The sequence below is a fragment of the Tinamus guttatus genome, unplaced genomic scaffold (genome assembly GCF_059628265.1).
Source record: "Tinamus guttatus ecotype Peru unplaced genomic scaffold, ASM5962826v1 Tinamus_guttatus_pri_ptg000138l, whole genome shotgun sequence".
Lineage (NCBI taxonomy): Eukaryota > Metazoa > Chordata > Aves > Tinamiformes > Tinamidae > Tinamus > Tinamus guttatus.
The window spans coordinates 3078364-3148290 of record NW_028288672.1 but is presented as its reverse complement, the minus strand read 5'-3'; the positions used below and the strand labels follow the sequence as shown (position 1 = coordinate 3148290).

The following is a 69927-nucleotide window of genomic DNA, read 5'->3' as shown; positions in this document are numbered from 1 at the left end:
AGCACGGGCGCCCGCACAAAGGTGGGTGGCAGCGGCGAGGGGACGCGGTGCACGGGGTCCGGCACAGACACGGGCTCTGCTTCCCGGGCAGCCTGATTTTGTACAGAGTCGTGTATTTGGTCCCCTGGAGCACACTGGATTTATTTGGTAGTCTATTTATAACCTTTTTCAATGGCCCTTATCACTGTGGGATGTGATAAACTTATATACGCTTATATAAGTTTATATGTAAGACCTATATGAATATAGGTCTTAGATCTGCTCAGAACAGCTGAGGGGAGTTATTATCAGATTTTCTTTAGGGAAGCCTGAGACACTGTGGGCTTAGTGCTCAAATCCTCAGATGTGCTCAGGCTTATTAACTTCTGTAGTAAAGCATAGAAATCAGCTGGCACATCCAAATTCATACATTCACAATCCCAGTCTAGCTGTACCCAGGATCACGAACAGAATTGTTCACTCACCCCGCTCCCCACCCACCACAGCTCTATGAAAAATAACACAATGCTGATCACTGACTTCTAACAAGGACTGAGCAGGCATGGAAAATGAAATTAAATTCTTCACTAGCCATGCTTGCAGGGAAGCTGTAGACATTGACATTTTCATAGTTGCGTATTTGCTTTGTGTTGCCTGTGGATAAACTCCCAACTTTTACAGCCATAAATTAATTTAAAAAAGATTCTGGAAGGTAATAATGAGACTTTGATACTTCTTATCAGTGCTACCAAAGCCTGCGTGCCAGAGCTGCCCAGCAGTGGAGGAATTCTTTACGCACAAAAGAGTTCTTGAAGTTTTCTGTGACAATAACTTTGGTAAGTTCTTGCTAATATAACTGCTATTAGAGAAACAAATAGCTCTTCTAAAATGCTTTAAAATCAGGATTAAAATAAGTGGCAGTTTCTGCTGGGATTTCAAAGTCTAAATCCTGAGAGTTTGGTTGCTGACTTAAACAACCTAAGATTACTTTTTAGACTATGTTCTTTCTAAACAAAACATAAGGAGGATTTATTTTGCATGAAAGGTTTACCATTTATTTCACAACCAAGTAGCCTTTTTATTCTTTTCTAGTTGGCTATTGTAAAATGAAAATACATGTGGCAAAAGCAGGTCTGTCTTCTTCATTGTTAAATCCAAAGGAAACCAATGAGTAAGGGTCCTTGTTACTTGTGAGCATGAGTTTTTTTTTTTAGTGACAAACAGCTTACTCAAAAGAAGACTCCACAAATTATAACAGTAAAAAGCAATTCTTAGCTCATGTTGTCTTAGTGGAGTGACAGGCAGTGCCCTAGAAACTTCCTGCAAAGCCCTTTGAAGTCAACAGAGACTCCTAGGGATGCATTAAGTGTTGGTAGAGTTAAGTGGGAGAGGTAGATGCCTGCAATGAAAAGGTAATAGCTAGAAAAATTGGTATTAGCAAGATTTACCAGTTCATCATATCAACAAAGTGGCAGTAGAATTGCTTGGGCTGCCTTGTGATGTTAGAATAATCCTTAAAATACCTAATTAATAAGGTTAGAATCTAATTATTAAGGTTAGATCTAATTATTCACAAATTCTAACATACACCATGATGATAACAATATATTAGCCTCCTTTATGAAAACATTATGCTTTCCCAGTTACATGATTCAGTTTAAAAAAAAAAAAAAAAACCATAGCTTTTATTTTAAATGTTTCAAAGTGTATATTGCTGCTGGAGAAGATGTCACCCTACTCTGCCATCATAAATTACAGTAGTATTTTTAAGGAATTTTCCTACTTCAGCTGGTAGTGTTTCTTAATATATTTGAATAAATGGAGTGATTTACATGTTTTCTTTTTTGTTTGTTTGTTTTTCCTTAGCAGTGAAAGTAAAGCTCTCCAAAAAGAGAACAGTACTTGGTCACCAAGATTTTAACATTGAATGCCAAGTGGAGTTCATCATCCAGGGTTCAGTTCTGCCTTATGAAACGCAGAATATGATACAACAGTGGCTGCTTATCAATGAAAACTGCACAGAGAGGATGACTCAGCCCCATCGTCCTATGGTGTATCTCCTTGTGGGGAATATTGAAGACGGTGTCGTTTTAGTAAATCACATTTATCGTTGGCAGAAGAGGGACTCCCAGCTGACTTCGGCCACTCAGAAGTGGAGATACCATAAATGCTTGTAAATATTTATCTTATTATCTGTAAAAAAGATGATTACACTTCTCATTTCTAACCAATCTTGTAAATAGAAATGTACTATAAGTGGAATGTAAAGTCTTCTTTTCTTTAGAAAATGTATTATAAGCTAAACTCAAACTCCATGTAAACAGGCCTGTTTTCTCAGGCCTGATATTTGTTCATATCAAGTTTGAACTTGCTCAACCACATAAAAATGTTTTTTATTTCATGTACTTTTAATGCAGTTTCCTGAACCGTCCATCCTGCCCTTTTCTGGGAGTCACCTACATTTTTCCTTAGTGTTTGCTTCATTCTCTTCATGTTCTCCCACTAGAATATTGTAAAAGGAGGTGGCCCTCTGCTGGCCACTTCTGCAGGAATCAGAATAAACAGGAATAAATAACTGTGTATACACCACGCTTGACCCTAACCACAGAAAGATTTAGTTATTTGGTGTCATTTTGTAGTGACAGTGTTGACACTACCTCAGAGGTAACATGGGAACACAGGCTAAATGCATTTTTTGAATATTTTTCCTCACAAGTGACCCTCCTGACCTTATACAGTTCAGCTGGAGTCTCATCAGCCTCCTCTAAAGAATTGTCCATTTTCATTTTCTTAGCTGAAATAAAGCATTAGACACATTTAACAAGTCAATTCAGGAATGTTACTGTCTGAGAAGACTGCAGGGGGCTAAGGGAATGATAACAATTCAAGAAATGCAAAACATTACGGTGGCCACATAACATCCCCAGCTGCCCTGCAACATTCTGAGCTGCTACCAGAGAACTAAAGAAGATGGACAGAACTTGACCAAATTTTAGTTTACTTAAATAAAGATGGGTAAGAATCACAAAACCAAGTAACTGACAACACATAACCTAGAAACTCTTTCAGTACTATAGCACCTTTTGTGGTTGTATTTTTTGAAATATGTTAAATTTTATGACCAGCAGCTTTCTAAAAGTCCACGCTGTCATGATCTGTGCTCCTGACAAGCCGTTGGTGAACATCGACCTGTATACATGCAGGAAAAAAAAAGAAAAAGATGGGAAAAAGAGAAATTGAAACAATCTATATTCTATTTGTCTCAACAAGACAAATAGAATGAAGTTGAGAAAGAAGTAGGTTGTTCAAAAGCACAGTTCATTGATCCCACCAAGCCTCTGTGGGTCTTGCTGGTAAAATCATAAATGTTTAAAGAGGGCTGGGGCACACTGCAGCCATCGCCGATGTCAGCGCGACGCCCGGAGCCAACGTGACCCAGTTACAGAGCGGCAGGAACCTGCCCGTGCTGTGCAGGCGTTTCAGTTTCTGAGCACAAGTCTTGTTACTCTGTCACCTTTTTTTTTATTATTTCTTCTTTTTTTTTTTTTCTTAATTCCCTGGTGTTTTAGAAGACGCTGTACAGTTCAGGGTTTTTTGCTCTTGAATTTATTACACACTAGAAACGTAATGAAGTAATTCTAGTTCAGCCGTCACTGACATTAAAATATAATTCAAATAGCTGGGCCCACTTTACAGAGCTCTGGCAAAGCACAGGGGCTTTAGAGTAAAGGCAATTTGCTCTATGTTACACTTATATCCAGTTTAAGGCTTTCTGCTATAGACCAGTGGAATGTAAAGTGGCACGAGTGCCAGTGAAAATTAAATACAGGAGTTTTTGAGAAATTTTCACCTCACAAGTGTTGAGGAAGTGCTCAGAAGGGAAATACTCCGGGAACATTCACTTCCAGCACGGGCTTTGAAACACACCTTCCTACAGGACAGAAGGGTTTCTTATTAAATCTCACAGGGATATTTTGCAAATTTAAGAACACACAAACTGCAGATTTCCAGACAGCGAGCGGCGCCGCCGCAGCAGCCCCGCCACCCAACATGGCTGCCCGCGCCGCCCCCGCTCCCTCAGCGAGCGAGCGAGCGAGCGAGCCCGCCCGTCCGCCGCCATGGCCGCCATGGCCGGGCCGCCCACCGGGCCGCCCACCGGGACCGCCCACCGGGACCGCCCTCCCGGCCCGGCCCGGCCCGGCCCACGGCCCGGGGAGCCCCGCGTGGGGGCGGCTCGCGGTTATGGCGCTTCCGCGGCCGGCGTGAGGCAGAGGGGTGTGGGCTTCTTCCTCAGCACTCAAGCGAGCACGCGGTTTGCTTTAAAAGGTGTGTCCTCCGTTTAGACAAATGTCTCCTTTGTGTCTATTAAAATACATTAAAAAGTTGTTAATGTAAGTCCCTGTAGCTGTGGTACTTAGGGTACGCGTTAATCATATCTTTCTACATTTTGTGGTTTTATACTGCAGGTTTTCACATACACCTCCATTTGCATCTGCCACAACAGGTAAGTGTCACGGCAAAGCTGGGACCAGCAGGTAGGTCTGGTGTGTTCTTGGAGCCTCAACCACCATAAAACCCGGCAGGGGGGTGAGAGGAGCCAGGAGAGATTCCCTGACCTCCATCTGCACCAGGATCTGGGATCACCTCGATAAAATCCAGCTGGGCAGGAATCCTGCCTGGGCATCATCATCCAGTGTGGAGATCAGTGCCCCTTCTGCCCTGCTTCCTCCACACTGCCCCAACTTCTCCAGGTTTTCCTTTGATTTTGCTTTGTAATCACAAAGTCTGAAGTTCAAACCAGACATAGGTTATCCGCTTGTTAAGTATTATAACAATGTTTTAATATATATTTCCTGCTTGCCTGAAAAACATGTCATAGGATCTTCGTCTTGTTTTGCCTGTGGCAATGGCTTCAGGAACAGCATTGATTTATGATGAGGAAATGACCTGTCATAAACTACTTTGGAATGAGTAAGTCAATAACGGTTTTTTGTTGTTGTTTTGTTTTGTTTTGTTTGTTTTTTAATGAATAGATTCTTATTAGGGCTTCTAAGAGAGGTAACATATATAATTTTACCTCAGTTTACCTAGTGATACCTAGATACCTAGTGATAGGTATCCTGTCACTTGCTTCATAAATAGAAACTCTTGCCTGTGGTACAAAAACTTTATTGTCACCATGTATCCAGATGCCCTCATGAGAACCTGCAGCTGCATTTGACAGGCTGTTGGCCTTAAGCTCAGTAGGCCTTAGTTAAGACCTGTCTAGTTTTAGATATCTGAGTAATCCTCTGAAAAAAAAGTCCTTTAACAAAACTACTTATAAAGCTGAAATGTAACAAAATTGGGGCCTTGGGAAAAATACATAGATATACCAGCTGAAGCTCTTTTTGTAGTAGCTTAGTGGTAAATTCAAGTTTGCCTGCTTTACACATGCATAAGTCACTTTCCTAAATGTACCTAAATTACCAATGTACCAATATATTTAATGCTGTCTCAAAATGGAAGTTCACTGTTGTCTCCTTTCCTAAACCCACTTTTTGTGTCTTAACCTACTGCTTTTCAGTTCAGTTCAGTTTTGGTGCATGTGTGTGTAGTTAAGTGTTCCAGTAACGAGAGAGAAAAGAGAGAATGATGCTATTCTGTTTCTTTTTTTATTTTAGAGCTATATACTTTTTTCACTTTAACATGTTTATTGCTTATTTTTAGTCCAATTTGTGATATTGAAGTACCAGAAAGACTGTCATCGTCTTATGAGCAGCTTAAACATTACCATCTTGTGGAAAGATGCGTCCGTGTGCCTGCCAGAGAAGGAAGCGAGGAGGAGATCCTGTTGGTTCACAGGTCTGAAATTTGCTTTCTTCACCTTTCAGATTAATTCAGTGAAATAACAGACCTTTCTACCTGTGGATCATAAAAGTCTAATCCGAAACTTAGTGACTTCAGACATTTCAGTGGAGAGTAAGTCATGTTAAGTGTAGCGGAGGTGCTGAAGTATGAAGCTGCTATTCCACTAAATCCCCTTTCTCACACTTTGAATTCTTTTGAGTTACAGGGGTTAATTTATGCACAGCATGAAAAGTAATTTCTAATAAAAAATGGGATAAGACAGGAGGGAGAAAAAAAAAAACAGAATAATGGAAAATCCTTAGAAGGATTTTTCTCCTCTTTCTTCCAAACTTCTCTGAGGTAGAGTGAACCAAACAGAAAAGCTTGGCAGCTAATTTCAATGGGGGACTTCATGGCAATGAAGTCTGCCTTGCTGTGATGGTTGTGCAGTGGGCATACGTGCTGTGTGTGTGCTCATTTGCCTCCTTAGCAGGGAGCAGCCAGGGTGGATTCCTCTGAAAGGGAAGGACAGCTGGGAGCAGAGCAGGGTGACAAGGCAGAAAGGGTTGGTGGCTACAGGGACAGTAACAGGACCTAGCGCAGGTCTTGGGATGGATGAGGTTCAGCCAGGAGTCTGGATTGCCAGACGAGTCCATAGGGTTAAGTCTGAGATCAAGGTAGGGATCGGTCCACAGGTCCAGATCAATGGAGTTTATGGCTAGGCATAGCCATTGCTGCAGCAGAGCTGCAGTGTAGGCACAAGCGAGAGCTTTGCCTTAAAAACAACTCCAAAGGAAGGAGGGAAGCCCCTGCAGAGACCTCTTTGCAGAGCTGCTTGGAGGGAGCCTCCCCCGAGGTTTCCAGCTGATGTTTTCTAGGCCACGAGCTGCATCGTCTCTAAACTGGTCCTGAACAGTGCAGCCAAACTCCCCAGAGGGGAGGGATGTCTTGATCCTTGTAATGAGAGCATAGCTTCATCCTGAGGCGTGCTTAAAATAATCCAGCTTGCAGAACAGTATTTTTCCTTGGAAACTCCTTGCTCGTTAGAATGTAACTAGTGCCAAATACAAATAAAAGTTTTTTTTTTTTTTTTTTTTTAATTTTAAGTATAGTGCTGATAGGGTGCTAAAGAGTCTTGATCACTATTCCCAATGTAGTTGTCCCTGTTAGATGACTTGGGATAGATTATTTAACTGAGTGGTATCTTGGTTTTCATGGATAAGCTACAGATAATAGTATTTTCTCCTTTCTTCAGGTTTTAAACTAATAGCTAAACAAAACAGTTTCAGATTGAAACAGACATCTACGTGACAAATACATAATTACTGTGGAAATGTTTTGTATGTGTTCCCAGCTAGGCACTGAGGCTGATGGAAAAGTTCAGCTAGTAATTAGAGTCATTCAGGTTCTTGTCATTGTAATCCTGTTAATTCATTCCTTTTCTAGGCCACTGATTTGCTTTATTTCTGTTAGATGGCAGCAGGGTGTCTCATTCTGTGTGGTGAAATTCTAGTTGCTTCAGCACTGGCCGCCAAGGGGAACGCACACACGGGCATCATTTCCTGAGCTGTGGCACAGATAGGAGAGTAGATACCATTGACCTCCTCTCTATCCCGCTAGACAAGAGTAAGAAAGCAGTGGCAGTGACTGTGTGAAACACTGAATCCAGTACCCTCTTGAATTAGTAAAAAGAGAGATGGTGGTGCACACCTGGTGAGAGACCTCTTTTCCATCAAAGTCATAATTCACACTGATAACTGTCAAAATCATAATTTAGTTCTTGGTCTCTGTACATAAGATAGATTGCAAAATAGACTGGTACACGATAGATGGACAGATGTCTTTTTGTAATAGCAGGACTAATTGCTCTTACCACTAGAAAGGGAAAAGAATGTCCTTGTGTTCTTCTAACAAACAAGAACCCTTGTTCTTCATTGCAGTCTGCATCTAACATTTCAGAGTTCCTGTTAGATTTATAAAGTCTCACAGAAGGTCACTTTAACGTAAATTCTGTGACTTCTGATTACATTTTGCATTAAAAAATAAGTATATATTTACCTAGGTAAATAGTGTGTTAATATCTTTCTTTCCTCTGCAGTTCTGAGCACTTGGAAGTTGCCAAAAGCACCCAGACAATGAATGAAGAAGAACTGAAAAGTGTTTCTGGGAATTATGATGCTTTTTTCTTTCATCCGGTGAGCAAATTAAACATTTTTTTTTCCTTTGAGCATTAACAGCATTTGTATTATTACATCTAAAAGTGCTTTTCCAAATAGGGGAAAATTGGCAATACTTTTTTTTTTTTTTGCTATTTAAATTGTATGTATTAGTATTATTGGATGCAGTGGATGTATTTATGGCATTATTGTATCTGTTGCAAGTTTATTATAATGCTGTAATTTAAATTGGTTACATGTTCTGTCATCTATTCTCTACCTGTATTATGTCAGTATAGCACACTTAGCAAATGTTATCTTATTTTTTATCAGTTAGCCACATCATTGAAGACCATTAGGGACCTGCAAATCACATTTTGTTAAAAGTTACTCTAAAACATTGCTTCAGATAAAGCAGCAGAAGTCTTTTGTATTTTTCCTCTGTAAGGTTTTATATCTTATTTTCATAGATATGATCTCACTTCACTAGTCAGATCAGTAAGTCTATCACATTTCCTGTATGCTCTAGAGAGACTGTCCTTACAAAGGACATGATGATCACAGGTAATTCTAGTAGAGACCACGTTAGAAACTATGCTGTAAAATTCTGCTCTCAGTTACCTGCATACAACTTCAGCAGACTGCCCCTATGTCAGGACAACTTGCTGTTGTGATGCATGTCGTGTACGGTTAGTTTAAAAACAATCCGGTGAGTGATTGGTGGTAACCACAAGATACTGTTTTTTAGAGCACTTACTGCTGTGCCAAATTAGCAGTAGGAGCAAGTCTGCAACTGGTCGACTCTGTGCTGTCAGGAAAAGTGTGCAATGGAATGGCACTAGTAAGGTAAGAAAATACTAAGAGAGTCTTTGCTTTTCACAGAATTTCCTTTGCTGGGAATACCTATATTTAATTTTATTTTAGGCCTCCAGGTCACCACAGCCAGAGGAATGCAGCAAATGGGTTCTGTTTATTCAACAATGTTGCTATTGCAGCAAAATATGCAAAAATAAAATATGGTCTACAGAGGTAAGTGCATGGCTGGCTCTAGAGAAGCTTTTCTTAGGCATATTCAGTGCAATTTAGATACCATTTGGCACTTTATCATATTAGGATAACATCTAAAGTGTCTTGGGTGTTGAGGATCTTTTGTTCATGAAAATAACTTGGTTCATCTGTACCTCCATTAGATTGGGATGCTGTGGTTATTTCAATCAGTGTTTTCTTTTTCTGATAAATGCAGAATCCTAATTGTTGACTGGGATGTGCACCATGGGCAAGGAACTCAATATGTTTTTGAAGAGGATCCAAGGTTTGTAAGATGTTTTGTTTATTTTTTATGCTAAATAGTTATATGTTATTTATCTTCATATTCTAGATATAGACATCTTGCCGAATGTGTTTCATTCTCTTGGCTGTTTTAGTTACTATATCATTCCTTCCTTTATTTGTTATCAAACAGGGAAAAATATCTAACAAGAAAATGTTACCTAAGGAATAGCACAGAATGAGCAATATGACTACCTTGGTTTGTCAGTAAAAAAAAATATATATATTCTAAGCCAGCATTCAAATAATCTGTCAATTCTGTCTGCTCAGGAACCTCTCTGTTTATTGAAGTAATAGTTGACAAAGCCCATTAGTTTTATGTTGCTTTCTGAAAATAGGTTCTTGAAACAAGTCTCCTTTTCTGAAAATGCCTTATCTTTCATCTTAAAGGCACCCATACAAGAAATCTGTAGCAGTTGTCCGAGTTAAGGGGGAAGGAGGATTCTGTTTTCCTTCCTGCTTTCAGTCAGTAGGGCCTCCAAGTTTGGGATATGTCAGTTTTGACATTTTCATTAAGACATGTTTGTTTCTGGTGTCTTTCAGTGTTTTGTATTTTTCGTGGCATCGCTATGAACATCAGGAATTCTGGCCATCACTTAAGGAATCTGATTATGACGCTGTAGGTTTGGAAAGAGGAAAAGGGCGTAATATAAATTTGCCTTGGAATAAGGTAAGCATCATGTAGAGCACAAAAAGACAAATACAGCAACTTTCTATCTTTACATTACGTAAGGCATTTTCTGGAAGGTGCCCTGCTTCACTTGCCTGGCAGATGTCACGGTGCAGTGCATCACATTCCTGATGCAGAATGTCTGCTCAGAAGTACGTCTCAGAATGTGACAATGTTAAAATAAAAATATATATATTCTGTTTTCATCAAAATCTTGTCTAGCCATCAAGTCAGAAATAGTTTGAGGATATGATTATTGCTCAGCAAAGAACTGAAGCTTGTACTCCAAGAGTGAAAGTGCTGGAAATCAGTGTACTTTACTTAAATGGGTTTGTTTTACTCGACTCGGTAAAGTTGCTTCATCCTTAACTGTATTTCCATAATGTCACGAAGAACTTAGAAGAAGTGAACAGAAGAAAATCTGTAATTCCAACAGAAGAATATGATCTTTATTGTATTTTTACTACTATATATTCTATCCTATGCAATTTTACGTTTTTGGTATATTCTTTGTGTATATGTGTGTATTTATAATAAGTTATTTTAATATTATTTTATATTATATGTTGTCATATTATGTTTTGCAGGTTGGCATGGGAAATTCAGATTATCTTGCTGCTTTTTTTCATGTCTTGCTTCCAATGGCTTTTGAGGTAAATTATTTTTGCTCTGTTACTAAAATAACAAAATCGCAGGCTACTTCTTCAATACATTTTAAGCAGGTACCTTCAAATATATTTTGTAGAATTGTAGCACCTAGCAGTAATGCAAATAATACATTATTTCTGCTGGTAAGAATGGTGTCCTCATTAACTGAATAATATTTTTGAAATGTTTAATTTTTAAATATTCAATATGAAGATGTGTATCTTCTCCAGCAGGATTTATGGGCCATCTTGTATTCAATTTTATTTTATTCCTGTTTATGATTTAGTTGAGTACAGTTAAACGTGGTTTAGTTGAAACCAAATACAAAACTGAAAAGAGGACTTAGGAACGGAGACCAACATCTTTCTGTTTTTACAACAGTTTGATCCTGAGCTGGTTCTTGTGTCCTCTGGATATGATTCAGGAATTGGAGACCCTGAGGTAAGTAGCCTGTCATGGCCTTTGTGCAGTCGGTCATAAATCTGATTCTAAAATACTTCTGCTTCTTAAATGTCCACTGATTGTTAGATGGAATTCACTTTGACCAGACAAGAGTTTGAGCCTCAAAATATTAGGATGAGACTGTAAAGACCAGATTATCCCATAGATATAACTTGCATGTTGTTTTTTGTACCTTCCCTTAAAGTAGTTGGTTCAGCATTTTTTGCTAGATGCATACTATTGGAGATAAATATTCCAGTATTTTGACTTAGACCCATATATTTCAGATTGCCATTTTTTTTTAACCAACATTCTGAGTCAGGGTTATAGCTCTCTATTAATAATTTTGTTTGCTTTAGGGTCAGATGAATGCCACTCCTGATGTTTTTGCCCATCTTACCCACTTCCTCATGCAGCTAGCTAATGGAAGGCTGTGTGTTATCCTGGAGGTAAGGCTGATGGGGAAGGGTCTTTGTATTAGAGCTATATCAGCCAAGCTAGACAGGAGAAAGACAGGCCTCTTAACAATGTATTTGATGAATAAGCTGCATTATGGATGCTTTTGCAAGAGTGTCTTTCTTTGTTTTAAAAATGTTTAACTGAAGTATGCTCTTACTTGGCAGTGAAGCCTTTACTCATTTTTCCCTTGTTTTTTAAATTACAGAACATCTCTTTAAGAACTCTGTTTTAACTATGAAGTTTCCTGTTCTTAAAATCTGTATTCCAACTTACCCTTTCTGCAGCATGTTAGAAAATATTCTTTTTCAAGTAAATAGATTTGTTAGTATAATATTCCCAATGAAGTCTCCAAGAGTGCATCCATCATCTAAGAAATGATTCATTTCTTGACCTCTTTTCCCTTGAACTTTCTTCCTTCATACCTTCTCTCTCCAGCAGGTTACTGTGGGTCCTTCTGTCTCCCAGATGAAGTGCAAAGAAGCATCCCTTCCCAATGCCAACATGTAGCTGTTCTACTGGTAGTGTGCAGGAAGCAGTTTGTCATCTCCAGTCTAGCAGTCTTAACTCTAGTCCTTCAACTTCTGCCAAACCATCAGGTCAACTGGGCCTTAAAGTGTCAGTCTGTAGAGCATTTCTGCTGTATTGACATTTTAGATGGCAATGCTAGTATTTGCCCTCTAAGGATTCTTCCACAAGAATTGCTGAAGGTGCCATGTCTTGGGTAGGGTTTAGGAAGGGATATATTTCCAGGGTTTTCATGGCAAAATCATTATTTCCAAAGTCAATCATGCTAAAATGAGTGGCATCATGACACCAACAAAATTCATCAAGTTGCCTCCAGCTTACTGTTCCCAGATCGAAAACTATTGACTTACGTGTGTTTGCATATAATTCTCCATTTCTGTAAATTCATATATATTTCAAAAGTTTAGCTTTTCACTTACATTTTACAAGTATTTGTTGCTTCTGTGGCACTTCTTTTTTTCTAGGGTGGTTACCATTTGAAGTCATTGGCTGAATCAGTCTGCATGACTGTGAAAACTTTGCTTGGGGATCCTGTACCTCAAATAACTGGAGAAATGGCTCCTTGTCTAAGGTAAGTCCAGAAAGAATTTTACATGTTGCATATTTATCAAAGAAACCGAAGACGTACATGCTTCCAATGTTTTGCTGAAACAAGATTTTAATATGATACTTAGTAGGATACTAGTTTCTGCTTCAGAAAATTACCATTCCAAAAAAGTCAACCTAGATACAGTTTTGTGAATTTTGTTTTCTGTACCTGGAATTAATGCAGAATTGTAATCCGTCAAGAACTTCTTATAATTTAAAATGTTTATCACTGGATTGTTCCAGGGTAACAAGGCCATGTCATTCAAGGCTGAGGCCAAGCCAATGCCGGTTAATAGCAGCCATTTTTGGAAAAGTCTGTAATTGCAGTGATTAGTTCTTCAGGCACCAGAATCACTTGCTATAGTAGAGCAAGTGCAGGATTTGACCAGCAGAAGTTGCTTCTCTGCAGAACCAGTCTGCATGACCCTCCAAATTTAAACTTTGGGCCTGACTTATTTTTGGAGACAGTAATAATTGCATTTGCGCAGTAGTGCAGCTGACCTAGTAAAGCACTCTGGACATGGGCCTATGTCAGTCCCACTTTTACACAGTGTCTTTCCTGTACCATCTTCTGCAGATCTCCACGTATCCGATCTTCGCTCTCTTTCCTACTGCAGTAGCTGCTCTGTGATTTTCCTCAGCACTGATGGCCCTCTTGCATTTTGGTGGGTAGAAGGCAGCACCTACTGGTTGGCTGTGTTATTTAAATTAAAACTCAGACCAGTCAGGCAAGCAATGGAGATGTATACAGGTTGCTGAACAGACTTGGATTTATAACTCCAAACAGTTACTGAACTGTTACTCTAAACAGACAAAATTTGCCCTATATATAATCTGACCTGTATTATGGTTGTGTGACAGCTAGTGCACTGGGACCCTTTGGCACAAACAAGAGCAGTAACAGGAAGGAGAGATTTTTACACAGAGAATATCAAGGAATTTGATTTCCTTAGTTTCTGTCCCACTTTCAATCCCTGTGAACAGATTGTTTTGCTGTTGCAAAGTGTAATTGCTCCTTTGCATTCTGTAGATGAAATCTCTGACAGAGCAAAGAGTAACAGGCGAAATCCTGTCTTTCCTGATGTCAGGGAGAGGTGTGTCTTCCCAAAAAACAGTGTCAGGATCTCACTCAATATGTGCAAATGTGCACTTAAACAGTTACTCTATGTGTTCAAAAATGTTATTCACTTCTTTTTTATTTTGCACTTCCATGCAATCTTTCCAAGTGATCTCCCCATTGATTCTCATGCTCTGTTTTTCTGTTCTGCATTTTTGGAATGGACCAGAGTTAGTTCATTTTCAGAGTTTTTATATATATATTTATATGGATGAATCATGTTCCCTGTATTTTCAATATTGCTGATGTTATTAATTCTGTTTCTTTTGTAGTGCTATTGAATCTATTCAAAATGTGAGAGCAGCACATAAGCCCTACTGGAAATGTTTGATGTATGAAGGTAATTACTTCTCTCTTTCTTCAAGCAAATATGATTGGTAAATGGATTCATATTGAAACTCAAAATGACTAAAATTAATACCACTCATTTAAAATAACTGAACTACCAGTTCAAAAAAATTATGAAACAGTGAAATGGGGTGAGACTTTATTTAGGGGTAAATGCAGAGCTGAACTGCAGTGGTATAGGGTTGAATTCTGAGTGAAGCTCCTAAACATCAAACCAAAAAAAGAAGTTCTTTGATTTCCTTTTTTGAGGATTCTGTATGCTGTGTCAAAATTTTGGCCATAAGATTTATGATCACTTAAGACCTTATCACTAGATTAAAATAAATACTTCAGCACTGGAGGTTGTTGACATCATCTGTGTTAAGAAATATTGCACATGGAAATAAATATGCACACTGCTAATATAGAACTACACAGTTTTATTAGTAAATAACTAAAAATTAACATCGATTAGGAATTAATACATGTGAAACCTCATTGGTTTTTCTTTTTTTTTTTTTTTTTTCTTCTAGATGCATCTTTTTTACAAAATCCGAGCACTAAATTACACCTGCTAGAGAAGGCTAATACAAATTCCTCCACAGAAGATGAGTCTAAGATAACCAATAAAGATGAAACAGTCAAAGTAGAAAGGTTTTTGGAATTGCACATGAAAAATATTCTATTTCCAGTACCTCCCATCAAAACAGCAGCAACAATTGAGTCTAAAGCTTCAGCACATTTGCTCCCACTATCTGTCCATGTGGTGAAGGAAATGGACATGAATGAAGTTAAAGCTCTTGTCAGGTTGGCTCTGTTTGTCCAAGTCTCAACATAATTATGAGCATAAGAGATTTAGGCACAGACTGTCATCTAGTCCTCTCTCAGTCATGGTCTTCTTTTGGTCTTGCTTACTTAATGCTAGCCAGAGTTTCTTCCTCTGAAAGATTAAGAAATTAGTGTTGACTACCACTCATATCTTTACACCTCTTTGTAGAAGGAGCCAGAATGTCTTAGAGAAAACAATTTCAAGGGTGATTGAGCAGCTAGTGCAAGCATATTTATTCGGAAGAAGGTTTTGTTAGAAGGGATCTTTAACTCTTAAAGCTCTGTGGTCATTTCTAGCTGAAAACACCCAAGCTGGCCTGATCTGAGAAGCTCAGCTTTTTGTCTTAAAAGTCCAATTCTGCTAGAAATCTACTTCCTGAACAGATTTAGATCTTCTATTTTCTTTCCAGTGCAGAGTGGAAACAGGTTTAGAGAGTTCAGGAATGCCTGTCTAGAGCATTGTCATCTTCCACCTAGAGCTGTCTTCAAGAATGAATGTGCAGCACACAAAATATAACCTATCAGTATCGCTGCAAAGTGCTATATCAGTGTCCTCTTCAAAAGCACTGGAGTTTTGTCCTTAACCTATTTTTTCTTCATTTATTTTACAGTGCCTTTTATGGAGACCTTGTGAAAGAGGATGAAATTTTGCCTTCTCTTGGGAGTATGTTGGCTGTCCTAGATAAAATACTTACGAAGCAGGTAATAATAATCTGCTTTGATCATTTGAGGTGTTGCTTTCTTCTTATTTCTGCTTCTGCTCTTTTCTCATCAATATATTAGTTATGTCTTTCACAATCCTGCTACTCTTAGCTAGATTTTTTTTAGTTACAAGAGTAAGTGTGTAAGGTCAGAAAACATTCAGGAATAGTTGTTAACACCAAGGTATTTTCTAATTATTTTGGGGCAAGGTAGTGCCTTGCTTTTCTGCAGCCATGGCAGATAAGGCAGCAAGAACCTTTCATCACCCATAGATAACAGGGCTGAGCCAGCTATTTGCTCTTGGAGTTGAGGGGAGCAGGAAGCTTTTTTGCCAACCAAAGATAAAGCAGCAACAAGAAATTTGAGCAGGAAATGCTGCGTTCTGTCCCAGTGCTCAGATTTTGTCTTTAGGAGACAGTTAACTTAGCCTTAAAGATGACCAATGCTTGCCATGCTACGTGAAGCTGTCCCCACCTCCTATGATCTGTAGAGTATACTTGGAGTTGATTTTTTTTCTCTCCCTCTTTATTGATTTACTGAAGGTGCAATTCGATATTGCTTAAAACACCACTGTATACCATAAAGGCAGTAATTTAAATCCAGCCTTTTGACTCTTACAAGGTGAGGAGTGCAGAGAAGATAAACGTTGAGGGTGTGAGTTTGTACTTATATATAACCTGGAGAACTAAGGAGACAAATGGCAAGCAAACAAAAAGAAAAAAGGCAAGCAAAAACAAGTATATAATGAGATCCTTATAAATCAGTATTGCTATTTGAATGAAAAGCCCTCTCTAAAAGTATCAAGCTTGTGAGGAAGAGTTACTGTCAGGATGGCCTCTTGCTTGTAACCTGGCTTCCTACCAACTGCTGGTAGCCACCTCTGAAGACTTCAGGGACAACTTTCCTTTCTCTCTCTTTTTTTTTTTCTTGTTTTTTTACTAGATTTAATACTGAATATAGCTCTAGGAAATTCAGTAAATATTTTAAAAAGATGATAACTGGTGGAAAAAAAATAGAACTTGTAATGAGCTACAGATGCTAAGCTGAGCTTTTTATGTTGACAGAAAGAGAAGCAAACACCTAGTTCAAAGTATTACAGAGCAGAAACAAACACTTGGAGGTAGAATGAATATTCCTGACATTTGTGTTTATCAGAAAAGAATCACTTGCCATAGTTAAAGGAAGAGTCAGAATTACAGATCAGAGAGAATCTTCTTGTAATAGTGTGCATTCTTCTGGTGCAACATGACTACTGGTACACTAAGGTATATCTGATCTACAGATTATTGAGAGACCCAGTAAAGATGAACTTCTCCCAGAGAAGCTTTTTTCACAGCTGCCTTTCTACATAGCACAACACTCTTGAAGTAAGTTGCCAAATAGAAGAATTTTTTGGCATAACAATCAAATACAGCCTTTTTGTAGAAAATGACTTGCTAACATTTTTTTTAAATCTTACTGTGTCGCACCTTTCATGCACCTTTAGTTTCGTTTGAATCATACCTATATATAAACATATAGAAACATTAGTTATAAATGAAAATGGCGTGGTATTGTGCGGCATTAATTATTCCTGAATAAAAAATGTATTTTGTAGGCATGCAATGGAATTGCAGAATCACCCAGAGTTTCCCTTTCTGCTGCTGTTGCATTAAGACATTCTGTTCGTTTTGGATTTCAAAGGTGAATTTCTCTTTTGCATTTGCGTCCCTTTCATAAAATATAAAAATGTGATAAAGGTGTCTAAGATACTGCAAGCTGTCTTTGAAAAGCTTCATTTTTAAACAAATAGCACCTTGAAGGGCATACTATTTTCATATTTAATCAAGTCAATATTGTCTATAATGCCAAAAGTCTTTGCCTTACCAAAGGGAAGCACTTCTAAGGATGCTAGCCCAGGCTTTCTATGGTGGATTTTGTGTTTCCCCTTTGGCCTTCTCTCCCGCAGTGTTTGACAGGAGAGAAGGCATTTGCTGGAGCTGTCCTGAATGTATTTTCTTTATATTTTCCAATGGACCAAGTGCAGAAATAATTTCCTCTTTTTATGTAACTAATTTGCATGAAAACTCCTTTAAAAATAGCACTAATTAAAAAAAATACTCATAGGTGTATGTATACATGCTTTTATTTTGTCTTCTGCAGAGTGCTCTGCATATTTGTGGGAGACATGGAAATCACACCAAACACAGAGGACGGGTAAGGTTTCTCTTTCGGTCAGGACATCAGATCCCAAATACATTTTTTATGTTCCTAAGTAGATGCATGATGAAATGCACTGAGGAATCGTTCATGTTTACTGATGTTTTATTAATTTTAATCTGAGACACAATATAAAACATCCCCATATGTATTTCTAAAATCAAAGCTCTATTTATAAGTGTCACTTTTTTATTTTATGAGTGATTAGATATACACAGGAAAGAAGCAGAGACAGAAGTCTGACAGGACGGACTAGGCTGGGACTTGACACATTGTTCCCTATCCATCCCTAATTCACTTGGCCACTCGCAAAGGAACAAAAATAAAATATTTTTGTGCAAGTAGCTGTAGCCTCTCACCGTGTCCCAAACGCCATATGTGTTTCAGAGATGGCAGATCTATACTGGATAGAATTGTACATACTGCTGATGTTGAGTTCTTTATTCAAAGTCATCTTAAAATATCTGTACCCTTCTTTGTCAGCTCCCTTAAAGCTGATTTTTCTGTAATCTTCAATCCTTTTTTTTTGAAATATGAAAAAAAAAAAAAAAAGATTTCAATGTGAATTGGCCTCAATGTCATGGCATGTGGTTATGTAAATAACTTATCTATTACTGAGATAGGAGTTAGTGTTTAAAGAATGACAAAAGGAGTTTTTTCAAAAATCTTATTGGTTAAATACTGGAATGTGCTTTTTATTTACAGAAGAATACTCATGATACATGTTTGTGAGAAACAACAATCTGAAAGGACCAACTCCAAATACTATATCTCACTGAACTGGAAGGAGGTGAGGTTCGCTTTCATAAAGCAAAAACTGTTTTCTAAACAGAATTAATAGAACATATTTACAGATTTGTAAGATGACACCAAGAATTATATCCCTCACTGGAATTTGAACACTTGAAAACATTTCATTTTTGCCCTATCTCTTGTGCTTCTCTTCACAAGTCTTTAGTGTGTGTTAGAATGCTGAGGTTTGAGGAAAACCTCAGTAGCTGCTACTTCTCGTCTTCAAGAAGGCAGACTCACAGTGTGAGGAGCATAAGCAGGAGATGAGTATTCAGCATTGAGTAAAGCTGCTTTTGTAATAGATTGTTGTGAAAACAGATCAGTATCCTATTTTCCAGGTTAACTGCAAGTTTATTGAGGTTCACCTTATTTCTCTATTTAGCATTTGTGCTAAACTATTTTTCATTTTTGTTAAAGGGTGCTGAAGGAAATGATTTCTTTTCTGCTGTATTTGGATTCATTCTTCCAGTAGCATATAGTTATCAAGCCAATTTAACAATAATAGCTGTTGGACCAAACAGGAGCCTTGGAATAAATGGGATTTCTTTGCTCGTTGGTTTACTGCGAGGGCTAGCTGAGTCTCGAATTCTTGCAGTGATTGAGGTAAGTAATGGCACCGAGCTGTGATCATTCAAAGTGCATAGGTCACAATTCAAGTTGAGCAGCAGCCAGGGTGGCAAGGAACTGCACAGCACTGCCCAATGAAAAATACTGCCTGTATCTACATTTTCTTTGGTACCTCTAAATTTGTGGCATAGATAGCCCAAGTGTCTCTGTCCAGGTGGGATTCCACAGCTCAGAATTCTCTTGGGAAAATGAACACTTACTCTCACATGTTAAGCACATGATATGTTCTCTTTCAATGTGACTGAAGCACTTTATTCTCTTTATCCTAAAATGCTAGATTTCCTCTCTGTCCCATGTTGTGCTCTATCACACACAACTTGCATCATGGGGGAAAAAAAAAAAAAAAAAAAAAAAAAGAAAAGGTTAGACATATGCCTTGTAGAAATAACTGAAATAGAGTTCTATGTTGATGCTATCTGGGGAATCCCATAACAGGATTTTCTAATGCGCATGTGCTTTGCTTTTTAGAATAATTGAAAATTCACTTTCATCCATTTAAAATAAAATAGTCTTACATTCTTCAAAATAATTGTCAATATTCTTCATATAATATGGATGTTTCAGAAAAAGCATATGGATGCCTTCTGGATAGGGATGGATAATATGGGTAGATATGCATGCTTTTCTCACAGAAATGATGTGAGAAATGATTTAGACTGAAGCCAAATGTACCACTATAAACTGCTGGAAGCAAATAAGCTCCATTCTTTCCTTCTTTCCCTTTCTGACATTTCCTACTGTTAATCCAGGATTATTTCTTTACCCTCATAGAAGGAAGAATTGAGATACTTTCTATTTGACAAAAAAAAAAGTTTAATTTTTTTTTCAGAAAAATCTCAATTTATAGCATCTTGACATTGAAAAATTGAACATTGCTAGTTGCTAGTACTACCAACTTCATTAAAAAAAAACTTGTTAAAATATTTTATGTACTGAATTAAAGAATGTTTGATCCTAATTTTTTTTTCTACTGCAATAGAACACAGAGATGAATCTAATGCAAACTATAGCTAAAGCCTTAGCGAGTGATCCTACACCGGACTTTGGAGTCTATGCACCGCCTAGCCAAGAAAAAGTACATACAATAAAAATACTAAGGGACCAGTTTCAGCAGGAGTGGAACATGCTTCAGTGTTCAGGTAAATCATCTCTATCTTTGGTTCTTACTCATACATGTGAATTTTTAGGATGATAAAATACAGTTAGATCCTATAGCACTAAAGTCAGTAGTTCTACACTGATCTGTTGTGGACAGGGTGAAACATTAAGTCAAATTGATTCTGCCACTTGAGCCAGAAAACGCCAAACTAACACAATAACTGTACTCTAAGGAACTTTCATTATTGTTATTCCAATACTTGGTGAGACTACCAAAAATATTTTAAAGAATCGTTATAAGGTACATGCTCATTGTGATTAATTTGTTTTCTGAATGTAGCTCAAAATCACCTAACCTTTTTATGTATTTAACTGGACTCCAGGAATTCCATGTAACTCAGTAATGATTACTCTTGCTTCATTCATAAGTAGTTGAAGATCAGGTATTCTATTTGTATAGGAATCAGATTAAGCAGGTCTATGTGCTTTGAAGCATACTTACTAGAAATATTGCTCTGTTGAACAACTTAGGTTTTTCAGCAGAAATGCCATCAGTAAATGAAGGTGGATTTGCTTCTCTGAAATAAGATGGCCGTCTTCCTTTTGGAAGGAATGGTCAACAGCTGTAGTCTCACTCAGATAAAAATGTATTTAAGGGTTTGGGAATTGTCATCTGGGCTTGATGGAAAACTTTTTTTTTAATGCTCTTCTTTTTTTAGTGATGAATGCGATTTCAGGAAATTGACTTCAGAATCATTTTACGCAACATCGGCAGAAGCAGCAGCAGAAAATGTGTTGCTATGTGGTTTCCTTTTAAATCAGGAAAAGGAGGGTCGATCTGCAGCCAAAACAAGAGCCATTAGCAGTTGTTTCATCTTTTTATGATATGCAAAAATCCGTATTTTCTTCTCTAGATCTAGGGAATTGCACATGCAAATTTTGTATTGACACCAATCATGCAAAACTGACTCTTGAAAACCTGCTCCTGTGCCTTCATTATTGCACATTGGGACCAATGTTATCTGTGACTAACGTCAGGATTGTATATGCAGTAGCTTGACTACCTGAAAGCAGTAGTAGTCTAGAATATAGGAATCTGAAATGGGCAGTCATGACATCCAAATATTTTTAAACTGTTCATGCTTGCACTACTGCCACTGCTACTCTTGAGCAGCAAACCCCACAGACTAATTTCTGATGTAAAGGATTATCCTAATGTGAACTTTTTTTCTTGATTTTTTTTTCAGAACTTAAGAGGAAAACGATAAAAATACTTTGCATACTTATAAATTACAAATATATAATTGAATAAAGCATTTTAATCCTTTCAATAACATACATGCAAGAGCCATTTTATTGCTTGTATTTCTTTATTAAATCTACTTAAGAAGGAAGAAAGATATTCCTGATTGCACGAAATTCCAGATTAACATCCCTTTGTTAGCAGTTTCTTCTGTGACTTCAGCTATCCTCTTTACCTTGTTTCATTTCTTCACTTGTGAAAGGTAAGGTAGCTCCCCTCTCAGATGTAAATAGGTCACATCTATGTGAAGCAGTTTAAAATGCAAAAGCGCTGCAGAAGCAGGGAGCAGTGTTACTAAATGCAGCATTAAAAGAACTACCTTCTGACACAGGGTTTGTGTGCTTCAGTTTTGGCAGTATCTTTAAAAGAAATAGTTGGTAGCCTGAAAAGCCTTGATTTGTTCTTGCATATTTGAGTTAACAGTTTGTATTGAAGTAGTTATGCCTGCTGCCCTTCCCAGGTTCTAGGAACTGGATCAAAGGCTGATGTAAGTCTGCACACCACATTTATTTTGATTTATTTGGGGAAACATAGCTCCTCTGTATGCTTTAAATTGCTGTGCTAAGGGATGTAATCCTCCCCTCTTTCAAAAACTAAATTTCTGTATAATGACAGTAGATTTGGGAGGGCTCCAGAGCTGACACGGTTATCGGCCATAAACCGTAGTGCCCGCAGCTTGTGTCTCTTTTGTCAGCCTCTGGTTAGGGTTTAGTGCTCACTTTGAAGAACACTCCTCTGTGACTTAAAAATTGGTTGTGCACATTTCCATGGGCTTCCCACAACTAGTAAGTGGTGGCAGTGGGACCATAATTTGAATGCTGTAATTACTATAAATACTATAATACATATTTTGAATACAGTAATAACTTGAATACCTAAATAATTTTTCATGTTACCCTTTTTTCCTATCTGTGCCAAATGCTTCTCTTCTGCTTCATACTAACTTTCAGTTATTGCTGGCTGGGAAATTGCTTCTAATCCTTAAAAGGTTCGAAATGCAAAGAAAATATATCCCAAAAGAGGGTAAAAGTTGTAGCAAATCTTTTTCACAAAGAAAAAGGTGAAAACTACCCCAGTGTTCTGTTTCCATTCAAAAGTTCATTAACTTAATTCAATTAATGAATTTTTATTTTTTTTAAAGAAGCGTTAACTGCAAACTGTTAGGGGAAAGTCATTCTAAAGTGAAAAGCAAATTTTTGGGCACATTTTAATGTGTCCAAATAGACTATCTGAGGACTGCCACACTCAAAGGGCCAAAATATTTCCAAACGAGAGCATTTATTGAGGTTTACTCTTCTCTCATCCTTTCTCTTCCCTGGGAGGAAAATAAAAAAAAAAAAAAAGGCTTTTTCTAGGAGAAAGCATTTTCACAAAGTCATTCTCTTCTCACAGTTTTACCACCTTTCCCAGAGCTATACCTTCCTAGAGCGAGTTTGCCTATCATACAACTAGGTGGTTTTGATACATATTTTTCTCCGAGATGCGATCTAAGGGACAAGAACTGTAAATACTTGAAGTAAAATTACTTTGCAAAATGACAGAAAATCGCCTGCAGTTAGTTTTTTTTTTTTTTTTTTTTTTTTGCGCCCAGCCGCAGCAGGTACAATAAACGCGGTTAGTGTCTTCAACGGCACTAGCATCTTCATTATCTAATACGACGTTGCAATTATATATATATATATATAGTGTGTGTATATATATGTATATAGTGTTATATCGGTATTAAACAGCTAAATATATATTTATTTAAGCTATTTCCAGTGCAGCGGAGCGCGGCGCGCAGATCCCCGTCAGGGTGGGTAAGATGGCGGGCGGCGCCGAGGGGCGGGAACGCGGCCGCTCCTCGTCTCGTCGCCGTGACGCGGCGCGAGGCGACACGGGCTGCCGGGCGCCGCGCTGGGAGCCGGGCTGAGGCGAGGAGCGCGGGCGGCCGCGGAGCGACGGGGGCTGCCCGGGGGCGGCTGCCCGGGGCCGGGAGGTGCCGCTGCGCGGCCGCGGAGCTGCGGGGTGGGAGGGCGGCCGCGTCCTCCGGGCTGGTGTGGAGCGCGCCCGCGCACGGGCAGCCGCAAGTTTTCTCCTCCTTCCCCTGCTGTTTTCCACGTCTTCAGGCGTAAAGCTGCAGCGCGGTGGACATGGAGAGCATTACGCAGCTGTTCGGGGAGCTGTGCGAGGCGCACCTGGCCGTCCTGCCCTGGAAGGTGCACCTGGGCCGGCGGAGGGTTTGCAAGCGGAGGGCTAAGCAAAACCTGAAGAGAGTCGCCTACAACGCCCTCTTCATGAACCTCTTCCAAGATGAGGCTCGCAGGCTGCACTCCAATGTTGCCCGGCTCCCGGTGAAAAACAAGATTTTGATGCTGTCCTTCAACTTGAGAGTGGGCGGTCTAGGTGCCCAAGCAGATAGGCTGGAAAGCCTCGTGGAAGAGCTGGAGGCTGCTGATTCCTTACCGTTCACTGAAATCAATTCCATCTTGGATCTCCTCGTGCAGCTTGCCGGAACAGGCCCTCCTCAGCTTGTACCGCAAAAGAAGGACTATTTTCTAAACAACAAATACGTTGGGAGAAATGTCAAGTACCAGGGTTATGATTATTACGACGTGAGTGTGTTCGAAGCTGACATTCAATCTCTCATCACAAACGAAGAGTGTCAGTTCAGCGACACTATCCAGAAGACGCTGCAGATCATGGAGGCTGCGCCTGGAACGGGCCTCCCTGCCATGGGGCTCTTCTCGCAGAGCTGTCCCGCTGGTGACAGGTTTGAGAAGGAAACGCGGGTCTCGCTCTTCGGAGCCCTGGTCCACAGCAGAACCTACGATATGGACATCAAGCTGGACCTGCCGCCCGTGCCCGACAGCGCAGATTTGTCTGGACTTGCAATTAAAGTATGGTATCGTTTGGTTTGGGCTCAAAGCAAACTCGTGCTTCTAATATGCCCTTTTGAAACTCCGTTTAAATATACGTACTCTCTTTTGTGTGCATTTTTGTGATACAAACATGCCAGTGCTTGAATTTAAGCTGGAACAGGGATTCTGGCCTTTATTGACAGGCAGATAGGCTTTCCAGGTACAGAGATGGCAAAAATCTTGGTGTCATCTGTAGCAATGTGCCAAAGATGTAGTCGACCAGAGGCCATTTGAAGTTAAGCCATCAGCTGTATGTGTTCATGCTTCCCTTTGCTTACATTTTTGCCTGCTTTATGTATTGAGCATCTTTCCATTCTTGTTTGTTACCGTTCAGTCTGATTGCATAAGCATTCCTGTCTGAGTGTGTGCTCTGCTATGCAGATTACACTGCCTTACTTGTGTTTCCTGAGTTTGCTGTGTTAAACCAGTTGTTTCAGTTGTTATTTTTCATTAACCTTTATATTTCCCACTGTCCTCATGCATTTCCAGAGTGTACAATTTCTACTGCTTCTTTTTTTCCCCTTTTGCTATCCATTTTATTTATTTTTTGCTATGCTTGCTATATTATATTCTCATTCTAGATAGCAGATTTGGGGTTTTTTCCTCCTTTCAGGGAAGATTTTTTTCATGTTTCTGTACTTTTAATCTCAGTTTTGTTATTTCCATTAATATATGGATTGCTTTGCAATTCCCATTATTTGTTGTCTTAATAGAAACCTGAAGGCAGACGCATTAAAAAAGATAACCCTGATGCCATTTAACGTATGCACAGCAAAGTAAATTGTAAGTGAGGAGAGGCATAACCCTTTTCAATAAGCATTGTCCTGAAATCAATAAGAATTTGTTGAAAAGAAATTCTGAGCAGTATTATTTTACTGGAGTGTTGCATGTTGTTGTATGCCCAGAGGTGAGATTCTCAGTCAGTTGGTATGTTTGCAGAAGGAGTAAGTTTCAATTTTAATACCAGCCAAATGTATTATTTTGATGATGATTGTTGTTTTATATACAGTCATTTGTACCTGCAGATGTAACGAATGAAAGAGTACTTACAAAATAAGCTTAATATGAAAGGGAAGAACAGATTAAAATACTGCGTCACAAATGATAGCAAGACGTATTCTTTTTTTAGCATAAATGTCTATATTAATATATGATTTTGTGTATGAACTCTTTTGGCAGGTTCCTCAAAGCATAGACCAGTCAGAAGACGAGGGATTCCAGTCAGCATCCAACCTGACTCCGGATTCTCAGTCGGAGCCCAGCGTGACGCCGGACATAGACCTGTGGGACGCGGTGCTTACGTACGGACCCAGCAAGCGGAGGTGCTGGGAGAGGATTGGATAGTACGTGTCTGGTGCTGCTGGAAAACTTGCTATACATCATCATCATATATGTGTGTGAGGGTGCATTTTGTCTCCGTTCTGGGAGACTGTGGTGTAAATACAGAAAGGTGCAAATTTAACACACAGAATTCAGGATACTGCTGTATACTGAATTGAGAGAGGAAATAAAGGTGCTGCAGCTTCTCCAAACTAGATGTTAAGACTGCAGCTAACTTTTTCATAGGAGCAGATTAAAAAATCATCTTTGTCAGAAAAAGAGCAAAGGGAATAATGGAACACCTGCTGCCTCTGTGAAATGGGCTCTTTTTTCATCAGTCAGGCTTCTTGTGGAGTATGCAATTCCTTTCAATCTAAAATAGTTAGATAATTTCAGTTTCCAAAGAGAATATGGTAGTTGTACTGAAAGATTTAAAACTATAGTTCAGTATTGTATTCTTGTTTTCTGCATCTGTGACGAAGGCAGAAACTTCATAGATGGTTTCTTTATACTATTACTAGACTTGCAGTTCTTTTAGCTATTTAAGAGAAGATACATCTAGACGGTGGTACTCAGAGAAATCTTCCTCTTTATATTTTCTGTATTTTTTTAATAGCCTAGTAATGTATCTGTTGCAGTATCATGTATTTTTTGTTTGTTTGTTTGTTTTCAGTTCCAAGCCTCAGAAGCTCATTTCTGTATCTGATTTCTCCAGATCCGCTGTAGTTCTGTCTAGCTTTGCTCATGGTACAAGGCAGTATTTCTTAATGCGTTTAGTCTATAAGTCTCAGATTTAAAGAAAGCTCATATGTCTGACAGCTTTGATGGAGTGGATGCTGCTCGAATTCATAATTTTTGGAAGCAGTGGCAGGAGAGTGTGCTTTGAAGGGAATAGTTATCCTCACTGGGAAGAACTTGAAAGGTGTTAATATAAATCATAATAGGATTTTGAGCATATCTATTTTTGAAGTATTAAAATACTAATATTACAATGACCCTGGAAATGTAGTTTCTATTGCCCTCATTTTACTAGTGTGAAAACTCCAGCAGAGAAAGCCACCAGAGAAGCTTGGTAACTCTCCATCAAGATTTCTATCTCTGAATGGATACTCAAATTATCTAGAAGTTTCTTCACTGTACTGACTTACGGTTACAGTTGTATGGGCTGGATGCACATTCTTTTGATAACGTAGCATGATACTGGTAGCATTTTTTTGTGGACAGTGCGTATTACTGACTGTGTAAAAATCAGAAAAAGCTATTTGCTTTTTTTTAGGAGTTATGTTTCCTTCTTTTCATATAATCCTCTTTTAATGTTGTGTTTATTCCAATGCAGCCCACCTGGTAAAAAAGAGGAACCATACCTTACTGAAGCTGGGAGAGAAGCTTTTGACAAGTTTTACAGACTCCGAGAAGGGGAATTGCAGCTATTTAGTAATACTGTGCTTCAGTTTCCACAGCTTGTGCTAATGAAAGAGCCTGAACTGGTTAAGGATGTGTTAAATGTCCTCATTGGTGTGGTATCTGCCACATTTTCACTCAATCAGGTATGGAAGATGCTAGTTGCTATGTAGTTCCTAGTTATATCTAAGCTTCGTAGGGGTTTCTTTAGGAGGATTAAACTTGCTTTTTTTGAGATCTTAACAATTATTTTTGATATTGTTAAAAGGCTAAATGTGGCCATAGTGTAGTAAGGCGATATTGGTGTATGGCAGTAGAGGTGTTACTGTAGTGTAATTGGCAACGGATGCTTGTACTGCTCTAAGTGAAAATTGGTTTGAGAATTCTTGAAGATAGAAATGTGAATAGTTTTGCAGTAGGTTTTCATTAAAGCATTGGATAGTCTTATTCTGTGTGTTTGAAAATATCATTGACACTCCCAGATTTCACTGAAATTTAATATGCTTAACTTACCATCCTAGCTGTAGAGCCTCAGTAACCAGAGAGCCTGAAGTACTCTTCAGGTTTGTCTGTTAATATTGCTGTATATAAACATCTGCTGTTTTAAATCCGAATACGTCGGTGAAATATTTGAAGTTGCCTTTTTTCCCCCTATGTCATTTTAGGCTGCGCAAACATTCGTGATAAAGGAGGGGGTTTATGTATCTGGAACCTCACCAGAGGCGATGCACAATCTGCTCTCAGAAGTGGCAGAGTATGGGACCTACTACACACGACTGAGTCGTTTCTCTCTTCAGCCAGTCTTAGATTCTTCATATAACAAAGGGCTTGTATTTCAGGTAATGCAGTCTTCTTAAATCACTTATTTTTGAGTGACCTGTTTATTTTAGATAGAGAGGGTAACTCTGATTTCAGGTAGGCTGCAGAACTCTGCAGAACTGCAGTGTATTTTCAGGATAAGTATTTATATTTGCTGAAGCTCTGCAGTGAAGCCCTGTGTAAACTGGAGCTGTGTGTATCTTGGGCTCACAGGTGCTGAAAAAAGAGATGAAAGAGCTTCATTACCTGAAGTTTGATTTATTTATTCCTATCCTCTTGAAAACTAGAGGAATAGCATTTCTAAATGTTACATGTTTGTACATTCAAATACAATAACTTATAGTTTATACAATACAATGCACAAATACAGAATCTGTATACATAAATGTATATTTTAAAATATGTATGTTATTTTTAGAGCTTAAAAAATGAAATAGAGAATCATGATGTTCAATAGCTTTAATTACTTCTTCACCCTTCATAGTTGTTTCTTAAGTATAAATTTTTCTCTTAACAGTCACCTGTGAAATACAATGAGCCCTATTTTCATTGTGTATTATTGGGTGCATTCACATAGAATTCAGTGAAGATCAGCTGCAAAAATGCCTTTCTTCTGAATATTTTATTTATGGTAATGCTAACAGAAATTATATATATGTACTTCAAAAGGAGAAAAGAAAGTCTCTGTCTTGCTAGCAAAGGTTGGATATTTAGAGATTTGTTTTTTCAAAACCCAAAGTACATGCAGATAAGGTTTTCCTGGACCGATCTCACAACTGTTAAAAAGTGAATAGCTTCTCAAAATGGCAATGCAAAGAACCTGAACCAATTGAATCAAGACACTCTATTGTGTTGTGCCAGAATATATAGTCTCTGTGCACTGCATGTAGAAAGGGTTTGGAGGAGCCAGCTGCATGACTCCCAGCCTACTTGGATGTCATGGTGAGTGTATTTCGCCCTTACTTTGGACACCTTTTTTTTCTTTTCTCTTTTTGGAAAAGGGTTTGTTTTCCTGGGGATGTAATTGATGTGAGGCTTAGGTAGGCTATTAACAGCTTTAACCTTTAACAGACTTCGTCGTTATTTCTATTGATATTAGGCATTCACAAGTGGGTTGAGAAAGTATCTTCAGTATTACCGAGCCTGTGTTTTGTCAACACCTCCTACTCTAAGTCTTCTAACAATCACCTTTCTCTTCAGAAAATTGGGTCGTCAGTTGAGGTAAGAAAATCATATTAAATATTTAAGCTATTCAATGAAGAGAAATGCAATCTCTTTCTTCATGTGTGTGAAAAATATAAGATGTTATTACACAGTCTTCAGCATTTTTCCTGTATTTTAATGGAAAGATTTATGTCCAAGAAGGGTATAGGAAAAGCACATAAAACCTTTTAAATTAGGTAAGCCTACATTTCTTTTGTAATATGTATTTCAAAATACTGTATGCTTGTTGCATGATACTCAATAACAAACAACATTGCTGAGAACCCAGAGACTTCTGAGTGAAAGATGTAACTACATATGTTCAGTACTCCTGTGTTTCAGGTACTTGGCTGAACTTTGTGGCATAGGAACGACGACACTGGCCATCAGTGGTGGAGCTGGTACTTCATTTCCTACGGTGATAATTCATTTCATGTTTTTATGTTTATCTTGGGATAGAATATTAAAATGCTTCAAATCAATTAGGTAGGATTTTGTATAAATTATTTAGTGCTGATCTCACTTTGTTACAGAAAAAATCCAGAAATAAATATTGCTTGACTTGAGTAAAAATACCACGGAGCTAGTATTGAAATGCTTTGAAATTTATAGGTGCAGTGTGAAATGAAAAAGAACAATTTCAAGGGATGGTACTTGCTCTTTTTTGGATTTGGCTTCTGTATGTGCCTTTGCAAATATGAAAGTGTTTAAAGTCACAACCCAGAAAAATCAGAGCATTTATAAATAGTGTTGTTGCATAGAAGAGACAGAGAAATCTTCATTTACCTTTGGATTAGAAGGGTTGTTTTGGAGACAGGATAAGTTGATCTTTTACCTCTCATGCTAAAGTGGGTATAAAATGACCTGTGAGACCTACATCTAGAATGCAGTGATCCTTTCTCCAGATACTTTAAACTTTGGAATTTTATCCAGTAATTTAAATTTCAATTCCTGAAGTAAACAAAGGACTCAGAATAGGCCATGGAGCATATGTCTTCTCATCTAAAAGAGAGTCTGTAGCAAGTCAAATGAATCCACTTCTAAATATGCCTGTTCCTCTCCAGTGACCGTAAAGTGATCTTAGGGTAACTAGCTCAGATTAAACTGGTCTTAGCTGCAGATATCGTGAGAGCAATCCTGTCCCCTCTGTGTAGTGAAAGAGATGTAAGTGTGTGTGTTTAGGAATCTTTCTTTCTAGGAACCCAGTGTTATAGTGGAATTTATTGTCTTACATTAGAATAGTCTTTATTTCTTTCAGGGTGTGAAATTGCTTTCGTATCTGTACAAAGAGGCTCTCAACAACTGTAGCAATGAGCATTACCCAGTTCTTCTGTCTTTGTTAAAAACCAGCTGTGAACCATACACAAGGTGTGTGTATTTTCTTCCCTAAATAATTGTGTTTAGGAACAGTTTTGAATTAGTAATCTGGTGAGTAACTGTTAATTTGACAATGTCTTTTGGCATTTTCAGAGGGGATGTAAGCTGTGTCTCCAAACACATGTTTTACTGCTTTCCTTCTTTCCCCCACTTTCCCAATCCATCAACAACATAAAGGCTCTGTGTATGTTTAGCCCTAAAAATTCTCACTGAAATCTAAGACTCAAAAAACTTTTTAATTTTTCTTCTCACATACCGTTGCTTCTAGTATAACCCTGACACAGGCAAAATCTTTCTCTTGTTGCACAAACCAGAAAAGTTCATGGTCATTTTCTATGTGTCTTTTCTATGTGGGCTTTTCAGTAAACAAAAATAAAGTGAAATAAATTTGTTATTCATTAAGTAGGCAGAATTAAGTAGAACTAGGAAACGGATTTCCTTGTATTTCAACAGTTTTGTTAGTCAATACTCTTCAGTTTAGGAGTTGTTAAGTTTGTATACTTCTGAAGAGATAGGGTTTTTTTTAATAAGTATGTATAGAGATTATGTATAGAGAGTATGTGTAGACGATTATCAGTGTACAGTGATATTTATTAGACATAATGTTATTAAAAGGAAAAAAAAAAGATGTTCTAAATTGAATATTCCTCCCATAGTCACCCTCCCTTGTTTTTTCTTCCTTCTGTTTAAACTCTTCTTCGGATAAATTAATTTCAGATTTCTTCATTTTCCCTGAAGATCACAATATCTCATGATAGCTCCTGTCCTGTAGTTTACAACTTGTAGTTTTATTTCTTAAGTAGCAAGGACAGGATGTCAAGGCATCACTACAAAGCCAAAAATATAAAAGTCCACTTTCTCATACGTAGTATTTATGGGCCTGACCCCTAAATCTGTTGCAGATCACAGTCAAAACGTCAGTCACATAAGCAGTGTGGGCTGCCATAGAAGAAGGCAGGTAAAGAAAAGTTAGCCCCCTTATTTGTTAACCTGAAATATGTAAACTAACAGAAGTTGGTTTTGCTCATACAGTTCATAGAAGCGTGAGTTTTAACATGTAAAAAGGTCTTAACTTTTTACGTAAACTCATGGTTGAACTATGGTTTCTGTGCTTAACATCTCATTTTTAGCATGCTCAACAAACCAGCAACTAGTTGCTGGTATTGCAGCTAAAAGGAAAGCAAAGTATTAGATTGAAGGTGATCTTGAGCTTTTTTAATTTAAGGTTTCGTATTTATTTTATTCAGAAGCCTTTTATCACAGAAGGGAAATCTGAAAAAGCATGGACAAATGTTCTAAAATAGTAGTTCTCATTTTCTGCACATACATAAAAAAATTTCTCTAGTTCCAAGGAAAAGTGTTTGGGTATTTGTTTTATACTCTTTCCTGTTTCTCCTTGCTAAAGTTATTTGACTTGAAAATAAATCCGTCCTGCTTTTCTTTCTCTGTTCTTCTGATGTGTCTGAGTAGATTGCTAGAGACTTTTTAATATGTACTTAGTAATGCGCAGTTATGAAGATTGTTTTAATCCAGGCAATGCTGTTTGGTCTTAAATATTTTTCACTGAAATGTGTGATAAAAAGGAAATTTCTTTTGAGAAAGAAAACACAGATACAATCTCATGTATATTTTAATATTAGTGCAGCAGCACTTAATTGCTCATTCTTAACCTAGTTAATATTTGCTTTGATATTGTAAAGAATGTCCTTGTTATGATTATGTACTTACATTTTCAAATTTATTGCAAGAGGATTGATTTTTTTTTCAATATTTTTTTTTTTTTAAGATTTATCTATGATTGGGTGTACAGTGGTGTATTCAGGGATGTTTATGGCGAATTCATGATCCAGGTGAATGAGGATTATCTTTGTTTCAGAGGTACAGTACGGACATTCAGATTTTGAATCTGGTGCATTTTGAATTTATGCAATCTGTGCTGCTTTACTTAAAATTTTCTATGTTTGTCCTTTTGTCTGATGTGCAGATAAACATTACTGGACTCATGGCTACGTTTTGATTTCAAAAGAAGTAGAAGATTGTGTCCCTGTATTTCTTAAACATATTGCTAATGATGTGTACATATGTGGGAAAACCATAAACTTACTGAAACTGTGTTGTCCTAGGGTAGGTGTTGGTTTGGTTCTTTCTTACTATGTTGAGAAACTCATGACTCTTAAGGCCTTTAGCAAATCTGATCTTTTATTAATAAGTGGTATTGCATAAGTACAGTGTTGATTCATGTATGATAATTATTTAGTCTCAGATATTTATTTGTGAGCTGATTATCTACTCCCTTATACCTCACTGCATAAATATAAAATTTTGATAGCATCAAATTTGTGCTATCGCATGTTATGTTCTAGACTTCTGATTTTCTGTTGCATTGAAAGCAAGAATGTTTTATGCTTCCAAACAAGTACCCTCCATTCTTCGCACAACTCATACTGTTCTTTTTGTATTTAAGTACCAAGTCTTAATTCAGTTTTGCATAACTCTCTTATTTCATCTGTGTCTACCACTTTGTTTCTGAAAGCCCTTAATTCCTATTTTGTGGAACAAGTCTTTCTGAGAAGAAGAACATATTAAATTACTTAATGTCTCCCCTCTATATATCTCCAACAGTGAAGCAACCATAGAGGTTGTTCTTGAATCTGTGGGCACTCTTTGCCAAGTGACTTGAATTCTGTTTCTTTGTAAGGTCTGAGGTGCCCAGTCTTGTCAGAGCTGAGCATCCCCTCCGTGCAGGAGCCCACTGTCTCACGTGGGATGTCCTCCTGGCCAGCTCTCCAGTGGCTGCTCCTCTAAGTGTTCTCAGTCTGTTGGTCACGTGTGTCCATAGTGCTGGGCTCTGTATAAAGCAGCATAATTCGTCAGTACCATTATGAAACAGCATCTTTGTCAGTCACTAGGACAGTATCTCGTGGATAACATATTTTAACACTTTGCAATTAAAAATGTATTTAAATGGAAATTTCTAATTATTTTTCAGCATTACATATGTTGGTCAGACATTCCCGTTCCCCGGATTTCGGTTATTTTTTCCCTGGAGGAGCTGAAAGAAATAGAGAGAGATTGTGCGGTGTACGTAGGTCGAATGGAAAGAATTGCCCGATACAGTTCAATAAGCAAAGAGGAAAAGGCAAGTGAGGAAAAGAATAAAAGGATAAAAATCTCATTGTTGGGATTTCTTTTCTTAAATACTCATTTTTTCACATTTATTATGGCTTTGAAAGAATTTGCATTCATGATCAGAACTTTCATGATATCAATTGCGTTTTGCACTGCTATCTTAGCAAATAAGCTTTTAACATCATTTTTTTTAAAAAAATTAGGTGACACGCTGTTTTTGGCGTTTTCATATTTTTAATGAGTTTTGGACTGCCACTGAAAAGCTTTGAAAATATTCTGTTAGATTATAATTTGACAAATACCACAAGCTAATTAGTAACCTCTCCTTTTTGGCAAATTGTTTTGTCTGAACACTTTCAGGATAAACAGACGTACGTCTGTCAAATGCCATCAATCTGGTGTATAAATCAGACTGATTTGGTTCAGTGTATTGTCTGGGGTGTTAATAAACTTTCAATATTTATTTAACTAATAAAATATAGACTTTCCATTTAATTGCTGGCATTACTTCTTCACATGTACAGTGGCTGTAGATTAATAGCTGTTTCAAAGTGTGCACCTGTCATTCCAGCACTGTATTTTCAAATCTAAAGCAATAGCAAAATTGCCAATTGAAAAATTTGTTTTATAGGATTTACGAATGGAAATAGCCAAACAAGAATTAATTGTTCATGCTCGAGAAACTGCTAGTAAAGTACTAAAAGCCATTAATGGTAAGTTGTGATGAAGTTTCTTGGGTTTTTTTTTTTTTTTTTTTTTTAAACATGCTTGCTAATATGAAAGAACGATATCTTTATTATAATGCAGATCGACAAATATCAGAGCGAATGGCTTTGGATGCAAAGAAACGGGAGCAGTTTCAGAAGTTGAAAGAGCAGTTTGCAAAAGACCAAGAGGTATTTATTTATTTATATTTATTTCCTTATTTCTAAAGGTTAAGTGCATTTTCTAGGTAAATAATTGAAAGAATATTTTGCTCTACTGTATTGAAGTTTCCTGGATTGCTTTTGAGGTACAGATAAGAACTTCTTGCAGTTGTGTACATCTCAGCTGGTGTTAAGACTAGTTTTTAAGAGTTTTAAATATTTATGCAGCGCCGCCTTGCAATTAAACAAGAGGAGATTGATGATGATTTCAGCTATGCCCGAGAACTCAGAGAAAGGGAAAAAAGACTGAAAGCTTTGGAAGAGGAACTGGAAAAAAAGGCAAGGTAAATGTATCTATGACTAGTCTACCAAACCTTAGAAACGCAATAATCATTATAGAGACCTCAGGAAAAATTATTTTGCATTACAATTTATGGTACAGGCAGTTTCCCGATGTTGCTCTACAAAGGTAGTGCTGTGAGTAAAGACTCACGTAAGGATTTTTGGTAGTCCATGAGCAATCTTATGATTTAGGCATGGTCAGTACTTCAAAAATTGGGGAACCACTGATTTGCTGCAGTACTGCAGTTTGGTTTTTGTTATGATCAGAGTTTGAAGAAAAACTTTAAATAAATCTTACAGTTAAAAACGGAGACCACAGCAAAAACGGAGACCACAGCAAAAACGGTCAAATGTATGTCAAAGCAGAAAGAAAAAGCAGAGGAATTGCAATGATAATTAGATATATAACATGAGTAATATAAAAAAGTGTCTCGTTTTCTTCTGGTATATCTAAGCATGCTTATGAAAAATGAGCCATCTACTAGCATAGTTACAGAAACACATATTGACTAAGAAGACAGTCTCGTTTTGCCCATTTGTTTCTACTCCGTGGCTTTTAGTTTTAAAAATCACCTTCTCATTTCTGAAGTATAAAATGCTCTCTTTCTCCAGAAGGTGAGATGAAAAGTCAAGTTTTATTTTTACCTTCTTTAGGCAAGAATTAATTGACCATTACAGCAAACTTTCTGATGACGCGGCCCGTAGGGAGCAGAGAGCTTTATGGAAAATCCAGCGACACAAGTTGGAAACAGCCCGTCTCAAGTTTCTGTTAGAAGATCAAAAGCGAATCGAGGTATCTTCTAAAAGGATTTAAAGGAATGTTATCTAGACCATTTAGTATTTGGTTCATTAAAAGCTTTTGGTTCTGTCATTTTTACATTTAGGAAATGCTTGAAAAACTTCCAGATGGAAACTACAGGAGAAAATTAGATATTATTCCATATGAACAGTGTCCACTGGCTTTAGATACAAACATGGCTGTGAAAGATCCACGTTCACAGGTGGGTTTATTTTCCTGTATAAGCTTCCTGTAGCTGTTACAAGTTTCCCTGCAGTGAATTGGTTCATTGCTGTTTGGGAAACAGAAGATTCCCTGCAGCAGCACAGGGAGTAGCTGTCCCAGGATTTGTAGAGCGTCAGAAGAACCGAAGCGTAAAAACCTCGTGTAATAGTTGTGTTGTAATGAATATCTTCATTATATGACTAACCATACAGTGTAATAACTACTTCTGTTTTAGGTGCCATCTGTGAAATTTCTGCCTTCTAGTGAGAGGCTTGGCAGAAAAGAACCAGAGTCTGGCCTAGAGTGTGTTGCTTCCTCTGACCAAGCATTGGCCATGGCACAGCCAACAACACAGGAGGCTGATCAGCATCTTCAGCCTGAAGCAGCAGGGTCTGGATGCCATTTCCAGGATCCAGAGCAGGCAGGCAGTTCTGCGTTGTTGCAAGGTGCTAGTTCCTTGCCCGAAGTTGATGTCAATATAGAAGATTTTTTATCAAAACCACAAGAACAGCAACCTGCTGCCATTAGTGTAGAAGGATCTCTGCTGGATGAAGCTTTTCAGAACATTAACTCTGATCTTTCTGAGACTTCTCAAGGAAGTAGAAATCAGCCTCTCCTGAGAGGACCACTTGAAGCAGAGGGTGACGCACCATCATGTCAGCAACACGAGTATGATTTCAGTACTGTCCTCAGACCCACTGTGGTCTGGCAGGGACACGTTAGGGTTGGAGAAAACGTGTTTGAGGCAGACTATAAAAGGCCTCGATGGAACATTCATGGCCATGCATCCGACTCCAGCATCAGGCTGGGAGAATACGTGCCTCACGAGCCTGGGAAATGCCCACACTCCCACGGGAAAAGCAGCAGCTGCACTTGTGACGATCAGCCCCGCCGGCCCCGCTGGAACATCCACGGGCACGTTTCCGAAGCCCACATTAAAATTGGGGAATATGCTTCAGAGGTAGAGTCCCCACGGCCCAGGTGGAATATTCATGGCCACGCCTCAGAAGGCAGCATCAAGGTCGGTGAGTACGTGTCAGACGTGGCGCCGGCGAGGCCTCGGTGGAACATCCACGGTCATGCGTCCGATGCCAACATCAAGATTGGTGAAAACGTGTCGGAGGTCGTCTCGGCGAGGCCCCGCTGGAACATCCACGGGCACGCATCCCAGTCCCACATCAGGATCGGGGAGCTGGTTTCGGATATGGAGCCTCTGAAACCTCGTTGGAGCCCGTTTGGCCACGCGTCCCAGTCGAGCATCGAAATAGGGAAGTGGGCTCCGTCTGCAGAGAATGACCCCATTCCTCACCGCAAAGCCATTTCTGGTCCCTCTTCCAGCTCCACGGTTCAGGCTCTTCTGTACAATGAAGAATTAGCTCCTGCTGAGGGAAGTAGAAAGGAAGTAAAAACATCACAAGCTGAGAAAAAGACTTTTCCACAGTCCCAGTCATCTGACAGCGTTCCAGGCTTTCCTGGCACCAGTGCCAAAGGTGACAATAAAGAAGACATAATGGAAGGGAAGCAAGAAGGTAAAACTAATTTGTTCAGCATTTAAAATCACATGAAAGAAACTGTAAATATTTATGTTCAAACTGTGTACTTAATTCCTTGTATGTGCTTTTAGACTCTAACAGAAAACAGACAAGAATTTTGCATTAGTCTAATTTCCTATCCTAGCACACCATTTAAAAAAAATTTGATCTGAAACTTTGCCAAAGCAGAGCCTAATGTGGTCTTGAGTTAGAGTGCTTTCCGAATTTAAAATAAATTCTTATTCTCGTCTAAATAACCAACTGCTAACAGTGTTAATACAGTGAGGAGGACAGGCACAAAACTGAGGTGGACTATGGAGAAGCACCATTACTGGGGTGGTTATTTTCCTGACAATCTGTGTTCTACAGAGAAGTTTTGGAGAGCCTCAGGGACAGATCTGTAGTATAACCAAGCCTGCTGCTGTAGTATAACTGTAAGTACTGCAATAGCAAGCAGTTCTAAGTAATCACTGTCTGTAATTTATTTGTAGTTGCAGTAATTGCAGATGGAGTCAACAAGGATTCTTCCCCGGATTCTTCACAGAGCTTACAGGTAAGAAACACCATAGTTGTAGTAAAGTTTTCCCATTGCTTCAAAAGATAAGCAGTCAGGTAGCTAAGGTAATTGTTTCTCTCTTAATTTATCAATTGCTATAACACCATCTTATTTTTTTTGATCTGAAAAATGCGGGTAAGTAGGCTGTGTTGTTTTCAATGGAAACAGCTATTCAGCCACACTGAGAGTGAATAATTGAAGCTAAGAGCTGTCATTAGGTTGATTGGTGCTTTTTTTTCTTCTTCTTCTTCTTTTAGACAGAAGAACCTGAAAAATCAGTTCCCCAAGACACAGTGCCTCAAGCAGCTTTGGTTTCTGAAGCTAATGCTGCCAAGGTTAAGAAGGAGGAAGAGGGAGAGGATACATGGAAGAAAGAACAAGCTTATTTAAAAGCCTTATCGGACCAGTACTGTATTGAAAAATACCAAGATAGTTATGATTTGATGTGTGAGTAGAACTCCTGGAATAGCAATCAGCAGGAAAATGTGGTAAACCTGAGCAACAAAACTGAGCACAAGAAGAAATACCTAAATTACCAGCGAATCACTAATGTTACAAAAATGTAGCAATCAAATAATCCCTTTCTAGGCATAAACATGTGAAATACGTTTTGACACATGATTCCCTACTCCAGAGGGGTTTGGAGATACTTGTAGAAATGGGTTACCAAATGGCTTAAGTACAATAACTTACGATATTTAAATATTTTTAAATTCAGCAGAACTGCCAGTGTCCCATCTCCTGCACCATGTGATCCCACGATCATACACTTTTCCTGTGGACCCTACGGTTCAGTCTGCCACGGACGAGACGGCTGTTCAGCTGAGTGAGCTCCTCTCTCTGCCCGTGCTGATGAAACGCTCCATTACCGCTCCCCTTGTATCCCAGTGAGTATCAGCTAGAAATATTCATTATTTAGCAGTTTGTTCAGTGCTATTAGTTCTTTTCTGAGACAAGATTTGTGCACAGATCTGTTCCTGTAAATTTTCTCTCTGTTTCCAGGAGTGGGCCAGTGGATGCTCCCGTACTAATTGAAAAGCTCAGATTTACATTATAAGCAGTAACATAAACTTTTATGTGTAAACTAAAAATGTGAAGGCCTATTTGAAATATAAGGGCTTGGAGACAAATCTTTTCTCTTAGACTTCTGGATTTTGCAGCAATTTGGATTTGTTGCCATCAGCTTCCTTGTTCTTTTAAAAGAAAGTATGTTATTTATATTATTTATGCTGGTTTATATTTGGTTTTATCTGGGAAGCCTGATGATGAGAAGTAAAATAGCAGATGGAAGGTTGGCTGAGGGGGAGTGTGGGGAAGGAGATGAGAGAGAAAATCTTTTGATTATGTGAAAATTCATGAATGTAGAAATGTTGGTCAGGACATATTTTGTGATCCTGCAGGAAATGCAGCTTCTTTGAGGTGATTTTGAAGTTATTCTTGTTATTGTTGGAATAAATAGAATAAAAAGGGAAGCTATATATGCATTGAACCATTTTCTTTGGTAAATTGGAATACGTAAATATCAGAATACACAAATACTAGACTACATAAAAGATCGGCTTCTGTCAAGAAAGCCATTAATCACAGTGGTGTTGAAATGCTTTCTGGTTTAGAATCTTCTTTCTTGTAAGTTTGAGGTTTCTTTTTACTCAGTATGCTATAATTCAAATTTAATGCGCTGTAGAAAGATCAAATTCATTTTTAAACAGCCAAATCAGCTACCAGAGCTGTCTTGTGTGCAGAGGCCAATATTCAGAAAAGGAAAAGAGTAAACAAATGAGGCTGAGTTGTGTGCTGGCAGAATTAGACTATTCCTGGTATGCAAGTTAGTTTAAAGTTAGTTTGGGTACCTACACTCTACTGTAAACTATAGTGTAGACCTGCTCTCAGTATCTAGCACAAGAGCTTTATCCTTCAGGTTGGTCTTAGCAGGGATTTAAAAGAGCTCCCTAACCTGCTCATGGAGGTGGCAGAGAGAAGGCTGTTGAAAAAAAGGTTGCCCCCGGTTCAGCAAAGTGACTGTGACGTTTAGTCAGATGCTCTTATAGCTGGAGCTGTAGAAGTAAGTGCTGGAGAGTTAATCCGATGGCGTAGACATGGCTGAATTTTAACAAGGAAGAAAGAGCGGCTTGTAAGAATAATCCCTTCTCCGTGTTTTTATTTTTAGTGTGTCTCTTGTGAACAAAGCAATAGTCGATTACTACTTTGTGGAACTGAACGTAGAGAAGCACTTTGAGGCGCTGAGACACTTTCTGTTAATGGAAGACGGGGAGTTTGCTCAGTCGCTCAGCGACCTGCTCTTTGAGAAGGTACTTGCTGTGGCTTCTTAATCCTTTGGGGTTTTTGGTTGTCTGCCTTGACACATCTGGCTTAATATGAGTGGAAATGAGTGAATGGTGTGAATTAGCATCCTGGCTTTATGCCATGTCAGTAAATCTTGTAGTGAGGAACTCTGTTATGGCTGTAAAGACTGGAGCAAAGGAGCTTTTTGCTCAGAAGTGCTTAGAAGGGATGCTCATTCCCGAGGAAGAGAGCAGTATTTCCCATTGCCAATGCTAGCAGTGAAGAGAGTCCAAGGATTTGTTGCACTGAGGATGGTAACTTCTAATTTTGCCACATCACCAGCTGTGCAAGGGCATTTCGTCCTTTCCTGGGAGATGATGCTCCCAGGGCTCCTGCTCCATTGCCCTGTCCCTTCCCCTCAGCCTGCAGCACAAGTGGAAGAGCCCGTGGCCAGCGGCTCGTGCTGTGAAATGCCCCTTCTCCCGTGGGGCATCCTGCAGTCAGGAGGGCACCTCGAGGGATGCTGGGCCTCTGGCAAGGTGGCTTTTCTTGCGGCTGGTGTTTTGTCCTTGGCTTTCTGCTCCACCAGAGCTTCAAAGCTGTGTTCCCTGTAGAACAGGGAACAGATCCTGAGCCACAGCAAACTGGAGACTCTGAACAGTAAGTTGGGAAGTTTCATCGTGTGCTCTTTGGGCATCCCTCCTGCAGAGGTAGAAACTGCTGCCCAGGCCAGGAGTGAGAATGGTGGGCAAAAAAGAATAGGTACCACTTTACCATCCCATTTTACCATCCCATTCACCTGCACTCAAAAGTCAACACCATTAGATTAATGCTGTGTAATTAGCTTGCTTTCTTCTTCATTTTTGGGGGCAGCTTGGATCAGGACAAACACCTGGTGAGCTGCTGAATCCCCTGGTTCTCAACTCCATCCTGAATAAAGCCTTGCAGTACAGTCTTCATGGTGACACCAAGCTCGCTTCTAATCTTTCTTTTGCACTGAAGTACCTTCCAGAGGTGTTCAAGCCCAATGCACCTGATGCTCTGAGTTGCTTAGAGCTAAGATACAAGGTAAGAAAGTAGGTAGAAAAGTAATAGTCTTGCAATTATGCTCTGATTCTTGGGTACCACAGTAGAGAGAATGTGTTCTTAATAACGGAATACCTTTTAAAATGGGAGTCCAAGAACTGTGTAATTAAGTTTATAGGATTTACTTATCCTGGAATTATTAAACTGTATTAACATACATTTTTTAATATGTCCATAAAATGCTTTTATCTGAAGTATTCTAGAATAATAACCTCTCACAGGAGAATGTAGAACGTTCAGCACAGCTATTTCTTGTAGGTTGACTGGCCTCTGAATATCGTCATTACCGAGAGCTGCATGAATAAATACAACAAGATCTTCTCTTTCTTGCTCCAACTGAAGCACATGGTGTGGACTCTCAAGGACGTTTGGTTTCACTTAAAACGCACTGGTAAGAATTATAAGTGAACTAGAGAGCACACTTGAAAAAGCTTTTAGCACCCCCTGCTAGAGAACTGGTTATAACGATAGCATTTAAAGCAGCCATGTGAAGCTTCAAAACCCACATTTGATTAAAGACACTTCTTCAGCATTTTAAGCAGGTGCTAGTTACAGAAACCTTCATTCCCTTAAAAATTCTGATTGCAGACAGTCTCAGTGGCTGCTGACGATGGTGTGTTTCTGGTTTTATTTCCAGCTCTAGTGAGTCGTGCATCAAATTCCGTTCAGTTCCGGCAGCTCCAGCTGTATAAACATGAAATGCAGCATTTTGTGAAAGTTATTCAAGGTTACATTGCTAATCAGATTCTTCACGTTACGTGGTGTGAATTTGGAAACAAACTGTCTTCTGTGGGCAACCTGGAAGAAATCCACAGGACACACGCTGAATACCTGAACAAGGCAATCTTCAGGTAAAGTGGCACTCTTGGTTTTGCTCCACATACTGAAGTCAGCGGAGTGGCTGCTTTCCCGGTCCTTTGGCCTAATATCTTTGTGCAAAACTGAATTCTGCCTCTCCTGTGGGGTAGTCTGTGCCTGTGAAAGCAGGTGTGTGTGGAAGGGAGGGATTGGGAAGAAGAGCAGAGCAGCTGAAGCTGTTCAGTTTGTTCTTAAGTAGTACAAGCCAAAAGGACATGGGGAGAGGAAGGCAGAAGAGGTAATGAAGAAGAAATGTGTCCTTTTGTATGCCTTTCTTTTGAGTTTTAATGAGGATAACTTATCTAAAGCTGCTGTCTGGATACAAAGTGATGGGATGAAAGGACATCCAGGTTTGAAGAAACTTTTAAGTGTCATCCCATTGTAGAAATCACATACAACAAAGAAAACCCAGCTTCTTAGAGTCAGTTTTCTTAGCATTGCTGTGTTAGACTGGGCACCTTTTGGGAAATCGCCATCGCAGTTGGCTGCAGTGTGAAGGGTGGTTACCCCCCTTTTCCCTTCTTACAGCCAGTAAATGGTTCAGCTGACTTTTTAAAGCTTTTTCTTTTGCCAGAGGCCTGTTGACAGAGAAGGCAGCTCCTGTGATGAACATCATCCACAGCATCTTCAGCCTCATCCTGAAGTTCCGCAGCCAGCTCATCTCGCAGGCGTGGGGCTTTGACGCCGCGAAGCAGACGGCCGTGCACCCCAACTTCGCCCTCATGCAGCAGTCCTACAACACCTTCAAGTACTACTCCCACTTCCTCTTCAAAGGTGAGAAATCGCCCGGGGTAGGGACTGAGAGAGGGGGCACCAGGGACTAACACGCACTGCCTGGGTTCTTGAGGAGAGTTTGCAATCATAGCTGTAGTGAGGTGGGTGTAGCTGGTATGTTCTGCTGCTATATGTAGTCTGCGAATGAGAAGGGAAAAATGACCAAAATAAATATTTGATATTTAGCTAGGTACGTGCTTCCATTTTCATTTTGAATGGAATTGGCTTTTGGGACTCATTATTGGACGCAGTAAGAATAGATGCAGCTTGAAAGCTATTTTTTATATATCTGCATTACTTGAATATTCCTGTTATTACGAGCCTTGCAAATGTTGATCCCCATTTTGGACTAAGGTTCAGAGAGTCTCCTAGCACTGGTAGGAGCTCATGCAGAGCTTCTGCTCCAGGCAAGTGATCTTCACCTGCACAGATCATTTGGCAAATTCTTTGTGTCTTACAACATGACAAAATTTCTTCTGGCTGTCAGATTAGCCTGTAATAGGAATTACAAGTTGATCTGCCCTTTTTTTTTTTTTTTTTTTTTTTTTTTTCCCTTTTGGACTTTGCTTTTAGTAATAACTAAATAAATAAATTTATACTTGCCTTGAAATTGCCCTGAATGCAAAGGTGGTTCCTGTTTTGATGTAGAAGTCCCAGTATCCAAAGGAGCTGCAGCTGTTTTCCTTAGGTAGATTTTCTGCGCTATTCTCCTGGTCAGCCTGTGTTCCTCAGGAAATGAGCTGCCCTTTTTATTCTTTAAGGGTGTCCAAACATGGTGCCAAAGGACCAAAAACAAATATTTCAGGATGAGTTAGAGTGGCTGCTCCCCACTCCTGCAGGAAGCCAGAACACCTCTGGGAGCTACCTAAGCCCTTACTACGAGATCTGTGGGTGCTTCGCGGACAGAGCGTACTAGACCATTCCGTAAGGACCCGCGCGGGGCGGCCGTGCAGCACCACCCCGCGCCCGTGCTCGCTCACCCCGCGCCGGCACCGCCGTCCCGTCCGCAGAGCTGCCCTTCCGCACGGGGGGACCCCTCAGCACAGGGCCGCCCCGTGGCCGCGGGGGCTCCGGGCACCTTCCCTCCCCTGCACGTCCTGCTCGCCGCTGCCGCCGCGTCGTGCACGGGCGCCCGGAGAGGAGCTTAGCGGAAGGTCATGGTCCGTTCGGAGCAGGCTCTTGCCTCGTTCCCAGGGTTTCTTTCCCAGGGATTCCCCTTGGGTTTCCTCGATGCCAGCAGATTTAAGCGTGGATCAGCTGCCGCCACGTGAACACGACGCCCTGTCCCCAAGGCGGCCTGGAGGCAGGGCAGGCCTCGTGAGGAGAAGGCAGTTCCCCTGAGCCTTGGCACACATCATCCAGCATCTTTTTTGCAGTACTTCATTTTTTAGAAAGAGACACGGAACTGCTTTCATCATGCAAAATTACATGCTTCTCTTTCTGCCGTTTTCAGACTTCTGCAGTAGGATTTTTAAAAAAACAGTAATTAAAATACACAGATACTGTCAAGAAATGACTGGCTTGAGTCTCTAAACCTTAATTAAACTTTTTTTTTTCCCTTTCCTTCCAGTGGTAACAAAGCTTGTAAATAGAGGATACCAACCCCACTTGGAGGACTTCCTGCTGCGAATTAATTTTAATAACTACTACAAGGATAACTGAGATCTAATCCAGCATGAGGCTCGCTGATGGCATGGTAAGAGAGAAACAGCTCAGCGCCGATGCTTAGGATGTGTCGAAGCTTATGCAAACACCCTGCAAGAGGCATCTTCCTTCGAGGAAATCATCTGTTGCCAAGCAGCTTGAACCGTCGCACGTGCCGGGGTGCCCTTGGAAAGCCCTGGTGCCTCCCTGCTGTTCGGTCTGCTGAGAACTGCTGCTGTCGTTCCACAAAGACGAGGGCCTGGTCTTCACAGGGCAGCGCGTGTAAAACTGTAGATCTGTGAATGTGTAAATGTCTTATCTTCAGTGTTGTGAATTTCCTCTGTGTACATACACACGTGTGAAATAAATTTATTATGTGAAATAAAGTAAAAGCTACTTTTGAAAGCTTTGGAGAGATGACTGTGAGGTAGAAATGCTCAGACTTGTCAATAGGTGTTTGATTTTTCAAACTGCTCTTGAGTCTCAGTCTGCTCATGCTAGTTAATTTTAAGGCTATTAATCACCGGGAAAGAACATGGTAAAACCATCACCGCAGGAGGCCTGGCTGGGAGATAAGGGTTTGAATAGTCAAACATCACCTAAAACCAGGATAAGAGGTTGGGTGTACACTGCATTTTTGTGCTTATGCTGTAAAACAGCAAACCAAAACTATAGCATCGCTAGGGTAAAACTAATACAGTTACCAAGGGGGCGTCACAATGGTTTCAATTTGTTCGTAACTTTCCTGGTTCTGTTTCTTTTTTCTTTCCTTTTTTTTTTTTTTTTCCCCCATATTCTGAGCAAACCACTGACCTTCATGATGCTTCATGTATCCTTCATGATACAAAATTGTACAAAACAATCTGTCTTGAAGGCGTCAGGTTTGAAATAAGGAGATTTTGAGATTAGGAAACCAGAGTTGCTTTAAAATGTAGATGTTAGGCCACTAGTTAAGTGGCCTAGTTAGGCCACTTAAGGAAAGGAACAGGCATGGCCCACATCTTGCCCCTGCTGGGGCCTATTCAGTATAGCATTTTTCAGTGATATGTCAATAGTCTTGCATATTTTTTTTGCAGGTAGAAATTAAGCTTTGGAGTCAGGACACGGGGGCTGTGAGGTTGACCCCAGTGGCAGCAGGACTCACTTCTCTGCAGGAGCAGGAGCCAGGGCAGGGTGGAGGAGGAAGTGCTGCCCGCTCGTACTGTGCACGCTGGAGCTGCACAGGGACCAACCTGGAGCTTTCCCGAGGGCCCAGTGTAGCTCCCAGGGAAGGGCCACCCTCCTGCCCTGCCCTCATGGAGCAGCCACCGCACCAGAGCAGCTGCTGCTCGCAGGGGCCATCAGCGTTCCCGGTGCTCATGTGCAGTGTCCTACATCTGGGCTCTAGGGGGCTGACCCAGTTGCTGCTGCCGCTGCCGCTCCCTGGGGCACCACGTGCCTCCAGCCAGAGCTGCCTGCAGCGCCCTAGGAGGGCCAGGACCCCCACGTGCCACCAGCCCGGGGCTCCCAGAGCCACCGTTGGGACCACCTGCGTCCCCATGAGCCCCGCTCGCCATCTGTGTGGGGAGGAGGCCAGGCAGGCAGGGGGAGCCATGGGGGAGGTAAGTAACGCTGCTTTTGTGTTGTCCTGCAGCACTGATTTCTTACACTTCTGACAGAATAAACTTGCTGGGATTAAGGTATGAGCACATACCGGAGCAGAGCTGCCCCTCACTTCAAGCAGCCAAGGGAGGTCTCGTTTTTGAGCTGTTCCCTTAGCCTGTCTTGCGCTGTTTTAAGACCGGTTTTTCTACCACCCATCTCCTGAGGGGATGAGCGACACCCTGCACCCAACCCACGAGAAGGCAGCCCTGCTGGCGCTGGGGGCGGCTGTCCACGCGGCGCTGCCTCTCATTGCCAGTGTCCTCCTGCCTCCGGCAGCAGCCACCGCGCATGTCACAGGAAGCAACCATGTTTGGCACAGATGTTTATTGTGGCAGCAGCCAGGACGGATGGATTATTAATGCAGACACACAGAGAATAGCTCAAGTGCTCTGCTTTTTTTCCACAGTTCATATTTTGAGGACGACCTAAAACAATTCAACGTGAGTTAACCCCAAGGCTGCATTTGAAGGTGGAGAAGAGGAGGAATCAAGAGGACATTTCAGCTCACAGTGTAAGACAGTAGGCTCTTTGGAAAGCAAAAATCCTTTCATGGAACTACTCTTTTTTTCAAAAGTTTACAGATGTCTTCACCATTAACAGTTCCCTCAACAAAGTGGTTTCAGAACGCTAAATACTAATCACAGAATCACAGAATGGTTGAGGTTGGAAGAGACCTGTAGAGATCATCTAGTCCAACCACCCTGCTCTAGCAGGGACACCTACAGCACGTGGCTCGGGATGGCATCCGGGCGAGTTTTGAAGATCTCCAGAGAAGGAGACTCCACAACCTCTCTGGGCAGCCTGTTCCAGGGCTCTGTCACCCTCACAGGAAAGGAGATCTTCCTCTCATGGAGACGGAACATCCTGTGTTTCAATTTGTACCCGTTACCCCTGTCCTGTCACTGGCCACCGCCACCACAGAGAAGAGTATGGCCCCATCCTCCTCCCTACAATCACCCCTCAGGTACTTGAACATGTTGATCAAATCTCTTCTCAGCCTTCTCTTCTCCAGACTAAACAGGCCCAGCTCGCTTAGTCTTTCGTCATATGGCAAATGCTCCAGTCCCTTAATCATCTTTTTACCTCGCTGCTGGCCCCTCTCTAGAAGCTCAATGTCCCTCTTGTACTGGGGAGCCCAGAATTGCACACAGTACTCCAGGTGCGGCCTGACCAGAGCTGAGTAGAAGGGGAGGATCCTTCGACCTGCTGGCAACACTCCTGATGCAGGCCAGGATCCCACTGGACTTCTTGGCCACAAGGTCACATCATTGCTGACTAATGGTTAACCTGTTGTCAACCAGGACTCCGAAATCCCTCTCCACGAAGCTGCTTTCCAGCAGGTCAACCCCTACTCTGTACTGGTGCCTGGGGTTATTCCTCCCCAGGTGCAGGACCTTGCACTTGTTCTTGTGAATCTCATAGGGTTCCTCTCTGCCCAACTCTCCATCCTGTCTAGGTCTCTCTCTGAATGGCAGCACAGCCCTTGGGAGTGTCAGCCACTCCACCCAGTTTTGTATCACCTGCAAATTTGCTAAGAGTGCACTCTGTGCCCTCGTCCAAGTCACTGATGAACAAGTTGAACAGCACTGGGCCCAGTACTGACCCCTCCAGGACACCACTGGCCACAGGCCTCCAACCAGACTCGGTCCCATTTATCACCACCCTCTGAGCTCTGCCATCCAGCCAGTCCTCAATCCACTGTCCAATCATCCAGTCCACACTTCCTGAGCTTCCCTATGAGGATGTTATGGGAGACGGTATCAAAAACCTTGCTGAAATGAAAGGAGACAACATCCATGGCTCTCCTATCCTCCACCCAGCTGGTCACCTCATCGTAGAAGGCTATCAATCACATTTGTCAAACATGACTTCCCCTTGGTGAATCTATGCTGGCTACTCCTGATCACCTTATTTTCTCGACATACCTACTGATGGTCTCTAAGATGAGCTGCTCCATCACCTTTCCAGGGATGGAGGTGAGGCTGAGCAGTCTGTAGTTTCCTGGCTCCTCCCTCTTACCCTTTTTGAAGCCTGGAGTGACGGTGGCTTTCTTCCAGTCCTCCAGCACCTCCCCTGCTCTCCATGACCTCTCAAAGATGATGGAGAGCAGCTGAGCAATAACCCCCCCCACTTTTCTCAGCATTCCTGGGTGCATCCCGTCTGGGCCCATAGATTTATGGGTGTCCAGTTTGCCTAAATAATCCCTGACCAGCGGAAAGTCCTCTTCTCTCTTGTTCTTTGTCTCCAGGCTCAGTAGTTTATGGGGACTAGCCTTAGCAGTAAAGACAGAAGCAAAGAAGGCATTTAGTAACTCTGCCTTCTCTGCATCCTCCGTCACCAAGGCACCCTCCCCATTCAGCAGCGGGCTAACATTTTCACTAGTCTTCCTCTTCCCTGCTGATGTATTTATAGAAGCCTTTCCTGTTGCCCCTGACATCTCTCACTAGCTCTAATTCCAAACAGGCCTTGGCCTTCCTCATTGCATCCCTGCATTCTCTGACAATGTTCCTATATTCTTCCCATGCGGCCTGGCCCTTCCACATTATCTACACACTCTTTTTCTCATTAAGTCTACCCAACAGCTCCTTGCCCATCTATGCAGATCTCCTGCCTGCCTTGCTTGACTTCTTTTTTATTGGAATGCACTGATCCAGAGCTTGGAGAAAGTGGTGTTTGAATATTAGCCAACTCTCCCGGACCCCCTTTCCTTCTAGGACCCTTGCCCAGGGGATTCCTCCAAGGAGCTCCCTGAAGAGGTCAAAGTTGGCTCTCTTGAAGTCCAGGGTTGCAATCCTACTTCTTGTCCAGCTTCCTCCTCGCAGAATCATGAATTCCATCATCCCACGGTCACTGCAGCCAAGACTGCCCCCAGCCTTCACATTTCCCACTAGACTTGTTAGTATCAGGTCTAGCAGTGCCCCTCCCCTTGTTGGCTCATCAACCACCTGCATCAAGACGTCACCTGCAATATTCTGCAGGCGCCTCCCGGACTGTCTGTTCCTAGCTGTGTGATTATGCCAGCAGACATCAGGGTGGTTGAAGTCCCCCATAAGGACCAGGGCCTGGGATCATGGGCCTTCTTGCAGCTGTCCTTAGAAGGCCTCATTTACTTCCTCTCCCTGTTCAGGAGGCCTGTAGTAAACTCCCACGATTGTGTCGCCCTTATTGGCCTGTCCTTTAATCCTCATCCACAGGCTCTCGACCTGCGCTTCGTCCTCCTCTATGCTGAGCTCCATACAGTCCAGTTGCTCTCTCATGCGAAGAGCAACTCTGTCACTTTATTTTCCTGGCCTGTGCTTCCCGAAAAGCCTAAAGCCATCCATGGCCACATTCCAGTCATGAGAGCTGCCCCACCATGTCTCAGTAATTGCGATGAGATCATGGCCCTGCAATCGCACAAGCATCTCTAGTTCCCCTTGTTTATTGCCCATGTTGCGTGCGCTTACATAGAGGCATTTGAGTTGGGCACCAACGTGCCTCTCTTGCTAGCTGGAGCGTCTGGAACTTGACCACGTGGGCTTTCCGAAGTTCTGTTTTCCTATCTCACCTCTTCAGGCTTAGGGCACCCTCCACAGGCTATGGAGTTAGGCGGCTGTGAGCGGCATGGCAGGCCATTGCCTACCCCGTAACCTGCTTCCCTGATACCCGCCTCGAATCTAGTTTAAAGCCCTCTCGATGAGCCCTGTCCCAGGGCTCTCTTCCCCCTTTGAGAAAGATGGATCCCATTAGATGCCATCATGCCCGCCGCTGTGTAAGGCTTCCTGTTACCGAAGAAACCAAAGTTGTGGTGATGACACCAGCCATGGAGTCACGTGTTAATGGACCATATCCTCCTATTTCTCTCTATATTGCTGCCAGCACTGGGAAAGATGGAAGATACTATGCCCTGCGGCCTGAGTTCCTAATTGTCTGTCTCAAATCCTTGAAGTCCCTTTTGATCGCCCTCAGGCTGCGTGTTGCTGCTGCTTCTCCTCCCACATGTAGGACCAACAATGGATAATAGTCAGTGACTCTAACCAGGCTAGGAAGTTTCCGGGTGACATCCTTAGCCCAGGCCCCAGGAAGGCAGCAGACCTCTCTTAAAAGGGGGATCGTGCCTACATATAGGACCCTCTGTGCCCTGAATGGAGGAATCGCCCACAACTCTAACCCGACTTTTCTCCCTCATACCTGTGGTAACAACACAATCTGACTGTGTTACTATTTTTGGAGGAGAGGGATCCTCGTCTACCCTATCTACTGATTACCATTCCTCCTCCACGGCCTTGTATCTATTGGCTAGGGGTACCGGATTGGGTAAAATGGGAGAAGGTTTTTTCTTTCCCCTGCGAGCCTGGACTTTTATCCATCCATTGCGGTGCTGCTTTCTTCCTCCCTTGTGTTAGGTGGGGGATGGAGTCTGTAGTCGCTCGTTGCAGTGCGCTTCTTGGTGCCTGCCCGTTTCCCCCTCTGACTTGCAGCCTTCTTAGCCTTTCAACCTCCTCTTGTAGCTCAACTACCATGCTGAGCAGATCTTCCACCTGCCCACAACTCACACAGCTGCTCTCCCACAGGCAAACTAACTTTAACTATGAAACAGAAAAGGTCAAGTTTAATGCTATTCTACCTTCTTAAAAAATATATACATACTTGGCCAAGAACAGGCTTTTACATTTGCTTTCAATCTGATAGTTTCTCATCATTTTCATGGGCAGGATGTGTATAACGTCACCAGAAACAGGCAAGTGAGAAATGCTTAAGAGATTATAGCAATAATAGCCTTAATCTGGGATGGAAGATCAGTTTACTGGTCAAGTTAAGACACAAGGAGATAAAGCATAAATAAAGTACCAGGAATGGGGAATTTTTGAGTAAGTTACCTACAAGTGCCTAAATAAGAAAGTTTCATATTCTCAGAGACCTGTGCAATGATCTGAACCAGCTAAAATAAGATAAAGCTTCAAGCATAAAATTATTATTAAAAGATTGTCCCATTCTATCACCTTCAAAACAGGCAAACTTTCTCCAGCTTTCTCTTCAGCTTGCATTGCTTCATTCTCCCTATTATACTCCCACTAATCAAGTTTCAGGCAAAGTGCTTTCTCCACTCGTCTCCTACACCTCCTTCAGGTGGCTGCTAGGTAGTTTGAGGAAAAGGGAACCTTCTAGTATTCCAAGCAGGTTGTTACCAACCTGTTTTCAGTTCTAGGACAAAACAGTCTCAGGACAAAACAGCAAACAATTAACAAGCAGCAAATATTTTATACAAGCTCAAACATGCTGTTCGAGCAGGAAAGTTTTGAGGACCATGGAAGGAAACCAGGTGGTGCGAGAGCAAAGCAGGACTGGAAGACTCCTGCTGAGCAGCCTGAACCAGCAGGCACCACACGTGGGTGCCTGACATCCTGTGCTAAGAATATACAGGAAAAACAGCCAAGAAACCTGTGCCCAAGGCCTGGGTAGTTAATACGGTTCGGGCTCATTTGCCTAACTGACCTTGATGGAATCAACTAGCTCATAAACTGCAGCCGTAACCTATAATAAGTATTTATATATGTGTATACTATATGCAAACATAATGTACCTGAATAAACTTTTCCACTATGATTTCCAAGTATGAATACTCTCCCTTAATTCTGCTCTCTTTGTGTATCACAAAGAACAAGATTTGATTGCTCCCCCCGCAAGCCCCAGCCTGCACAAATTCTCTATAATAACGATCAAATGTCATTATGAAGGTTCACAAGAAATGAACTATATAATCAAATGAAACATAGCTTCAATCAAGCAACACTGAACCTATTCCTCCATTAAAGAGGATGAGAAGTCCCTGCACAGAAAAAAATCAGCAAACAAATTGGAAAGTACTATTCGTTAAGACATCGGACAAAAACAGATCAGATTCCTGACTTGCTCTTTTTGTCTTCATGTAAGAACAACTCCTTTGGATATTTCAAGTTCTTTGTGCTTCAGCATAAAATATTGCTTTCTCCTCGCAGTGCAGAATGAATACAGGCAAGTTGGTCAGTGACTATACATTTCAATTAGTGGTGTGTGTGGCCTGTCAATGGTTTGCTTGAACTCACGATCCACGATTGCTTCAGGTTAAGCACAGCTGACGCCTGTTGCACAAACATCCAAACACAGGGTTGTTTTCACTAACTGCACAGCACTTTCATGGTTGCCTTGCTGAATTCTCCACTGCTGCAGAAGGATTTGAGCCTTCAGCTTACAGCAAAGAACAGAACAAGGCAGTTATGAAGATCACGTAACACAGAGCTCTGCAGCCCACAGGGGAGGTTTGCTGCAGTAGGACACTCTGCCGGTGGCCGCCTGAGCACAAGCAGCGGCTCCAGCAGTTGCACCCTCCTCTTCTGCTTCTTCCTCCACCTCCCTGGCACTTTCTGTTCCTTGGAATGGATTTTCCAGAAGTTTTAATACATTTCTTACCTAGAGAGAAAACACAATGTGGTTATGAGAACTTACAAAGTAAAGGCAAAATTATACGGAAACCTTAAACCGAATAATGATTGAGTTTATTCTAGTTAATACACAAATTCCAGAGACAGAATGAGCTAAACATGAAATAAAAGAGCTTTTTTCAGCAAACAAGCTGAAGATTATAAATTCAAACAGTTATTTAAGAAGACCATCTCCAGCAGGTCGAGGGAGGTGATCCTGCCCCTCTACTCAGCCCTGGTGAGGCCGCATCTGGAGTATTGTGTCCAGTTCTGGGCCCCAAAGTAGAAGAGGCAGGTAGAGCTGCTGGAGAGAGTCCAGCGCAGGGCCACAAGGATGATCAGGGACCTGGAACATCTGCCCTATGAGGAGAGGCTGAGGGAACTGGGCCTGTTCAGCCTGGAGAAGAGAAGGCTGAGAGGGGATCTGATCAGTGTCTATAAGTACCCCAAGGGAGGCAGTGAGGAGGATGGTGCTGGTCTCTTTTCAGTGGTGGCCACTGACAGAACTAGAGGAAACAGCCACAAACTGAAGCATCAAAAGTTCCACACGAACTTAAGGAAAAACGTCTTAACAGTGAGGGTGACAGAGCCCTGGAACAGGCTGCCCAGAGAGGTTGTGGAGTCTCCTTCTCTGGAGATCTTCAAAACCCGCTTGGATGCAGTCCTGTGCCACGTGCTCTAGGTGACCCTGCATGTGCAGGGGGGCTGGACTAGATGATCTCTAGAGGTCCCTTCCAACCTTAAGCATTCTATGATTCTATGATTCTAATTTTATAATCGAACTTAGGTTCAAATAACTTCAATTGTAAGTCTTAAATACAAATTCTCATGTTGCTCTTCTCAAAATGCATTAATTTTGTCTGCATTCTGCATGCAGTAGCTTGCACAGTGAACTACAGATAAAAGTCATCATTTTATAAGACACCATTTGTCATGAAAATACAAGCAAAATTAATCTCAGTCTGCTGGGACAAATAACAGGAGTAAAGGTGTGAGAAAGGAGAAAATACACCTAGATGTCTTGTCCTGCAAAGATCAGCCCTCAATAGCCAGTGAAGTTCAGGTTTTCAGCTTCCTTTGTTCTGCAGTCACTACACCCACAGCTACCTCAGAATAACACAGACCTTCAGAACAGTGCAGCCCCAGTTGCCTTCCTGCCTAAGAGGCCACAGTGAATCTCACCTGTGTTTCAAGCTCCTTTTGCACAATGACAATTTACCAGAAACTCCCCTAGAGAGCCACACAAACCCACAAGTGGCAGGCAGTAGTATTGTACCTCTGAGAAATCCCCATTTTCGGCTGCTTCTATCGCATTCTGAGCAATATAGTTTCTTAAGATGTATTTTGGATTATTTGAATTCATGACTTTCACACGATCAATATTCCAGACATCGGCATTGCCAACATTTTCTACTTCTTTCTGTAAACGGACTCTGAAAATAAGCAAATAAACACATTATTTTGTTTGCTTCAAGAATCACATGTGAAAAATGACCCATTTTCTGAGGATATTAAGAGCTGAAACTAAGGATCTCAATACAGTATTAAACAGCAAGCAATACAGTATTAAACAGCAAGACAGATACTTATCATTGAGTAGATTAGGACCAGCCAAAAGCTTTGGTTTTCATTCTTACACTCATATACTTTTCAAGAGAGAGGGTCCTTTCAATATGACATTGTTCTTAAGTGAAAAGCAGACACATATTCTACTGTGAATATCAATATACTGCCTCACCTGTATTTTTCCAGCCATTCTTTCCAATGTCTTTGATTTCTACTGAGTATATCAGCTGCCGTTAACTGCTGCAGCTTGGAGAACTGCTCAATGCGCTCTAATTCTTTATTGATATTAGCTTTTGTTCCAATTAATGCAAAAAGCTGAGGGTTGGACTGAGCCAACATTAGCATCATTGACAGTTGTCTGAAAGAAAAAAAAGAGGAAAAACAGCCATGTTAGATATATTAAATAGAAGCAGCCTGCCCATGCCTATCCTTTGTGACCATAAAGTAAACAAATTTACTCACGATAACCTATGATTTCAGTAAAGAGATTAAATACCAGTGCTTTATAATTTACAAAACAAATTTGCAATTAATTGTGGTCATTTTATTGTTTCTTTCTGCAGTATGTTCAGTTTGCATTTCTGAGGTGTATAAAGTGCAGACTTTCACACTCAGAGCTACCAGTTTGGTTTAGATGCACAACTCTCAAAACAACTCAGACACCTTGAAAAATCTCCAGCACTTTTATTCAGCATTGATTATGTAGAATTTGAACTTACTTAGATAGCAAAACAATACAGCATCTATTTCTCGGTTTCATACCTTTTCATAAGTTAGGCATTAATACTGTAACAGCACTCAAGATAAAACTCTAATATCCATAACCTTAATTTCTTCCCCTTTCTAATTAGCGCATCATTTATCTCCAGAAAAATAAATGACTGCAAGAGGTCATTTTTGTGCAATATCAAATTTGTATAAACAAATTCCACACAAGAGCAGCCAGAACAAGTCCATCTTCTCAGTTATCTGCTTTACCCAAACTGGAAGTGTGATACCCATAAACAGAGGAGAACTGTAGAGTTCAGCAGGTTCATTACACTCACAGAACATTTCCTAAACAGAGAGAGGTAGAAACTCTACTCAAGATAACCCAAGCTCTGTTTTTTCCCCTTTGGGAAAAGGCTAGAAAGAAATAATAATAATAATAATAAAATGAGGCATCACATTCACTGCTTTTCACTGCTCCAAAAAATGAAATATATATCTATATATATACATATATACACACACACACACACACACATATATATATATAAAACTCCAGGCCCCCTATAAATTAGCTGTAGAACAAGATTTACTACTTTTCCATTTTTTCAGCAGCTGGCCTGGACAATCTGGCCCATCAGGAGAAACCTGGATGGCACCAAACAGGATCTGAGTTTAGACTGTACACTGAATTAAACTTAGCTCAGAATATTGGTGGCTGGAAGCAGTTATTAGCTAAATGTGCAATGGCAGATTGCATGGGAGATTTTGTTTAAATCTATCTCCCCATAAAATATTACTGCAGCACCTCACTATTTGGCACTCTCATTGGCTTGGTCAGCAAAGTAGGGAAAAAAAAGAAAAAAATGCAAACCAAAGTAATTCAAACCAAACCAAATCCAGCCCAGAGCTGATTTCCGAGAATCCTTCAGACACAAAACACACAAACAAGTTTGAACTGCTGTGTATTAATATACCCGTACTCAACAATGCTCTTTCCCAGATTTAAAATCAGTTAAATATTACCAATTTCATTATAATTTGATACAACTAAAATCACTGTCCAAAAGCGTGGAAGCCTATTACATTACTACCTTGGATCCATCTGGGGTTTGAAAGCAACTTTCAGTTCCTCCAAGGAAGCACACTGACTTGCTAGCTTCTCTAAAAACTCTTCCAGTCTTGGAGGATCAAAATGTACTGAGAATGAACTCAGCAAGTAGAAAATATTTGTGAAGTCAGCACCTGAAAAAGTAAATTCCATGAGTAACAGAACTAACTAGCCAGTAAGAAAATAAACCCCAGTCCAAATTCTTTCCTGACATGGGCCAGTCTAGACAGAGAGATGAAAGAAGTAGCAGCAAATTTCTGCCTGTCCCTCACTTTGCGAGAGTGCAGATATGATACAGGGAGAGCCCTGCATCAAGGCACCAACTGCCCTGCAGTTCACAAGCAGTTCACTATCTTGCACACTGACTTGCTTGCTTCTCTAAGAAATCTTCCAGTCTTGGAACCATTACCATTAGATTTTGAAACCATTACATTTTGGTTTGATATTATAACATTTATGGGCTACCAAGCGATAACTTGCTGTGTTCCTCACCCACCTGTGAGATGCATAGTTTCAAGAAGTTCAGACACCAGCTTATTATCTTCTTCTAATTCCAGCTGAATTAATCCTAGCTTCTTCCTCATCTTCTGCAAATAGTGCTTCTCGAATTCTGTATCATATTCCTCTTCCAGGATGAGCTCACTGATTTCCAGAGGCAGCTCTGGAACTAAAGCTTCAGCAAGCTTTCCTAGATTCCACTTGCAAATTTCTGGCTGCTTGTTGTAAGCATAGCGCCCTGTATTATCAGAGCCATTGCAAATGTGTTCAGGGTCATATCTACAAATAAAGAAATAGTTAGCACTGGCGCTCATGTAGCTAGGAGAATCTAAGCAAGACTGTCCAGGAGACCAGAACAGACAAAAAGGAGGAGTGCTTCTTGTTACTGGATTATTTCTTCTCCCAAAGCTACCTAGTTAGGTATTTTCCTGCCCTCTTAAACACTGAGAAAATCCCCATGCTAGAAACAAAGCCTAAGAGTAGAGACTCTGCAAGCAATACAGAGGTACACGGAAAGGCTGAACAGAAGAATATAGGACAACTAGGACTACCTTTATCTACTATAAATAGAGTTCGTAAATCCATTAGAGAATTAAAAATATTAAAGCAATACTGAACAGTGTCAACATTGGTGTACACAGCAAATACATAAGCATATTTCAGCTATGCCACACTGACCTGTCCATAAATCCGAAGGGGCCGTAGTCAATCGTTAGTCCAACTATGCTCATGTTGTCTGTGTTCAGCACACCATGGCAAAAGCCAACGCACTGCCATTCCGCAACCAATCTCGCAGTCCGCTTGGTTATCTAGGAGAGAATTTTTCTTCATTTTTCAAACACAACTTACAGATGTTCTTATATTTCCAACAATCTTCTATTCTGAACTGATCTTTCTACAATTCTGGCGGAAGCAGATTCTGGCTTGTATGTCATGTGCCTAAAAAGCAACGGCTTAAAAGATGTCTCCCTCTCTCTTCTTGTTATTAACTGCCCAGTTCCTGTAGCTCCCATTTTGCTCCCTCTTCATGTCTACATTTACCTTGAAAGTCTACTGTCTTGTAGCATTCTCATGCTAGGTACTTCAAGTTGGTTTCCTATGTGTTGCTTCCCATTGCAGATGTCAGGAGGCATCCAAGTAGCTGAGTGTGAACAGGACTGATAAATTAGCAAGCAGTAAAGCATTAAGAGGCAAACTCTATGCCATCCAAAGTGCAAAAATGTGGAAAAAATGAAGGGAGAGCATGTGTGCCCACCATGCAGAAAGCACACCATGTGCATGAGCTCAAACCTGCATAGCTGATTAGAAACATCTTTGCATCTCACATCAACTTTTGTTCTCTTTAACTGCATTTTTCTACTGCTGCAAATATTACAGTCATACACAGAATAAAGTGTGTTATATATAAACAAAAATACTATTTTAAAAGCCTGCTTTTTTAAATGTAAGAAACAACTACAAAGCACTTGAAAAGCAGAGATAAGGGTGTTTATCTAGTAGACAGTGCTGTCAAGTGCAGTCACTTGTACTCCTCATTGTCTGCTCTGTTTCTTCCACAGTACAGAAAGATAAAAGCATGTGAGAGTGGAGCTGCCAGAATTTCTCTGCTATTAGAAAAAAAATAGAAGTGCTAGAAAAAATGGAGGCAGCTACAGAGGAGAGCAAACATGAGAAATACAAAGCTGGCTATGACAGGAAGTGAGGAAAGCCCCAGACAGCAAAGGAGGGGAGACAGCGAGCAGGAGGCACAAGGAAGACATGCCAGAAGGGCAGGGATAGGTTGGAAGAAACTGGGCCAGGAGACTAGTGAAGGAAAGCAAAAGCAGCAAGACTTTTGCAAGGACTGGGGTGGGACAAGATGGGAGCTGAGGTTGTCACCCACTGCTGCAAGGCCCTTTGAGGCCCATCATTGCTCTGCCATAGTCTACCTCCTAGTAAAGATGCCACCAGCTGCAGAGCAGCACAAGCCCACAGGAGGTGACAACCTACGATCATCATCACTGCTGGCACGAGAGGTCTGCTCAGTGAAATTAAACCTTTGGCACCAGGGGTGAGCCTTGCAACAGCTGTCTGGTAAAGAACTAAAGCAACCGCACACAATCTGGGTTAAAACACACTTTCAAAAAGCATTTTTTTTACTTTAAAAGCAAGCAAAAAGCAAGTTCTGACTTTATACAGTTATTGATTTCTTAAAATACCATTTTTGATCTTGTTTTCATCTAACCTCACCCCTGGGCCATTACAGAATCACCTAAGACTACCCCATTCCTGGGACATATTTGTCTCTTCTGATCTTACATTCCCAATCTTTGACGTTTTGTTACTTCCTCAGAATTGAAATGTTTAAAGGCAGTCAATCTTAACTCTTAGGTTAACTTTCACTTGGAAAATAAGAGACAGGAATTGACTGAACATTTTCAATGTTTTACCTTACAGACGATAAGGCAACTCATTATCTAGCAGTCAGGGCCAGAATTTCCCTCACATTCTGAAATACTGTGAGCAAACTGAGGGAACAGTCATGGGAAGCTGTCCAAGAGCTGGGAAAACAATTTACTATTAAAGAGGCAAAACTGCTTTCTTTAGTTTCATCAACGAGCAGTTCTACAGAGTGCCTTTTATAAAGAGAATAATTCAAGTAATCAAGAGACTCCAGATACTAACTGACTCTAGTCACCTGTGCTCACAGATGTTCTTCAAGCCTACAGCTACAGATTTATGAAAGAAATTTATCTTACCTACCTCTTTAAAGAAAGCAGCATTCCTCTGAACAGTGTTGTCAGAATAAGCCTCCTGGATTTCCGGGTAGAAAGTGCTGATCACATAATCCAACATTTGTATCCGAATATCATTTCGGTCAACACTAGGACCTTTGCGTCCCGTATGCTCATCCGTTGGTTTAAAAATTTCAAAAGATCCAAACCTGTTTCAAAATAATAAACACGTTTTAATATTATTTGATGCTATTAGCTTTTTTGACTTTACAGTAAGATATACATACATATTTGCAATAAAAACATTAAGCACTGTTGCAACAATGTAACAGTCTCTTAAGTGTAACACTCAAGAAAGTATCTGGACTTCTACAGTACTGTATCTTTAGAACAGCTCTAAAACTAATGGTAAAGCTACAACCAAGCAACCAACACTTCCAACTTTAAAAACTTTGCAGTTACAGGCAGAAACATGAAAAATATCTTCTGACATCTGTAGAGCTTGTACTTTGTATATGTACAAAGTACATATGTATATGTACATATGTATATGTAATAAAAACACTTAGTGTTTATTTCTCTGAATGCAAAAATATTGGCTCACCTCATCCTTTGGATAGAAAGAACTGATTTCTATAGTTTAATAAAGAATTTCCAAGATCTCAGAATACAAAACACACAGATGACACTGGTATGGAAATAAATACATACACAGACACATACATGTGAATGTATATACATGCACACACACATTTCAAAACCTGCAATGCTAGGTTTCAACATGAAAAAAAAAGATTAAGTAAGTAGTCTTTTTTCTACCTTAAAAATGTTGAAGCTATTCTCAGGACAACTGTACACCTTTCATTTTTTGGATTTCCATCATAAAATATGTCACGAACAACTTTTGAGTCAGATGTCACGCACGTTCCAGCTCTTGTTGTTGGTATTCCCAGGTGAAACATTGCCTCGCTGCACAGGAATTCTCGGATACTTGACCGCAGCACCTTCCGACCATCAGCTTGTCTGTAACAGAAAGCATTGACAGACCCGACTTTCACGCTGCAAAGGAAGGAGTTCCTGTTTCCAATTTAGTGGTGGAGAGGAAAAATAATAACAAAAGCGAGACGTGATTTCCACCATCATAAAACAAGTCAGTGGTTGCTCCGAGAACAACAGAAGTTTGAAGATCCAGCTTTCAAAGGTCAGACTAGATGGACAGGACACAATTGCAATGACAACTAAGTCCAATTAGGTGATGGTTTTAGACTCTTGATGTCTTTAGACTCTTGATGGTTTTAGACTCTGTAGAGTCTTTAAAACACAAACTTTTAAATAGGGCATAAGACACCACTAAAATAATTCAGATAAAAAATTACTTAGTTTTAAAAATCAGTATTGTTTCAATATTTAGTCAGTGCACTGCAGAATTTAAAGTTAACAGTCCAGCTGTCCATAAACAAACTCTTTTTTCTTGCAAAAGCAAGGCAGCAAACAACAACATCTTTTTTAATTTAGGTTTTCTTTATTAATAAATTGGTTTCTATTATGTCTTTCAAAGAAAAAAAAATACTACTTCTTTGGATCTTTCCACATAAGTAAAGTAGAAATGGGACATTAAGTATCGACCTAACTGTCTGGTAAAGAGATGACCGATATACAGCTACTTTATTTAATACAGATTCCTCGGGAAAGCAACGGCCGTTCGAGGCGGTAACGGCCGCTCGGGGGGGCAGTGTCCTCGGGGCGGTAACGGCCGCGCCGGGCTGTAACGGCCGCTCGGGGGGCAGAGTCCTCGGGGCGGCAACGGCCACAAGGCCCTGGGGGCCGCGCTCCTTACCGGGAGAAGGGCGTGAGGCCGGCGCCCTTGAGCTGCAGCTCCCAGCGCTCGCCCCCCGGGCCCAGCACCTCGCCCAGGTACATGGCGGCGCCGTCGCCCAGTTGGCCCGCGAAGCTGCCGAACTGGTGGCCGCAGTAGCAGTGCGCGGCGGGCTCGGAGCCCGGCAGCAGCCGGTTGCCGCTGAAGTAGAGCGCGGCCTCGGCCTCGCGCGCCGGCCGCTCGCCGGGCGCCGCCGCCTCCAGCCCCAGCAGCGCCAGGGCCGGCGGCGACCAGGCCACGAGGCGCGGGTTGAGCAGCGGGCTGGGCCGCGCGCGGCAGAAGCAGGCGCCGGGCACGGGCCGCGGCGCGGGCTCGTCGCTGGCGTCCACGGGCAGCGAGCGCAGCGCCAGGTTGTCGAAGCGCAGCGAGCCCAGCCAGCCGCTGTCCCCCGCCGCGGGACGCGCCGGGGGAGCCGCCGGCTGCTGCATGGCGGAGCCCAGCGAGCCCGGCAAGAAGCGCCGCCCGGCGCGCAGCGCCGCGGCCATTCGCCCCCCCGCGCCCGCTGCGGCGGGGCGGGACGGGGGCGGCGCCTGCGGGACGCGGCTCCGGGACGTCTGCGAGCGGCGCCTCGTCGCGGACACCTCCCACCGGGGAGCCCGGAGAGAAGCGAGCCCAGGATGTCGTGGCTGAGCAGGGGGGCCAAGGCGAAGGAGAAGGAGGAGGCCGAGAGCCCGCTGAGCCAGGAGGAGAGAGGGCTGCTCGTGCAGGCCATGCTGGAGCACGGCGGAGACCCGTGGGACTACAAGGTGATCGGGCAGGAGCTCACGCTGAAGGCGGCCGAACGGCTCTGGGTAAATTACGTCTCCATGTACCACCCCAAGGGCGAAAAGAAGTGCTCGGCCCTGCAGTGGCTGCTCTTCGACCTGGCGAGCGCCCTGCAGGCGGCTCTGGAGGAGAAGGAGCAGAGCGTGAAGGACCTGCAGAGCAGCTTGCAGGTGGCCCACAGCGAGATCCTGACGCTGCGCTGCGACAACGCGCTGCTCAACGAGCAGGCCGAGCAGCTGCGGGAGCTCAAGGAAAAGCTGAGGGCGGAGAACGCCGACAACACACGGCTGCGGAAAAAGGTGCAGTGCCTGGGCACACTGCTGGCCCTGGGGAAGGGCCTGGACCACAGGAAAGTGGCAGCCTTGAGTAAGACAGATTGGGACCCGGAGACGTGGGATGGGGAAAGCTGGAGCCTGGAGGACAAGGAGAACTCACCAGCCCAGGGGGCGGCTGCTGTGGTTCCTAGGAAAGCGAAGGAGGACAAGAGAGAGGCAGCTCTGAAAAGCCCGAGAGCGAGGGATATGCGCAGGAAGGAGAAGGTCTGGAAGAAGCAGAAGGAGGGCTGGCCCGTGTGGGTGAACAGGGTCTGGACTCTGGAGCAGTGCACAGCCTTCATGGCGGAGGAGGCCAAGCGCGTGGTGACGGCCATAGGGCTGCCCTGGCCGAAGGTGGGCGCCATCATCAGAGCCCTGCCAGCCAGCGAGACGTCCGGCGGGGAGATCCTCCGGCTGGTGATCCGGAACCTGGGCGAGTACGAGCCCCTCAAGGACAACATGGAGGGGGCGCCCTGGGCAGACGTGCAGGAGGCGGCCGCCTACGTGTGCGGGAATGTTTTGCTCCGTGTTTTAAAGCAGAGGGAGAAACCTGTAACCCCTGACTTTGATATCTACACGGTGAACACGGAGCAGGGGGACATAGGGGTCCTGGCGTGCCGCGCCCCAGAGCTGCACAAGGGCTTTTTCATCAGCCTGGGCTCTACCTTAATTGGTCGGCCCCTTGGTGAGTGCATGGCCACACTGGAGAACGTGGGGACACTAATGGGAGCAGGCGGGGAAGGAAAGGGAAAGAAGGGAGCGGCAAAGGGGAAACTGAGGAAGTACATACCCCGAGGAACAATTTGGAGATTTTTAATAAATCAGGGGGTGAATGAGGAAGAGCTAGATAGCCAGCCGACAGGAGTGTTACTTGCCAAAATGAAGAAAATCCTCCAGGAAAAGGGGATGAAGCAAGAGGAGGTCTGGGAGAAACTGGAGCAGATGACACCATCAGTTGCTCCCTCTGTTCCAAAGAGAAAACTCTACCCTTCCTTAAGGGACCTTAAAGATTAGGAGTCCGTATCCCTGGCGTCAGTGGGATTAACCTCCACCACGCTGACCTGGAATTCGGGAGGAAGGGGCTCTGTGAAGGCCCCGGGGCCGCTGAAGTGGGGGGGTGGGAAGCTGCAAATACTTTCTTAGTTGATAAAGAATCAGAAGTAACTTGCTAGATTACCAGGGTCCTCCGCTTCCTGGTAAATCAGTCTGGATTTGGGGATTCGGAGGGGGAAAAATGAAGGGAGAAGAAGTAGAAGCCCATTTGTGCATTGGGGAAGATAAATTGGAAAGGCAGATAATTCTGGTTAAAGGAGGGCCAAACATTTTAGGAAAGAATTTCCTGTCTCAGTTCAAGGTAGATCTGTCCAAGAGAAAATTTTGTGTTGCTGCCTCAAGAAATGAAGACATCACAGGACTCACCAAGTCCGTATAGTACTGGACTAAAAGTAGGGCAGGAGCAGGGCTGTTGGATGAAGAATACGAGGTGTCTCCAACCAGAGAGCCCGTCTTCCAGTCCTAGTACGGTACAGAAGCACAGCGGGGTCATAAAGAGGCTCGGGGGGAACAATGAAGGCTTAATAAGATTGGATTTAAAATCCCTATTCCCGTAATTTCTGCAAAAATCCAGGTATGTGGAATGCGTGGACAGCAGAAAGCCCTTGCAAAGAAGTGTAAGCATGCACTGTGTGAAGGCTTGGACAGCTTGGAGCGGGCAGCATTTGGGCTATGGCAGGTTCATTGTGTGGGCCCCTTACAAAGGTGAAAGGGGTGTAATGGGTCCAGACTTGTTGCCACGGCAGAGCAAGATGGGCAGAGAAACTGGCAGTATGTGGAGCTGCTGCTGATACTTCAATTCAGTGTCTACATGAAACAATGAAGCTTTGCCCCTCCATTCTTAACTGTTCCAGGTAAAGAAAAGTGTTTCCCTGAGGCAGCAGTGCAGAAATTCCTTAAAGGGACGAGAGTGCATCCATTAACCCGCATTTCCTACCATCCACAGTCCTCCTGGGCAGTGGAAATAGTTGTGAGGTCCATCAAGATAAGACTGAAGTTCACTGCTGAGGAGAGAACTCGGCTGGACACAGCACTTGCATTTGTGTGCTGGGCTGTGCAAGCCAAGAACGTGCTGGGTACTGGGCACAGCCCCTGTGAGCTGCTCCTTGGCGGTCGCCCACAAACAGATCAGATCAGAGGTGATGTGAGAGAAGAGGCTAAGCAGTTGGGTGCTCCAGATACCCGCTTGATCCTGGAGCAACGAGCTCAGCTAAGAACTGGGCCCATACAGCTCTGCAGGATTATGCAGCTCGTGGACACAAAGGGGCCAACATTAAGCAGTGGCAAAATCCACCCCAACCAGGAGCCTGTGGGCTCCTCAGGTACAAAGGGGAAAGCCAAGAGAAAATCTACAAGTAATTATGGTTCTCTGATGGGGAAACGCAGTTCTAACAGGAAAAAAAGGAGTGATTTTATGGTAAAAGAGACTCACTGCTGGGAAATTAAAGACTGTTTCTGACTAGTGTTTAAGTAAGATGAATTTTCAGGATTGAATGTGGGTGTGGGATTGATCACAACTGTGGGCTATAGACAGCCTCAACAAGAGCCATCATCTTCAAAGTGCTCCTCATTGATTTAAGATGGTGCCAGGAATATTATCAAAGCGTTCTGGGCCCTGTTCAGTTTTCTTCTGCCAGCTTCTAGGTGCAAAAGCAATTCTTGGGACACAGGACATCACTGCTGCTGTTAATAATTGTTTTTCCTTGGGAAAAGACACCAACAGAATTTTAACACTAAACCTTGAAAGTGGGAAGGTCCCGAATGCCTGGTTTCCTAATAGGTGTTAGGAGGAGTGTTACCAGCAGGTTGAGGGATCCAGCCCTCTCCTCAGCTCTGGTGAGGCTGCGCCTGGAGTGTTGGGTACAGTTCTGGGCTGCTCAGTACAAGAGGGACATGGAGCTTCTAGAGAGGGTCCAGCAGAGAGCCACGAAGATGATTAAGGGGCTGGAGCATTTGTCGTTATGAGGAAAGACTAAGCGAGCTGGGCCTGCTAGTCCGGAGAAGAGAAGATTGAGAGGGAATCTGACCAACGCACATCAGTACCTTAAGGGAGGGTGTTGAGAACGGAGATGGACTGTTTTCAGTGGCAATGGCCACAAGCCAAAGCACAGGAAAATCTGCCTGAATTTGATGAAAAAGCTCTTTCCTGTGAGGGTGACAGAGCCCTGGAACATGCTGCCCGGAGAGGTTGTGAAGCCTTCTGCCTTGGAGATCTTCCAAACCCACCTAGATGCCACCCTGTGCCACGTGCTCTAGGTGTCCCTGCTGGAGCAGGGGGTTTCACTAGGTGATCTCCACAGGTCCCTTCCAACCTCAACCATGCTGTGGTTCTGTGGACTTCTCAAGAAAATGTCCGGGGTGTCTATATGGCAAAATGGCTCCCTGGTAAACGTCGTGAAAACTGTATAGAAGGTTGAGATGGCTTGAGATTTAGCAAGCACCACTGGAGGAGAAATTGATGCAGAAACTGGAATACTAAATTAATTGGACATTGAAATGCTCACAGCTAAAGTAAAATGGGGCAAATTTTGGATTGTGTACAAGGTGAATTGGTAGCAAATTTCAGTTTTTTTGATGTGACCAAAGTAACTATTTGGAATAGCCAAATGTGCCATGTGCGAAAAGCAACTGCCAAGTTAAAAAAAAAGAGCATTTTGTACAAGATCTCTGGCTATTATTGTATTTGAGCACAACTGATAGCTATTGAATCAGTGTTTCGATGTTTTTTGTAATGGATGAACCTCTGCGAGATCCCACGTTACGCGTTTTACCAGCTGGGTGGTGGGGATTTTCATCTTGATTTGGCCGGGGGTTAGGAGATGCGTTGTGAGAAGCACATCAACGATGGGCTATGAACCCTTGCATGAGCTCGCCACAATCCTGGGAAAGGGCTGTGGGTATGCCAGTTAAAAAGGGCAGGGGGTGCACACAAGGTTACAAGAAGCAGCACCACCCAGTTGTTGAAAACGGACAGCTAACGATACGTACACATTAGTTCTGTGTGATCCAAAATCTACACTCCACTTATTGCACTTAATTCTGCAGCCGTCACTAGTTATGGTAGAATTATTGTTTTTATTTATCCTTTTATTCTATCCATATATTTCCTCCTTCATACAAACGCTTTGCTTGGTGCAAAAGAAAGGAATGTCCTCGTCGGAGCTTAGACGGAGCAGGGCTGCGGAGGAGGCTGCGCGCGAGCAGCTGCCAGCGGCGGCAGCGAGGTGACAAACAAGTGCCTGGCCGAGCCGCTGTGTGAACTGGCAGATAAGGAGCTGCTCAGGCGGCGCTCGCAGGAGGAGCCAGGCTCAAACAGCACCGTTGGAGCCAACTGATGCAGCCAGCCGGAGCCGGGGGAGTAGGGAGCCACGCTGCCCAGGTAATGATGTCAGCAACACCAAGGCAGGCCAGGAGCATGGCGGTTACAGCGTTTGGTATGGGCCCCCCAAATGGGCAATAAGGGGGAGGAAGTCATTGCTTCAGAGTGGTTTGGTCAGAAGAAAGGAGGTGCATTAGCAGCAAAACATTGGAAGAAAGAAGGAAAAGGTACAAAAGTCCAGACAAGGGAGGGCACCTTTTTCAGCAGCACAAGCCATTGGGACACAGCAGGGAGTTCCCCGTGATAACCCAGTGCTTGATGTGACCACAAGCTCGGTGTAGGGCAACAGACCAACACGTCAGCACACAAAGAACTGAGCGTTAGCCCTGCTGTGGTGAGAGTCAGCGATGTATTTCATCCTCGCGGTCTGCACAACTCTGTAACTGAACTGATCTGAGGGGTGTGTTTATGTAGCTCATGGACCCTTTCGCTGCTTTCCTGCTCTCCTAGACGTGTGTTCATCAATCAATAAACGTCCCAGCCCGTGGCTTGCGCTGCGTCTGCGTCTCTGGCATGCAGGGGGTGGGAGCCCAACCCTGCACGGGGCAGAGTGCAATCTGCCCTGGGAGGGCTCTGCGGCACAGGCCTTCCCTGAGCATGTCGGGGCAGCAGGACGGGCATCCCCGCGAGCACAGGGACACCCGGAGGGCCCGCGTGCAGCCCGTGTGCAGCTTCAGACTGGTGACAACTGTGATGCACTGTGCAGGGTACAGCCAGTCCCCAATCCTCCTGCTCGGCGCCGCCTAAAGAGGAGGTACCAAAAGCCTCCAGGGCCGTCACAGCGGCCGCGGCTCAGGGGGACACCCAGCACCTCCAGCAGCCCCAGGGGATCAGCTGGGTTCGAGGAGCTCAGGCATGTTCAGCTTGCGAGAGGGCAGCGGAGCAGAGCTTCAGCTTCCCCCAGTGCTGGGTCTGAGGCAGACCAAGCCTATCCCTGAAACAGATGAAGCAATTCCCATTAATTTCAATTGCTTAAAAGTATGAGTCTTACCAGGAGGTAAAAAATAAAGTTTAATTAGGAATATCTTTTTCTTATCATGCTCCTTCTCTATATCTCCCATAAAACAGCATAAACAACATAATCCACCTTTTTATATATATATTTAAATGCCGTAAGTCAATACACTGTTCCTGACTCAAGAAGCTTCCTCTCAAGTATCAACATAATCTTATGAATAAAAAAAAAGAGAAACAGCAACAAAAATGTAGAAATTTACTATAAACCAGGAATTACTTAGGCTGCTTCTATTCCGTGTCGTTAACATCAGCTCTAACAAGGGTGATAGTCAAAACCAAAGATGCCCAGGGCAAAGCCCTTATCTCTTCTCTGAAGGACATCCTCAAAGTCCAGCACGTTCCCCCGCACAGGAGGAACGCACCAGGCTCCCCCCTGCACTCCGTAGCTGGCGCTGTTGCTGTTACTTGCATCTTGCAGCTAAGCCAGGAGAGGGGACAAGCAGAAATGCCTGTCTGCACTCCCGGGAACTCGAAGTTCTTGAAGAAGTCAGGAGAGCACAAGGATACAGAGGGAAATGCAGGTTTTCCCCAACAGGCCGCGTGTGCCTGGTGACGCTCTGCGCTTGTCAAAGCTCAGTCTCAAAGCCTTGACTTACTTAAACTGATACAGTTGCACAGGGAGAGCTTTTTGAAACCCAGGTCTGATTCTTCTTCCACTTTCCTTCCTGCATCAAAGAAGCTCAAGACGCAGGCGCAGGAGAAGGGTGGCAGCGACGCTGAGGACCGCAGAGGCAGAACCCCCCAAGCAGCCCAGGGGCTGCGCCGGCCCCACGCTGCTGCTCTTGTCTCTCCCTTCCGGCTAGATGAGGGCTCGCAGCAGCCGGCTGAGGACACAGGGGACAAGGAGAGGAGCCCGGTCTGCCCTCAGGTCCGGGCTTGCCGGGCACGAGAGCCGCCGCGCTGCTCACGGAGAGCAGCAGCACATGGCTGCTGATAGACATGTGTGCTAGGGAAGGACACAACCTTTTTGAGACACAAGGCTTCTTCCCCCCTGAGCAGCCACCAGACCAGTTCCAGCTCTACATTATTTTCCAGTTATGTGTGTTGTGTGGTTGAAGCTTTCACTGCAAGCTTCAGAGGACAACTGAATGCAGCCAGCTGCAGCCTGAAGCTGGCCTGCCAGAGCTGGAGTCACGTCTGCAAAGAAAAGAGGGGAAAAAAACCCCAAACAAAGAAACAAAACCCCACAAGCAATAAAGTCAGTCCCAATACTTAAGTTTAAAATTAAAGTTTATTTTGGTTTGAGAAAGAAACAGGAAAATAAGTACATGAATATGTCAGAATTACACAAGTGACTCGTTTCTTTTTAATGTGTAGTTCCCACTTCAAGACAACTCGACATGCATGTCAGTCAGTGCTGTTCACTGCTTTACGTTGCACACACACACAGAAAGAGCTTCCAGTGCCAGCCTGCCTGGTCTTAATTTGCTGCCAAATCAATTACTTAACTTGGTGCAATGTTCAGCATAGGAAAACCCCCACACAAACTGCATCACAGACATACCCGTGGCTACGTACGCATGTGAAGCCAGCGAGCAATTCCTTTGGGAAACAGAATCTCTCCGTTCCCAGAGGAGATAAGTAAAACATAGCATGGGGAGAGTGAGGGGCGGAGCGTGCCTGTGTTCACACACAACAGGGATAAAAAGTTTCTTTCTTAGAAACACCCTCCTCGAGATATCTGAGCACCAAACTCCTCATCATTGCTTGTTACTGTCATGGGAAGCTCTAACCCCCGAGATGTTATTTTCTAGGAAATTTACTTAGTGTTTTAACAGCCAACCTCCTCATTTCTTCCCATTGTATTTGTTTTGCAGCACAGCCTGAGGGCAGCAGCCACTCTGCTGTCTCAGGTGCTGTTTGAGCGCAGCACTTTGGGGCGCCTTCCCGTACGGGCCGCGGGCCAGGGTGCCCCGTCCCCCTCCACGCGCTACTCGCTCAGCCCCATCCTGCTCCCAGGGCACTGCGCAGAGCACGGGAAGGCCCAGCCTAGCACAGGGCGGCCAGAGGAGTCCAGCATCCCGCAGGACGGGGCATGGGCAGGAAGATTAAAACCAAGTCCCTGCATCCCCTGCAAAACCACAACCAAGGAGAAGGCGGATGAAACAGCCACTCTCCCTGCCTAGGTCTGG

The 69927-nt window shown here is 42.2% G+C and overlaps 5 protein-coding genes across 5 annotated transcripts in view; 4 read left to right on the top strand and 1 right to left on the bottom strand.

The window, feature by feature from the left end:
• LOC104580475 (secreted frizzled-related protein 2) overlaps positions 1-2199 on the top strand; it is a 3168-nt gene extending 969 nt beyond the window's left edge. The window contains exons 2-4 of the mRNA XM_010227986.2: positions 1-21; positions 723-815; positions 1846-2199. The exon at positions 1-21 is cut by the window's left edge and continues 149 nt beyond it. Coding sequence (XP_010226288.2) covers positions 1-21; positions 723-815; positions 1846-2156 — 425 coding nt within the window. The 3' untranslated portion in view covers positions 2157-2199. The remainder of the gene's footprint in view (positions 22-722; positions 816-1845) is intronic.
• A 2664-nt stretch (positions 2200-4863) lies between these two features.
• On the top strand, positions 4864-21209 carry HDAC10 (histone deacetylase 10). Its single transcript, XM_088521870.1, has 20 exons — positions 4864-4950; positions 5689-5823; positions 7907-8003; positions 8713-8810; positions 8889-8993; positions 9208-9276; positions 9837-9963; positions 10551-10616; positions 10993-11052; positions 11412-11501; positions 12501-12607; positions 14014-14081; positions 14602-14875; positions 15508-15598; positions 17196-17281; positions 17741-17794; positions 18503-18587; positions 19007-19192; positions 20196-20355; positions 21034-21209. The coding sequence occupies exons 1-20, from the start codon at positions 4886-4888 to the stop codon at positions 21057-21059; spliced, it is 2049 nt and encodes a 682-aa protein (XP_088377996.1). The 5' UTR covers positions 4864-4885; the 3' UTR covers positions 21060-21209.
• A 2529-nt stretch (positions 21210-23738) lies between these two features.
• Positions 23739-44753, top strand: TUBGCP6 (tubulin gamma complex component 6). Its single transcript, XM_088521908.1, has 25 exons — positions 23739-24496; positions 25697-25860; positions 27174-27384; positions 27904-28077; positions 29157-29278; positions 29603-29678; positions 30519-30628; positions 32424-32515; positions 32622-32761; positions 33627-33776; positions 34398-34479; positions 34574-34662; positions 34861-34976; positions 35629-35767; positions 35859-35975; positions 36213-37506; positions 38007-38062; positions 38323-38512; positions 38784-38952; positions 40233-40374; positions 41222-41416; positions 41693-41825; positions 42072-42285; positions 42867-43066; positions 44637-44753. The coding sequence occupies exons 1-25, from the start codon at positions 23750-23752 to the stop codon at positions 44726-44728; spliced, it is 5214 nt and encodes a 1737-aa protein (XP_088378034.1). The 5' UTR covers positions 23739-23749; the 3' UTR covers positions 44729-44753.
• A 7225-nt stretch (positions 44754-51978) lies between these two features.
• Positions 51979-61752, bottom strand: SELENOO (selenoprotein O). The gene is made up of 9 exons (XM_088521915.1): positions 61229-61752; positions 60211-60414; positions 59420-59600; positions 57356-57486; positions 56676-56956; positions 56163-56313; positions 54533-54718; positions 54071-54227; positions 51979-52783 (listed from the first exon to the last, which is right to left on the bottom strand). The coding sequence occupies exons 1-9, from the start codon at positions 61750-61752 to the stop codon at positions 52589-52591; spliced, it is 2010 nt and encodes a 669-aa protein (XP_088378041.1). The 3' UTR covers positions 51979-52588.
• Positions 61753-61846: 94 nt separating this feature from the next.
• Positions 61847-63877, top strand: LOC148595236 (uncharacterized). The gene has a single exon (XM_088521869.1). It carries the CDS (start codon positions 61885-61887, stop codon positions 63358-63360), a length of 1476 nt encoding a protein of 491 aa, XP_088377995.1. The 5' UTR covers positions 61847-61884; the 3' UTR covers positions 63361-63877.
• The last annotated feature ends 6050 nt before the right edge of the window (positions 63878-69927 follow it).

Coding starts and splice junctions, on each gene's coding strand:
- HDAC10 (XM_088521870.1), top strand. CDS start 4,886: ATGGCTTCAGGAACAGCATTGATTTATGATGAGGAAATGACCTGTCAT. Junction 11,053..11,411: donor CAGGAATTGGAGACCCTGAG/GTAAGTAGCCTG, acceptor TGTTTGCTTTAG/GGTCAGATGAATGCCACTCC. Junction 19,193..20,195: donor GAATTCTTGCAGTGATTGAG/GTAAGTAATGGC, acceptor CTACTGCAATAG/AACACAGAGATGAATCTAAT.
- TUBGCP6 (XM_088521908.1), top strand. CDS start 23,750: ATGGAGAGCATTACGCAGCTGTTCGGGGAGCTGTGCGAGGCGCACCTG. Junction 34,480..34,573: donor AGTACTAAAAGCCATTAATG/GTAAGTTGTGAT, acceptor ATTATAATGCAG/ATCGACAAATATCAGAGCGA. Junction 37,507..38,006: donor AATGGAAGGGAAGCAAGAAG/GTAAAACTAATT, acceptor TTGTAGTTGCAG/TAATTGCAGATGGAGTCAAC.
- LOC148595236 (XM_088521869.1), top strand. CDS start 61,885: ATGTCGTGGCTGAGCAGGGGGGCCAAGGCGAAGGAGAAGGAGGAGGCC.